Source organism: Liolophura sinensis, chromosome 8 (assembly GCF_032854445.1).
Source record: "Liolophura sinensis isolate JHLJ2023 chromosome 8, CUHK_Ljap_v2, whole genome shotgun sequence".
In the NCBI taxonomy this organism is placed as follows: Eukaryota; Metazoa; Mollusca; class Polyplacophora; order Chitonida; family Chitonidae; genus Liolophura; species Liolophura sinensis.
The window spans coordinates 6,276,490-6,348,578 of NC_088302.1; the positions used below are offsets into that span (position 1 = coordinate 6,276,490).

General features: G+C 39.8%; 2 protein-coding genes across 2 annotated transcripts; one reads left to right on the forward strand and one right to left on the reverse strand.

Annotated features, from left to right (window-relative positions):
- Positions 1–10,988: 10,988 nt before the first annotated feature.
- LOC135472472 (uncharacterized) lies at positions 10,989–12,275 on the forward strand. Its single transcript, XM_064751992.1, has one exon. It carries the CDS (start codon positions 10,989–10,991, stop codon positions 12,273–12,275), a length of 1,287 nt encoding a protein of 428 aa, XP_064608062.1.
- Positions 12,276–12,956: 681 nt separating this feature from the next.
- LOC135472474 (glycine receptor subunit alpha-2-like) lies at positions 12,957–44,355 on the reverse strand. The gene is made up of 8 exons (XM_064751993.1): positions 44,165–44,355; positions 26,980–27,050; positions 23,078–23,145; positions 22,036–22,262; positions 18,704–18,786; positions 17,847–17,987; positions 15,242–15,630; positions 12,957–13,219 (listed from the first exon to the last, which is right to left on the reverse strand). Exons 1-8 carry the CDS (start codon positions 44,353–44,355, stop codon positions 13,055–13,057), a joined length of 1,335 nt encoding a protein of 444 aa, XP_064608063.1. The 3' UTR covers positions 12,957–13,054.
- Between the last annotated feature and the right edge of the window lie 27,734 nt (positions 44,356–72,089).

Sequence of the window (72,089 nt, forward strand, 5' to 3'; positions counted from 1 at the left end):
AAACCCCACAGTGGAGCAGTAATGTCGCAAGTGAAGCAAATGATAAAAATGTTGGTAAATATCTAGGAAAGAACATGTAAGCAAATGATGGAGGTCAGCTAATGGCTGTGAGAATTCGGAAAAGGAAACCCGCACTTCATTTTGTTACCCATATTACATGTTTCTGAGCTTAGTCCACCGGTTTCCTTAATCCGTTCCTCTACGCACATCACCGGACTCGCATACTCTTTCATCACCTGTAACTGGGTTAGTTAGCACGTCAGCGCGGCACAATAAACTAGAAGCCACTAACCAATGCGGTGGCTATGAGTTCAAGTCCAGCTCATGCTGGCTTCCTCTCTGATCGTACCTGGGAAGGTCTGACAGCAACCAGCGGATGGTTGCCGGTTTCCCCTGGGCTTTGCCTCCCACTGTCGTATAAGTGAAATATTCTTGAGTATAGCGTAAAATACCAATTAAATAAATCAATTTCATACATATGATTGAACGATCTAATATAAACAGCACAATATACAAATCAATATAAAGAACGACCCACAAGTTCTTACAGAGATACAGCAGATACATTTCCAGAGTGCCAATGGCAAGTCTCTGTCGACAGAAACAAGTAAACCCACAGTACCTCATGAATGCCGAAGTGAAAGTCAATAATGGCAACCCGGTTACAATTAAGTCGTACACAATGGCACACTGACGAATGATTGATGTCCAATCTAGCGGTGAACCACCAAATTCTCTCCACAGCTATAATTCAGTCCTCTGCCCTGTACGAAAACTGGCCTTTTGGGCATCGAAACCTCCTGTCGAATTGGGATAATTGTGCCTTACAGTACAAAGACGATAGACAGTAAAGCTCAGAAAAGAAACGCAAGTATAGTGGGTGACAAAACACTCACTCGGTTCGTGACAGTACAGAAATATACAGCTTACGAAATAACACGAAGGCGGAATTAACTCATCGGATCAAATATTTGGACTTTCCTGATAGGCGAAACTGTATTTGAGGATTACTTAGGCTGTCTGACGACCGCTTTACTTCAGCCAACAAACCCACATATGCGAGCCAGGCTAAAGTCAGATGTTATTACTGCAGAAACTACTTTTAATGGTTAATCCACTAAACGAATCAATCCTTACTATGTCCGATCTTTTTCTTCCACTGAACGGTTTACTAATGATCCGCTAGCGTTGAATTTGACCGCCACGTTGGATATACGAACAGTTGCAATCAAAGCCCAACTGAGATATATATTTTTGTCAACAACTTACATTCAAGCACAGTTACACGATTTGAATACTGATTTCACTCAGTCGCCTAGAAAATATTTTACTTGCTTTCAACACCATTTTAAACTGTTTTCTGTTTCTCTTTGGTTCTCTTTGCATGATATCATTCTATTTTCGTACTTAATATGGTTTTTTGGTAGTTTGTATTAAACGCCAGTTTGGTAACTGGCCTTGCAATTATTGTCCCGGAACATCCATATTGGTGGGCGGTTGATATGCGAATGTCTATTTCGGCATAGACATGAACCCTCGAACCACACACTAGAATATAAACAATTCACAGTTGATTCTAGAAATAACGAGCTATTTACCATACAAAGAAAGCATATGCACAATGACAGTGGTTGCTAGGTTAAAGACCTAACACATGGGTTGACTTAAAACTATAAACAGGCCAAATCTACGAGGATTCTGGGAAGATGATTGGCCATTGGCCCAGTCAGGTCACGTGTTTAACCGTGCGCCCGACTACGCCTTGACGACAGTTTCGTTTCTGGGCCAATTACCCGACTATATAAGCGTAGAAGTAACACATTTTCAAGTCCTATTTAAAACACTTAACACAAATCAGATGTCTGTGTTCGAAGTGTGCCGTGAGAAAATACACTTAAAGTCGTGGATCTCGTTTTGTCGAAATGCTGGCAAAGAGACTTGCTGACATTTGTTGGCTTAAGTAACATTATCTGTCGGGGGGAAAACCTCTGCTATTGTATGTAGATGAAACAAATTCTCCAGAGCCGTGGCATTCAAGCTAACTATCAAAGTGACACGCAAGTTGCCGTTAGCTGTCATATTCCAGTGAACTCTGATCATTAGTTTCGGATAGATTTCAAAGCCCAACCGGCCCTTATTGTGGCAAAGCCCTGCGATCAGTCTGTGCAAAAATCTGAGGGCATATCGCCTGGTCTCTCTTCCAGAGAATATTCAATATTCTATGTATGTGTACAACGACTGGCTCCAATGTGAACTATTAAAGTGCGACTTGTGAGACTTGATTTAAAAAATATGGATTTATTCAACATGCGCACTATATACATTTCATTGAATAACTTTCTGAAAAGTTTGTTGGGAAATATTAAAAACTAGAGAGTTGCCATATATCAGTTGTATTCAGATTTAGTTGACATGCATTCTAAGGATTCCTTCGTCGTCATATGATTGAAAAATTGTTAAGTACGGCATTAAACCCCAAACACTCACTCACTCACTCATATTTAGTTGCTTAAACGGGTTGTTATTCTACTGCGTATGCGAGTAGCCTGGAAATTTAATATTTAGGAACACAAACACGAAAGCAAGAGTGAGTGAGTGAGTGCGTGGGTTCAACGTCGACGACATCAGCTAAGCTGATTCCCCTTTGTAAGGCGTGTGTCCTACCTTCTTCTGTGTTGCATGTAAAACTAAAGGTATGGACTGCGGCCGAAACCATTGGTCTGTAATTTATATAACACAGATTGCAGACTACGAAAAGATAACGTTAACATTTCTGTTTTAGCAAAGCTTCATTCAATAAATTAAACGAAATACTACAGAACATACATCGGAAATATGCAGCCAATGAGGTCCCTTGTTCGAATGCAACTCTGGTTGTGTTGGGTGCAGCTTTAAGTCAGGCTTTTTGGTGGTGGGCGGTCAGGTACCTGGGCTTTGACTGAGTGGGGGCACCCTGGTTGTGCCTCACTATAAACCTGTAAGCCAAAAATTCTTGTTCGTAGTATTAACTATCAGTCAATGAATACATCATAGGTATACTGTGGTACGAGTTGAACGGAGGGAAATGATTTGCCAAACCAGCTAGCTTATCGCCTCATAATCTTTCTTTCCTTACAGAAGTACGATGTATTCCCATGACCAGGCCCCAGATGTGAATATTACCGGTATATTGACGTTACAGGATGCGCTAATGGGTGCTTCAGAGCTAATGATGAATATTTGATATTCAAGTAATACCCAAAGTCTGCCGTTTTTATGATGGTGTCTACTGCCTTATAGGAGATATACCAACGTTCGTGGAGATAGACCAAGGCGTGTAGAGAGATATACCATCGTGTGTGGATGTGGTAAGGTGATATTTGCTAAAAATCCGGACTATGGCAGACCTATCGCCTGCTACCTGACACAATTTTTGACTGAAGAAGCCATTTCCCTTGTTGGTTTATTACAGCCTAATCCATGCACATACCCATCAGAAGACATTTGTACACTGGAGGATTACAGAACATCAGAAAGTCAGATGCGATGGTCACAGAAATCCCAATCTACCAAGGGACAAACATGTAGGGGAAGATTAATTATGCGTATAACTGAAAAAGCTCAGAACACAAATTAACGTTACCAATCTGTATTTATTTATTTGAATGTTTTTATGCAGCACTGAAGAAAATATTTAGCGATGAGATATGGAACCAGTAATATACCACCGGTTGCCTGAAAGGCCTTCGTAGGCACACTAGTCGGATCTGGTTTGGAACAACCAGGTTCATGGGCCAAAGATATTGTAAAATAAAAACATGTTATGACATATGAGAATATATTCTACATGGTATATTATCAGACAAGACGCATACGATCGGACAAATATCGGGTTTGAGGTATTCACTGTTCACAATCTATCCTTGGTGAAAGAAAGCAGATTACGTTGCTTCTGTTCCGCTGTGTAAAGTTAGCGGGAGACCACTTGCTTTCTGTAAATGATGTGCATAGCCCTATGTCACGCACGAGAAAGTTCGTCAGTACCACAGTTCAGTGGTTATCCCAGGGCAGTCAGGTGTTCTGTCCACATAAAATAGGAGTAACACAACATATGCACACTGTCTGAAGATGGTGTTAAACGTCAATGAAATGTATGGCTGGAGGTGCTAGCCGGCTACATCACAGAACTGCTTTAATAATACCAAGCTGCATAAGGGGAAAGGTATCGCATGGAATAAGAATGTTCACTTATCACGGTATTCAAGAGAGAAACACCATCGCAATTGTTTCCCTTGCAGAGGAATCAAGGATGCTCTGGTAATAGAATGAATGAGACCAAAATAACAGCCAACCGACATTTACCTGGACTGCTGCATAAGCTGACCGCTGGAGGCTTGATGTGCTCTTCTATGCACCAACGTAATGCATGTGTGAGAGACACAAGAAAGTTTTATTTCGGAAAACGACATGGTGGTGAAAATAAGCAAATAGAACACCACGAAACGGGAAATACCATGTGAAAACCCACATTCACAATAAAGTGCACTGCAAATGTGTAGCATACGCAATAAAATTTACACAATTCTGTTGATATGACAGCGTTTGAGCAACGTTCAATCAATGCCCAAATAGATATGACCTATCACATTTTCATAAACATTGCATTCATTGGGAACGCCGAAACAGATTTTCGCGACCTTGTCTGTGTACATCTCTCTCTGTACAAGAATGAAGCAAATCGTACTATAATATACATCATGTCATGGTACTACAGTGTCATGTGTGTATACAAGTTTGAACTTACAAAGTAACAGGTAATTATACAATCGGTAAACTCTGTCAAACCCTGTCTTGGTTTATGAATTAGGTAAGCTTTTAATCCCTGTGAGGCTCTTTGACATACCCTAGTCCAGAAATTCAGTCTGTTAATTTAGGATAAAGAAGATCTAAAAATATGTATGTTGCTTGGGTTGGGACATCTGTAGTCCTAGGTTGGTCAAACGTTAGGCTTGGCAACATTTTGTTTAGCCATGGATGACCCCAACCCAACGTCCGAGCGCGCTCCATTTAGAAAGTTACCTGTCCTTGTCAGATCTGTTCTGGCTGTCAGTACAGCGGCATGCCTTAAGTACCAGAAAGGAATCTTGGGCTCATGCGGCTTAGGTAATAAACGAGTGGCACGTTGTTTGCAATAAATCGACAGACGAAAAGATAAGTGTGTGCAAACTTCATGCCCGGGAGTAATATTTGATGGGCAATTTCTGTCCCAAAAGCCATGACAACTGCCATGATAACGGCATTACGTGTTTGGGGTCCACCTTAGCCGAGCAAATTGTTGCCAATCCTTACGTCAGAGTAATCACGTGCTAAGACGACTTTCAGTGTCAGTGTCAGAGTCAGTGTCAGAAATTGTTAACATTGTTCGCTCCTAATGTCGTCGTGTGGTCGTGTATCATTCATACTCTACTCTTTCTACCAGCTGAAAAATAAAGCTGCATTCTCCCTTGAAACGGCACGATGGCCCAATTTTCAATGACAATCAAATGATCGAACAGCCACAGAAAGCAGGAAAATCCTTACAGAAATTCAAAATATCATTGGACGGTTGAGTCAAGTGATTCAATTTAAACTCGTTCAGCGTGTGACTGATTCGGCTTGTGAGCTTTCTTCCACTATAACGTGGGCGGCGGCCGATAACAATGAAAGAAAACAGATAACAAAAATGGACGTTATTGAAATAAAAAGCTTTTTAGAGAGGTGGTCTGGAATATTCGGCGCATTTGACAAAAAATAACCTTGTGTGCTTGCTGGCCTGTCTTTGACGCTGCCGATCAACACTAAGTCGAGATCACAGCAACAGCCGATGAACCAGTTAATTTAAAACGTCTGAAGGCTTTAACGTTGTTGAAGCTCTAATTTCGACATGCCTTATCGACATGCAACCTACTGCCAACGAGCGTAATTTACTCAGGGAAATCGCTTTCTCCAGCTGGTAGGTAAACATTTTTCGTGAAACAACCAAGCGGCCTGGAAGCGGCTGAAATAATCTGGGTAAAATATTATGAGATAGTGTATACCAGCCTGTATATGATCGTATGGATATGCGTGTTTAACGAAACTACAAGAAAAAACGTGACCCTTGATGTCTTTTCCTCCTCGTTATGGGTAAGTTTATTCATCTAGAAAAAATGTTGTCGTAAAATATCCGTCCAGTTAGGAAGAACAAATAGGCCTTAGATCAAAGGCCTGCATGAAATCCTGGATACTCCTTTGTCTTTCGTTTATACACATATCTCCGATGACAACTTAATTTTCGGGATTTTGACGTAAACCATTATGTCGCTCATTATTACAATGATGCTTACCCTATGGTACTGAGACATGTCAGTTTCCGTTAGTTTGGGCCTGTCATACGGTAAGCCTGTGGCCTCCAAATAGACTTGACCGAAAAACTGTCTGTGAATTTAAGACCCTGTAGTCACAGATTTCGATTACTTGGCAAATATGAGCCTTGGTTTCGTGCTCGTCTATGCCATGACAGCTAATTACAGAGAGTCCGTATAAGGACGTGACGCGTCATTCATGTGGTAAGGTAAGATACATCAATGTAACAATGCCTCTACCACCACGGATAACTCCTCGCGCCTTTGTTAGAGATTGATAAGGACAGCGGCTGGTGATAATTACTCTGTGTAATTTTGTTGAAGTCACGCACTGGATCCAGTATGTCCCTTTTTTGGGATTCCGCATTTGTTTCAGTTTACTATTCACCAGCCGCGTTTAAAATTGGTCAATTCGACGAGAATACGTGACTGAGTGAGTCCTGTTTCTTGTAATGAGTTGGGCATACCTCACCTCCCTGGTGTACATATATAATTACTTAAAAGATTATTAATGAGTGAGCATAACATCCAAGACACCTTCATGGAATTTTAGTGTGGTATGTTGTTCTGTGTAAACCATCGAATCATAACGCAGGCTCTACAAATGTTGATCTTTCATGTACGTTCAAAATAAGTAAATACTTTAAAGTAAAACACACATCTTGAAATAAAAGCCCAGTTGGTATTTGTTACAGTTTGTACAACGGTCAACTTTGCATAAATTCCAGACGAGTTACATGACATAGTACAGTCACTGTAAGGTGACATTCTTTTACGGGACTTTTTTTATTGCCCAGCTCTGAGCAGCGTGACTACCTAATCAGGTCTACCAAAACCCTGTACATTCCCTTTTTTCTTAGCTTATTGTTTCTTGGTTTCACGCATTGGTGCTTATTGTTATAAAAGACTATGTCTTTACTGTACTCTACTGGTGATTTCTGATGCCCCAATTACCAATGTCATTTTGTAAAACAAAGCCTTCCATCCAAAGGTTAATACTCTGACAGTGCACATTTTGTATGGCAAAAAAGAACTTTATTCCTCAAACGACAAAATTGTTGGAATAAGCAACATCATGTATGCTATGAAATTAATCAGAATATAAAAGGGCTACTACAATGTACACGAACTGGAAATTATAGCAGTCAAATATACAACAGCGGTAAAACATTTGTGTATCTTTAAAACTGGAAGTTACAAAATGTTGCCTTCCACAACGCATCTTCCAGAACTACAACAACGGTAAAGCCTTCAGACGTTTTAAATTAACTGGTTCATCGGTTGTTGTTGTGATCTCGACTAAGTGTCGATTGACACCATCAAAACCAGGCCGGCAAATGCACAATCTTATCTTTCAACAATTGCGCCGAATTTGCCAGAACAACTTTCCTTTTTTGCGAAATGCATAAGAATTCGAAGAAAGTGTTAGATACAAAAAAGAGTACTTTGTAAAAACGTTTTCGTTATCAACATTCGTCACCTTATGACACGTCGGTGAATTTATAACATTCCTTTTCTCCGAACATCATAAGGTGTTCAACATGTAGGGGTCATTAACAACCGATGATACCAGTTATATACCTGATCTCATCTACAATTCCGTAATTGAATTCATATGGGGTTCATGAGGATCTAAGTTCCACGAAAGGTTGTGAGAAAAAAAGGTCTGCAGTCGAGCTCTATTTACTGCGACGAATCACTTTTCATGTGGTGAGGCAGCTACTTTAGCATGACCATTCTGACGTGCCTGATAAGGAAATGTTGATTTCAGGCTTGCCCATGTTTACACGGAAATAGCGTCTTCGAGTTGCCCTTTGATGGTGTTCTAAATTGTACATGATTACACGGAAATCGGCCTTGGGGTTTGCCGTTGCTGATGCTCTGTACTGTCGAAATGATTACATAGGGCCTGCTTGATCTCACACCGACTAGCTGATCGGCGAACACCTTTACTCGGTTTGCCCCGGCGAAGTCACTTGATTTGACGGAAGGCTAGCTGATTGCGCCGGTTTGGCGGGACCAAATGAAGTCTTAATATTTCACGGTACTTTTCTCTCTGTGCTCAAAGCGAAATTCTACAAGGTGAATATTTGGAGGCCTATTATCGCTCCAAACTTTGAATGTTTTAGTTTATTTACTAAATCGACGGAAACAAGGCAAAACGCGGGGTCAGTTTATTTAACTGTAAGTGATCACATGACCGGGGCGCGGTGATAAAGATTCTAGATGGTATTTCAGTTGGCATTAACCCATTATTCCAGATTTTTGGCTCGAACTAGAAATGCCGTGTGGCCGAGCCAAGACATACAGTCGTAATTAATTTCTTTTCAGCCGAGACGAAAGCTACACAATCAGACTTGGCGTGTTGATAAAAAACACTTAAGTCTCGGAAATTGATTACGATAAATGCCACTGATTTTCTATTATAGACATAATAAACCTCACGAAAAGCCCAAGGCCGGTGACTACGTTCTCATGGTAATTGTTTCAGGCGAGCCAAGGAACGAGCACTGAGGTTAAGCTGATCGCGGATATTTTTTCTTTGAACTTTCCAGTGCGATTCCAATTTACAGTTCACATTCCACGTACAAAAATTGTTGCCCTGTCATGAATAAAAGATAGCTTTGATTTTCTTTATCCTTCCACGGTGATGTCAATTTACACTTCACATGATTCAAATCGTTGGTTGGACATGAAAAAATCAGCCACCTAGGAAAAAGTCAAGCCACAATTCTACTTGTCACTAAGGTACGAAATCCTTTGTAAAAGTGTAAACCTTTCATATAAATAGAGAACGGTGTGGAATAGAACTGGTCGTTAGTCTACTTCCATTTCTGAGTCCACAAAAACACAAGCCAGGGGCCGCGGAACAGGGGGGGCTGGGGGGGGGGGGGCTGAAGCCCCCCCACTTTTTCCTAACCAAATGTTTTTTAAAAATGTCCACAAACATTCCAAGTTCAATGAAATTAAAATTTAGTTGCGGCATTATTATTGATCTGATATTTTACGGGACCAGGGCCACATAGTCAGTACTGTACCGTAACGTTTAACATGACTCCATTTTCCATGGGGGCTTTGCGTCGCGATCTGATAAACAGTGGGATTGCAGAGGTACCGGATTTCGATACCGGTACGTTAAGACAACAACACCAATCACTCTTTATCTCTCTTTTGAGCTTTAGTTTTCACGGAAGTAAACTATAAAGTTGGCATCATAACATGCAGGCCTCGCTCTTTTAACAGACAGCGTAACACTGATGTTGCCATTTATCTAGTTTGAACTGTTTTTGTGCAAATTAATAAGCATTTTACCGGATGTATAGATGGCGCTGCAGGTCAAACCCCAAAAATACCTAGTGAAGTGTTCTGAGCCAAGGTGAACTTCAGAGGCGTTCCGGCAGCTATATGGTTGTATTACCCATACATGCAGCTTTGACGTAGTCTATGTCAGGTCTATAGATAGACTGAGTGTCTCAGTGTCGCTTTCAAAAACGCACCAACATTTAAATATGTCACAAAACACAGGAGCAAAAAAAAAAGCGAAGCTTACAGCCTGATATAGCTTCTTTTTTCGCCTCAAAATCACAGCTTGTTGACGAAATTCCGACACTCGCTGATGATGAGAGCCAGCCATGTACCTCACACGGGCAAACTGCGGAGAAGACCGAGTCCACTACGGCCGGTGAGCTTTCAGAAACAACACCTGCCACCCAAAAATCTGGTCCTAATGCCGATAGTCCCCATTCGTTGGATGGTATGGCTATGCGTGAGCCAGTCTCTACTTCGCCTAACCAGCCGTCAAATTTTAATTTCCCAAACAGGATATTCGGGAAACAGCAGCGATCTTTTCAACCTCAGTGGTTCAAAGCCTTTTCTTGGCTGCATTATCTGGAATATAATGACACTGTATTATGTCACACTTGTGTCACTGCTGACGAGCAGCGCAAACTTGGTAACGCCAAAAATGCCGAGAAGGCATTTCTCATAAATGGATTTTCCAACTGGAAAAAAGCCCTTGAAAAATTCCGTGATCATCAGAAATCCCAGTGCCACAAACTAGCTGTTCAGAGCGTTGAGTTACCACAACAATGTGGAGATATCGGAGAGCGGTTGGATACTGCACTAGCAGCTGAAAAAAAGTGGAACCGCTCCATTTTAGTGAAGATTTTAGAGAACCTTAGGCTGATGGGGAGACAGGGGCTTTCACTGCAAGGCAGCACAGACGAAGACTCCAATTTTATACAGATTTTGAAACCCTTCTATGACCCATCTATTTTGAAATGGTTAGAAAAAAAAACTGGCAAATATACCTCCCATGATATCCAAAATGAGTTACTCAAAATCATGGCCAACATCATAGTGAAAGATATTGCAACATCGATAAAGTCTGCTGGATTTTTCGCTATTCTCTCAGATGAATGCACAGATATATCAAACAAGGAGCAATTAACAGTCTGTCTGAGGTGGATTGACAAAGCCTTAGAGCCACATGAAGACTTTGTCGGGTTTTACCACATCCCTAACATAAACGCAGACACTATTGTCGGCGCTATTAAAGACACCTTAACAAGACTGGATCTGTCTCTCAATAACTGCAGGGGGTAGTGCTACGATGCTGGGGGACCTATGGCCGGGTGGAAAAATGGTGTGGCTGCTCAAATCAAGGCTCAATCAGTGAATGCACATTTCACTCACTGTCATGGGCACGCACTTAGTTTGGCCGTAAAGGATACAACTAGTGGCTGCAAGCTGCTACGCGATGCCATGGACACAACCAGAGAAATCTGTAAACTAATAAATCTTTCTCCTAAACGCCAGGAAAAACTGGAACAACTCAAGGCCGAGATGCAACTGGACACACCTGGGCTCAAAGTTTTGTGTCCAACTAGATGGACAATCCGAGCTGAAAGTTACAAACGCATCCTAGAAAACTATGATGCGCTTCAGTTAGAATGGGATGAATGTTTGGAGGGCAAACTAGATTCTGAAATGCGAGCCAGAATAATAGGCGTGAAGGCTCAAATGGAGAGTTTTGATTATTTTTTTGCATTGAACTTGGGACAGAGGATATACAGTCATACTGACAATTTGTCCAAAACATTGCAGCAGGGCAAACTCTCGGCAGTAGATGGTCAGCGTAACGCAGAGCTTGTCGCTAGTGTTCTACAGAATATGAGAACTGATGACAATTTCAGTGCATTCTACGCTGTTGTCAACAGCAAAGCTACTGAGCACGAAATAGCTAAACCATCGCTACCAAGAAACCGGTCGGCCCCACGTAGATTTGAAGTTGGTGAAGGGGAAGCAACGTTTCCCAGAACATGCGAAGATCGATACCGCAGGATATATTTTGAAGCGATTGACCTCTCTGTTAATGCTATCAAAAGCCGCTTTGAGCAGCCAGGGTTCAAGGCCTATGCAGAGATGGAGAGTCTGCTCATGAATTGCCTAAACGGAGAGGACTATGCGGCAGAGTTGGCTTTCGTTGAGAGTGAGTATAGTGGCGATATTGACCTCTTCCAATTTGAGTCCCAGCTGACACTGTTCAAGGCAATGTTGCCAAATGAGACTTACGCCTGTTTTCGAGATATCTACTCAGCTTATATTCAACTCAGCCTGGGGAATAAATGTTTGGTTTCAGAAGTTGAAGTTTTGATGAGACTCATTTTGGTCAATCCAGCCACCGATGCTGTGGGTGAAAGATCCTTTTCTGCAGCCCGTCGCTTAAAGAGCTGGCTTAGATCGTCGATGAACCAGTGTCGATTCAACAATTTGGCAATTCTGACTGTCCACAAGGAGCGCACTGATGCCATAGATTTAGTATCCGTAGCTAATCAGTTCAGCTCCTTAAATGAGAATCGAGTAGCCACTTTTGGAACCTTCAAAAAGGAAGACTTTGACAGAGCTCATTAGGCCTAGATCTGCTGCGTAACCCAGATGAGAATGGCGACTTTGAATTGTGACTCTAGTTTTAGGCTGTTATGGTGCTTGTTTTGGAGGAAACTCACAATATCAGCATGCTTGTCACTTAAGCTGTTCTCAGCACTTGCATATTTACCATTGAAATTCTTCAATCTCTATTTAGCGAATATACAGAACTGCCGTTTAAAAAGTTACCGTATATACCGATTAGTCATTACAACCTTGTTGTGATGGTTGCTTGGTCGAATTAGGGTTTCCGTGTATTCAGCAATCTATTTCTGTCCTATATGATGGCGGGGAGACATTAGCCACTTTGTTGTTACCACCACAGGAGTTGTTACCTCAGAGATATAGTCTCAGCGGTATATTCAAGTTACTGCCAACGTTAATGTTTGTAATAGTCGTTTTAATCAATCTTAAAGAAAGATTAAGATCCGAAATTTTGTAGTTCCTTAATTGTTTTCAAAATCCAACAACACCATTGGTGTTTCAAGTTATTGCAATCAAGTCACTTTTCTCGCTCATTCATCCTTCCCTTTTTAGCGCCGTAAATCGCCGAAATCGCGTCTCCGGTCATCTAGGGTTTCAGAGCTTCCGGGGCCTAGGCGGCCCCTGGACCCTCGCCTGTAGGGCAGGGATAATCGTCCCGGGCCTGCAGTTAGCCCCCCCACTTCTCAAATCGCTCCGCGGGCCCTGCAAGCCAGATGGAATAAAGGTACATACATGTATTCATGAATACAAATGCAAATTACAGCATCAGGTTCGTTTTCCTAAAACTTCGTGTAAAATATCCAGTAAACAGCACAGAATAAGCCATAGGCGACAGGGAAAAACACTCGAGAGAGTTTGTCCAATGTTCGCGCCTGTTTGATTCCTTTGATATCCCAGGACCAGTTCATAGTATTCGGCTGCCTGGCACGATGATTTTCCTCGACCTGAAAGGGAATTTCATTCACATATTATTGTCGGTAATTTACTGTAAATCAGTAGTGTGATTGCATTACATGCTTTTAAAAGGAACGGTAAACTAGACAGTCAAATGTGGAGTAAATTCATGTGACCTTATGGTGTTTTCACACACTGTTTTTGGTCGATATGCATTCGGAAACACACTGAATGTATTTCATTCAAAACATTTTCTGGATTTTCTGTCTTTTATTATTATTATTATTATTATCTGTTGTTTATTTTCACCTGAAATTTCAATTTAAAATATAGTTATAAATACGTAAGATAACGAGGGTGTAAATCTGTGATATCACACACCAGTTGACAGCCACATATAGCTCAGTGAGCATAGAAACATGTTTACATCAATGCATCGAAATGTCTAATAATAATTTGGTAAAATCTCAACCGAATTCCGTAACGCTTTTTGTGTTGTCTTTATGTACATATTGGTTCATAAGTTAAAATTGGATAAACGGAGATACAACTTAATAGCGGAGACCAAAACTGCCATTTGTCCAGACCTGTGCACAGGCTTTGTATATGTTCAAACGTTATAACTACACACACAAACCAGTGACGTTCAATGTGACTTTACATTTTGATGTTTGCCAGTTACATGGGTGAAACAGCTGCTTTTATCGATGTCCGATGTACTCAAACCATCAGTCCCACCAAAATAATCCAAGTGAAAACGTCCTGAGTATGACCGTAATAACCAATCACAACAGGGATCCGGATGTCCGAAATACCCCACCTCCATCCCCAGCATTTCCAAAATCAGCGTAGGCCTTAAGAAAAACCATTATTGTACTAATCACTTAAATAAGGGTCATACGACTGTCATTAAGATAAAGAAACATCAAATTTACGTGATACCAAATTTGTATTCTAAGTTTCATAAAATTCGGTGCCGGACAAAATCTGAATATGTGAAGAGGCAGTGCTGCGAAAAGATTTGAATGGGGTTAATTATCATCTTATTTGAGAATACAAGGAGTCCTAACATAATGTTACCGTGAAGTCACAACTAGGTGCAGAATAAAGTCACAGCAGTGAGTACGCCGTGTTACCGTAGTCTGGAGTCACAACTTGGGGCAATACTCCAAGTTGGAGAACACGGTCCCAATAGTCAGAACGCAGCGTTATCGTGAAATCACACATTAATGCCGAATAATGCGAGAGTAGTCAGAACATAGTGTTACCGTGGTCTGAAGTCACACCTCAGTGCGAAAAGTCCACAGCAGTCAGTACGCCGTGTTACCGTAGTCTGGAGTCACAACTTGGGGAAATACTCCAAGTTGGGGAATACGGTCCCAGTAGGCAACACAGCGTTACCGTGAATTCATACATTAATGCAGACTAATGCGAGACCAGTCAGAACATAGTGTTAATGTGGTCTGAAGTCGCACATTAATGCAGAATAATGCAAGAGCAGTCAGAACATAGTGTTACCGTGGTCTGAAGTCACACCTCAGTGCGGAATAAAGTCACAGCAGTCAATACGCCGTGTTACCGTAGTCTGGAGTCACAACTTGGGGGAATACTCCAAGTTGGGGAATACGGTCCCAGTAGACAGAACGCAGTGTTACCGTGAACTCACAGCTCAGTGCAGAATAAGGTCACAGCAGTCAAAACGTAGTGTTACCGTGGTAGTGTTCCTGGCATCGGCACTAATTTCATATTGATTAGTTTACTGAAAAAAGTGTGGTTAAATATTCAGAGTGTCAATTTGGATTTATGCGCCTTATTTTAGCGTATATCATTGTGAAGGCATTTTCCTCAGCCCAAGCTTTTTGTGGATTTATTTCATCCACGTGCGTAGTAGTAATAAATTGATACAGCGCACAACTTTATGGGCCATATTTTTATGGAATGATTTGTATGTTATATGTTAAGATTTATTTCGCATTATTCTGTCTATTTCTGACTAGACGCCTTGGGGTTATTGCCTTTGTTTCCCCCCTCCGTCAGAAATAATACAAGAGAGGAGATATTGTTTTCCTCACCATGATAATTGTTTCATTAGCTGGTGCGTACTGTCTGTCTGGGGATCTAACAGAAGACGCGTTCTTCTTTTCTCGCCGGGATAAAACGTTCACCAGAGCAAATTCGAGTAAGGCCGAGAAGACAAAGATCATACAGATGGCCATCCAGACGTCTATGGCTTTCACATAGGAGACTCTGGGCAGGGACACCCCTGCTGAGGACTTCTGTGTCGTCATGGTAAGCACCGTGAGAATGCCGAGCGAGATGCGGGCGGGCACAGCCTCGATGGTTAGCCAGAAGGACACCCAGGACAATGATACAATCAGGATGCTAGGAATGTACAGCTGGATCATGTAATACCCTATTTGCCTCTCCATGTAGAAGTTCACTTGGATACAACTGAAATCTCCTGTGGAAAAGAAAACAACTCAGAATTAGTTTTATGTCAAGTTGTTAAACCAATTTCAATGTGCAACACTTCCCGCATAGAGTAATACTGGCCTTAGTCTTTTGTTCATTCCTGCTTCCTCTCCGGCCGTACGTGGGAAGGTCTCCAGCAGCCTACGCATGGTCGTAGGTTTTACCCGGGTTTTGCCCAGTTTCCTCCCACCCTTATGCTAACTGCCGACGATTAAGTAAAATATTCTGGAGTACAGCGATCACCACCAATCTCATAAATAAATAAAGTCAACGGCACTTTGAGGAGAAAAGGCGCAACTGACTGAGAGGGATTCACACCAAAAATTAACATTTGTTGTGAGTTTTTCACTGTAAATTGAAATTCCATGTGTTCATAGACGTCTACGGAAATTGTAATGACAAGTTACACCCCAAGGGATAAACCGACACCCAAATAATGCCGCTGTTAGTAGTAACAGCGGCATTATTTGGGTGTCGGTTTATCCCTTGTAGGGTGTATCAATAATTCACCATTATAATACTGGTCTCATCGCCAATGCAGATGCAAGTAGAGTATTAGTCATTACAATACTGATCATTTATTCCATTAAAGGATTAGTGTGCAGATAAATAAATATTATCTAAAATAATATTGGAAAAAAGTACTGCAATGTGAGTAATGTGGCATTAAAATCGCTAGTTAATGAGGCGGGCTTATGTATTTTCCTCCAACACTCCGTAGTCTCCACAGAATGACGTTAAGTCGAACCATTACGAGCTGTTAGAGCTTCGCCATTTAGTTCAGTGATAACAAGCCACACAAGTCATAAGCATACCGAATTTCCACTAAATGGTTTGCTGTTCTGCATATGGTTGTGAAAAAAGCTCGTCGAACAACCCTGGAATTAATTTTTTTCTCAAGTTCCCAGACGATTTGGGCGCCAGGAAAGCGAGGATTCACAGCACAACACGGAAGGGTTTTATATCCACCAAACACAGCCAAATCTTTGTCGGGCTGACAGGAGTTGGGAGGGAGCTAAATGTTAACGGCAGGGAGAAAAAAATTAAGCTTTAAATATATGTATATAAACACAGGCGATATGGCTTGGGATGTAAAACAAAGCGGAAGTTCAATCGGCATTAGTTCGATTAATCTTCGGTATGCCGGTGAAGTCAAAGAAACGTAGATACAAACACGTGATGGTTTCCAATGAGTGTCACTTTGATACTCGCTATCCTGTTTGCTGTGTCTCTCCTGTGCAAAACAACGCAATGGCCGTTTGGCAGCTACGGTAATGCTAGCGGTTTCTGACCGGCCATAGATGACGAATAAAAACTGAAAACAATCCCAAACTAATCCTGTTGCTTGACTGTGTTGTTCAAGAATTAGTGACTGGGGTAGAAATACTGGTTGTTGATTATAATTACTCAGGAATGGTGCGAAAACAAGTGGCATCTCTTTGAAAACTGCTCAGGGTGGCCGCGAAAGCAATCTTACATAGTGATAATCCATCCCCCATTGTTTTAATCTCTGATGTGGAAAAGAAGAGGATCTAAGCGACCCTTTATAATACCTGTTTGACGTGCTTAAGTAATTCCGACCATAATATATCTAGGAAAATGAAATAGTTGTAAGATTTTGTTCAGTATTGGCTTGATTAAATGCACGAAAATTAATTCCCGCTAACCCAATTTTGAAGAAAATCCACTCGGAAAATAGAATATATAGACGAAATGTAGACCTTCAGTGTAACACAGGATAAAGCTATAGATCACCGCTTCGTATTGCCATTGTGGTTGGAAATTCCGGGACAAAGATCAAGTTCAAAGATCTGAAAGCTCAAAATCTAAAGACTGACCAGAGATGTCAGTGTCATAAATCAGAACTTGAACATCGTCCACGAGGGGTTCAAATTGACACAACACTATATTTGCTTCTGTGTAGCTAGAATTCATCTCAAAAATGACATCGTTTTGATACGCATTACCAGGTTATATAAACCAACTAGACCTGGGTTGACCTTCTATGACGTCACCCGCTGAGCTTCGCAGGGCGGCCGACTGGAGAACTGTTTTTGGTGGATTTAAAGTCATAATTATGTTTCTAAGAGGCCCTCCTGGTAACATACTGTTAAACATATTATACTCTTTATACTTAAAACCAGCAGCTTAATCTTGAGACTAATCCTTTAAGCTATCTCTTGGCCCCGGCTGAGCCGTCATTACCTTCGTCAGAACTCGTCGTTTCATTTTCACACTGTCCAGCTTCGAGGTTTGTCAGACGAAATTGCGGCAGCTCAAATGATTTGGCCTCCACAGGATTTTCATTCCGCCAGTGGAAATTGACAATTTTTTTCGTGTACGCAACTGTAAAGTATGACATATGCATACGCAATCAAGCAGAGCATTCGTTAGCCTAGATCGGGTCACATAATGTAAAGTAAGTAGTAATGAGTAGTTACTCCTGATCAATTACGCTTTACCAAGCATTATCGTACATGCAACGAAACAGTACAGCAATGCATGATCTGCATTTTGGTTTGAAGATATGAGGTCGACAAAAATGAAAGGATTATACATCATAGCTACAACATCACCAGTTGCCCTTGTAGTTCTTTCTAGTTTTGGTCTGGTTGCATTGTTTCAATTTTCCCGTTTAATAAGTGTGACAACAACACAGCACTTTGATTAAGTCTAGATCAGAGATTTAATATAAAGAGAACTGCATTTTATCTATCCAGCTGTGCTATAAGGACAGCACACAGAATATACATCAACAGGTAAAAATAACCTCACTCATGTAAATTGACAAAAGACAGGTTTTCACTATGCGCAGACTGTAACACGCACTGTTCCTCTAGTTTTAATCTGCATGCCTTTGTATTACTTGTTACATTAACACTCGCGTACCTATCAACGTCGAAATAAAGAAAAACGGTTTGGCCTTTTTGTCGTAAAATGTCTCAGATATGTGTGGGCGTTCTAACTTGATATTTTGTCTCATTTCAGGTTATTTATTCCACCTTTTAAACGGAGGATGCATCAACCGGAAACAGACGTTAAATGAAAAACAATGTTCTTACAACTCTTCAACTGAAGTGAACACTTCTGACTGTCCAGCGGAAATTTCTGTAAGTTCATTGGACATGCAGCAGTGAGTGACACCCTGAAATGAAGAGGGGAAAAATGTAATGTTATTCACTTTCGTAAACCCCGGGAGGTCGACATATGCACTTGACTACAATGCTGGAGCGGAAGCAATTGAGAAGAAACTCTCGTCGCAGTGGTGGATTGCTTGAAGACCTGTTGAAAATATAGCCCGTTTAAACAAATTCTGGGCTTCCTGCGCCCACGACTAAACTCTTCTCGTTGTGGAATGACCGAGCGTCGTCCAGATTCGTATCATACCTGTTGAAGACTGCAGTTCCGTGTAATGGTCCGCAGCAGTTACTAAGCGTGGGGCCCGTGAAAACCAAAATGTATCGGGATGTCAAAAACCCTTGTTAATATAAAACTAGACCTTTCACGCGGAATGAGTTTTTAAATTTTAAATAAGAATATGTATGAAAGTTCTCAAAATCAATGACTCTGTTGTCCTCTAATATCGTAAGGGGCATTTACTGGCTATGAGATATGAGCTACGTGATTTGTTCTCTTTACGAGAACGACACTAAAGCCTAGGACTTCCTGTGGCGAGGGACGAGCTGTTTATACCAAATCCATTAAAGAGAAAAAGTATAATAAGTATGTATGGAATGCGCTTCCCCTATTTATATCACTCATACACCGCCTTTTATGATATCGATTCACTGGCTTCACACACTTGGGGATTGTATGCGATTTACACTGAACCTTAATGGTTTGCAATTTCGTTTTCCCTAAAGATACTGAGCCTTTCAAACTCTTCACACCATTATTATTAGTGTGTCCTAACATCCTATTGCAATGTGGGTTTCTGGCGTTGCATTTCTTTTTCAACTATAGCGATAAGGGACATCGGATTAACTATGCAATGCGGTGTGGTCGTTTTCAGCAGGAATGTCGCTTCAGAAAACGATATGGCCAACATGTCTTTACTTTTTTATTTTATAACGGCCAAATCCAGTAAAGGCAGTGCACTGGAAAACTCGTCTGCTACTACATCTACACCTACATCAAGTCTTCTTAATTTTCCTCGTGAATTATGTGGTTTTAACCTGCAGACATCATTTATGACTTTTTAAAGTAGAAATCGGGTTTACAGTTTCCGAGTTTTGATCTCATTAAGGAACAAAGGAGCATTGCTCTCGGCGGAAACCTACGCTTATATTTCTTAATCGACTGCATAAATAAAAAAAAAAGATTTCAGATATTAGTCTTTAAAGTATGAAACAATGAATATGCATGTATTAATTAGGGATATTTGTATTGTGAAAAGCCACTAGATCGTTTAACCATTCTTTGAGAATAATTAAATCAGGAACGGGTCGTGGCCAAGTGACTTTTACATTGTCCCTTTAATTTACAGGGAGCACGAGGTAGAAGTCCATTCTAAGCCTGGCAAATTGAACTTGTGGGTAATCCAACTGGTACGTGTTATACATTACACAGTGCGCACCGAGCTCCTTTTGGCAGAGATCTTAGTATCTTTTATGAATTAATACTGCTGTGATGCAAGAAATGTAAGTTCTTGTAAAAAAGACGCCTTCGTTGATGCAAAACTCTGAGTCTAAGGTTATAAAATTATTGCTGTGCTTAACTCAGACTCAAACCTACAAAACGAGTGTTATGAGGAATGCATCTGAAACTCTTCCGTTAGGAGAGGTGAAAATCTTGCACAATCAGACATCCTACTAAAGTATAATTTTGTAATTTTGTTTTTCTTTAATTTCAGACACCAAAAAGCATTAATTCATCTAATTCAACTTAACAGGAGAAATAATTTTTCATGTTAAGTTTAATGAAACATTTACAGAAATGTACGTGTATAAAATGCACATGAAAATGAGTTTTAAAAACAAAGAAAAAGCAACAACAACAACGCTATTGTGCCACATGTGCTTTGCTGCGAGTTTTAGGTAAACAGCTGAAGACAAGTTACTGCATCTACTATAAATGTATTTGGTGATGTGGCATCGCTTCAACAAACATACTTTAGAACTCTGGAGACATTGGGTAAGTCTACGATTCCGAGCAAATCTTAGATCTTGTGCATTTGTTATGCTCGTTGGAGCACAATATTTGACTTAACTCAGACTACACGTTTTTACGGCCTTCATTTCTTGGGTACGAGGCTGAAGTTATGTTAGTTTTGAGGTTGGTTGGTAATGTGCCCAGCTTAGCTGCCTCACCAACTGCTGTGAATCGTTGTTACGTGCACCAACCTGAAACTCGTTCTTGTCACCCGAATTCATATCACTTTAATATGCGAGAAAAATAATGTCGCAATTAACATAAATATAATCGACACATCCAATCAAACAGCATCCGTTTCTTCGCAAGCCGCAATTTTCGAGTCACGTGTCTCCGTAGCTTACGTAGACTCGATGGTTTTTCCCAAAACTAAGATCATGTATTCCCCATAATAGTCACTTAGAGATCCTTTATTAGGATCATTACTAAAACAAAAAGTTAATCCTAAAACTCACAACCAAGTTAATTGCCCTTTTAAGGGTCTAGTTTTTGGTTTCAATCCAAATCTTTCCCTACAAGTTAGCGAAGTCTGGCTTGCTATTAAAACGATGGGAGAATTTGTGTTAATTGTGGCGTTATGGTCTTTATTATTTACGACCAGCTGAGCTTGATACGAATGAAACAAATCTCAAATCCAGACTTGAGCTGAAGTCTGAGACGTAGTGATTTCGCAGCGACAGCCACGCAAAACCCCTCTTTTGTAGCACAAATTTAATGTTTGTAACACGCTTTAATGTGGAGATAAACACCGACGGAATATGACGGAAACCATTTCATGGAGTTTCCTCTATTGTCATAAAAATCTGCACTGAGTCGGAGCCCAAGCCCGAGTGTCACGGGCATTGAACTATACAAATCCACCACGTATTGTCACAAAATCCTGGAAGGCAAGAAAAACTTTCACTGCATTGCAGAACATATGTAATCAAGGCCATCGTTCAGAAACGACTTCCATAAGAGAATTTTCAATGCCTGTTTTTTTATTTAATCGACTGATGTGTTTTTTGTGATTGAAAAATAGTCCACTTTTACGATGGCAGCAAGGTGTTGTGAAAAGAAACCAGACAAATCCCTGGGGACACCCATGACTCTATGCCGTTTGCACTCATATCACTTGTATCATTTTGCACTCTATCACTTATACTCATAAGTGAGCATTGGTGAGAGCTGGAACTTTAACTACCTCCGTACCCATTTATAATAACAGCCTTGTTCCTTAAAGGAGCAGACCTATCTGACTTACCTGGATTTATACCTCACAAATCCCTTGTTGCTGATATGCATCATTATATTAGGCACGGTCACGTCGTGAAATATTGCCCTCTTTTCGTTAGCGAAGTACAGATCAGGTATCCAAACACTATTTATCATCTTTGAGTCCAATTCGATCACGGATATGCCGATTAGACTGTGGAAGCGCAAGCGGCGATCGTACCATTCTTGTGTTATTATGAAATTTGATGTGAAGTCCTGCAGAGAAAGACAATAATCGAAAGTTCATGGAATTCATCATGCACACCAACACACTCTTAAAACTAAAATGCCGTACAGTACTTTAATAATGTTAGACGCAGTGATTTGGCAGTGGTGGAGGGGAAAAGCATGTATAACGTTAGGTTAACGCCTTGAGAAGAATTGTGCAAAACCCTAAAGATAATGCTAAAATCTAACAGATTAGATTACATCAGAACTGTTAGTAAAGTCCTGTAATATAAAATTTCATAACGACTTGCAAACAGTCCTTAAACGGCTTAATATTTGATGATGTTGGCATATTTTTACACATGTAACCTGTTTAACACTCCATTTTAAGAGTACATGTCACCAAAAGAAATTTCTGTGCCACTGCACCACTTTGTTTGATGTCAGATTATTTTTCTTTCTAGAAAAATAGGGACAAAATGAAACCATCCAGGAGAACTCTAACCAGCTAAGTCGAAATAAACAGTTGCTCATGAATTAGTTATAAGTTCTTCCAAGTGTTAACAGCCTCCTTTCTCACTGGCCGGTACTAAGCACCTTCAACACCAACGTCTACAAGCTGGCAGTCTGCACTTAACATCTAACGGCATCGTCTTCTTAACTGCCATCTATAGGCCAGATATTGTGTTCTGTTTTCCAGCTACATGTCGGATATCAATGTGTTTTCCACTTGTACTAGGGCACTAAAGTTGCTTTTGGATCTAAACTGGTTACAGTTACAGTGGGACATAAATGGCACCTTGAGGATTGCCAAACGACTTACCAACGAGACATTACAACGAGTTCATTTGTAACAAACTTACCATTGATGTTTCGTCCACTGAGTCAATACTGTCCATAACCAGGCGAACGGTCACATTGGTGGGTTTGTCTGCAATAAATAAAACAATATAGGTTAATTTACATATAGTGGCTGAGGTCTGCTATACAGTGTATTTTTTTGTCTTTGGGTGACCAACACCAAAAGAAATGTTTGCATCTCTGAAAATATTATTGGAAATTCGAAAAGGTGAAATACCGGCCAGTTGTCAGAATGTTGCATCGTGCGAGATGACATGCAAGAACGTCATCTCTGTCCCAAAATAGTTCACATTGGAGCATTTCCCTTGTCTTGCTTAAATATTTGATGTATCATTTATTATAAACGACTCTCCCCGGATGATTATGAGTCCATAAATCTATTTACCTGGTAAAGTTTATTAGCCGAAGCCAAGTAACTTAGAGTTAAATAAAAACCCCTAGCCTTCTTGGCCAACAATATTTCTAGAAAACAAATAACCATAGGACGCGCGGTACTACCTTAAATAGCCCTAAACCATGTGTTTCTTCACAAAGTCATGTGTTACTGAGTAAGCTCACAAGTCCCAAGGCGAGCACAAAATGACGCATTAGTTTGGTAGATAGCTTGAATAAATGATTGACCTACTCTACACTGCCTTGTACAAATTAGTTTAAAAGAAATTCGATAGGTCAAGGCCGGTAATCCTTTGATAGATGGACGTAGAATCTCATTAAACACTTGCTGGTCGAAGTACTATTCATCACTTGTGATCGTGCTACAAGTGGAATGTTTTCTCTGTGTTGTACCAAGCTAGGAGCAACTTGCATACCTTAGGCTACTTGATTGTACCACACACCTAAAAGTTCATCGTTAAGAAAGGATCATTTGCTTTAAATGCGAGGGGGCGTGCAAATTGCTACTATTTGTGCATTTACATGAACATTTAGAACAAAAAACTGCCTGAGGTAAACTGTATTTCCCCCGTTATGCGTGACCATTTGCCAGCTATCACACTGTCATCGCTGCACTGGTCTTACCCTCTATGCTGCACCACTTTAATTATATTACATCACATAAACAGGCTTAGAGACACGTCTAACCTTGAGTTTCAGCATTGAAAATACCATTCCTTCTACGAGTTTCTGTTTACCTACAAGCTGGAAATAGCGACACACCTTTCAGGAACCAAAATCTCCAGGCCGAAGGCCATTTGTTCTTCATACTGCGTTTTACACACAAATCGCAACAGTACAACACAGATGTATGTGGGTATCAACAGCAATGTATTTATTTTATTTTGACTGGTGTTTTATGCCGTACTCAAGAATATTTTCACGACGTACGCCAGCATTATGGTGGGTGGACCTTCCTTGCTAACAGGCCTTCATGCGTACGACCTCAGAAGCCTCATAAACTCGACATTGAATTCCGGGCCACCCCCCAAGGGTAATATAAACGGGCAGGTGTCAATATTCAATACTAAAACAATCTGACTATTCATTAACTGTCTACTGATGCTTAATGCATATATTTTCCACCGCCAGTGCAGAAAAAAGTCCCTGTGTTTGCACATTTGGGTAAATAAGCAGGTAAGTGGTTCAAATGAGCTTCTTCGCTATCCCTATCGTAGACCATGTGCCAGATAGTGGGATCATTCTTTTAAAAGAAACAATATTTCTCTGACTAAAACCAAGAAAGCTTTATAGAAGTTCTGATCATTTTCCCCAGATGAAAAGTTTTCGGCCATTTAATAATGAAATAAAGTTGTCCATTGTAGTGACCGGAATGAAAAGTGTAATTTGAAATGCAATAATATCACGGATTGTCTGGGTTCAGTTGCTTTAAACCACCAAGCAACATTCAGAGGGAAAAAATACATTCCCAGGAAAGTACTAACTTATTTGAGATAAGGGTAAAGTTCGACCCATTGCATGCGGAAAGTAGGCCAGGCGATGGCCATACATCGAGGACTGTCATGCAGCCTTTTGCTTTCTTAGAAGTACATTTCAGCCAGGCGCTAGTCTTCAGATAGAATAGTGAGAGAGTGGCAGCGTATAGTTAGGAGGTATTCAATATACGTAGCTTGCTAAACAATGTCCTGAATCATCTCTTCTACATATTATACATGTAGTATACATGCACTATACATGCAGGTAAGATTTACACTGGAATGTGTCTGTGAGACACAGATTTACCGTTGTTTGTAATTCAAATGTAACACCAGTCTTCCTCAATAATGTAGTAGAATTTCCTTTAATGCAAACACAAATATAGTTAAGACTCTATCTCTTTAGCCATTCACACCGTATGTCGAATATACTATGCTCAATAATGTTTTGTTATTTTGAGTAATGTAAACCAATATTTACTAAATAAATAAATAAATAAATATATAATAATAAAAGGAACAATTTCTGTAATGGAAATTAGACGAATCAACTTTACTCAGCAACATGGTACTCTGATCTGTAGAAATAGGTATAATGTTCTGTTTGATATCTCACACAGACATATCACACAAAGACTTTGTATTTCTGTATGTAATACTTACTGTATGTACCAGACTTAAATACATGTGCTGTTATGGACTTCCTAAACACTATATTTTACTGTTGTTAAGTGTAATATAAACGGCATCAGGGATTGACGCATTTTACAATAGTTGGTGAAGGCACAAGTTAACACAGCCACGGTGCTAGGTTGTAAAGGATTCCTGGTCGACTTGCATCGTTCTCCATTCACATGACAACTAACAACTCAGAGGAAGGATCTTAGCCGCTCCGTCGCTGAAATAGTGCTGAACCCTAACGCTCCAATCCAAAGTTCATTCATTAAAGTAAATCAAATAACTAGGGCAGTTTATGTACATACTGGCCGATGATAGCCATCGGGGTAAAACGCCTAACTACCAATTCAATAAATAAAACATCACCGGCTTTGTAATAAGATAAACGGTTGAAAGAGGTAAATAAGAAGGAGTTTTTATGTGGGGAGAAAGCATAAGAAAGAAGCTTGTCAGGTTTCTACAAATCGCCGTATTTCGACTGCTCTTGATGATATTAAGTGGCAGCGGTGCAGAATCATGCTAATGTAACGTGTGGCCAGTGTTCACGGTATAAGATTTCATGGATACTAAGCTGAATTAACACAGTGGGGAGATCAAACTGGTCAATTCCATCAAAATAGAAAATATTTAAATGTCATATTCAGTTTAAATTTTAGCATTGATTAAACCCTGATGTGTGTCTTTTTACTTTGTAAGAAGGAGATGCATACGGGAAATGGAGGAAAACTAGACATCTGTCTGACGCATGCTTCTGTACGGATGTTTCTGTGCAAAAAAGCTCTGCAGTAGAAAGAATTCAACATTATTATTTATTTATTACTGTATTGATGTCTAGTAGTTATGTGTACGCAGCTATCAGTACATTTATCATCCACTGTTGGCAAATGTGTCGTTTGCAAAAAATGCATAGTGTAATTTTGTAGTTGGATCAAAAACGCATAAAGGATGATCTGAAGTGCTTCGGTTGTGATTCCGTGCATCAAGCGTTTTGCGATCTTCCGTAATAAAACGATGGTAACACTAGCACATACAGTTGTGCCAGACAAACGAAAGAAAACGAGGGTTTATCAGTAGACTCACGCCCTCTTGTTTTGCCGGTTTACAGCATATATCCACAACACATTTCAAGCCTACAGGAGTGTGTGGATACTGCACCTGTTTGCGTGAAACCCGATCATCTTCCCAGCAGTTTACACACGGCTTTGTACCACCGACCGGTCTACGCAGCGTTTTACATATTCTAGAAAGACACAGACATCTGAATAAGTAATAAGCTATGGCACTGCAGCCATGGCAAATACTTTGCCACCTCCGGCCATAGTAATTTTGCCAAGTAAACCTTTGCCAATAATACTTACGTTTTTCGAAACCGGGGTAAATCCTGTTGTCATAACTCTGAGCCTCCAAAACCGTCTGAAGGAACGCAGCGCTGTTAAAGGGAAAGAAACAGAAAAGTAAATCGCATTTCGTGAAATGGCGTGTCCAAAGGAATTTGTCATATATGAATATAGAAAGAAAATGAAATCGGCCCACAAAGTAATCACACACCTGTCATTTCTTAACATGGTCGATAATATACCAAGCTGAGTGATGCACATTTAAGTTGACTTCACATACTTAGCGATGACATGAACGCGGCTCACCTTATGGGATGGGCGGATAATGGCATGCTGGAGATTTAGTTGTCGGAGATTTGATCTGTATCGTTAACTGTGTTTGTTTGGAAGAACACCCTTAAGAAAATTTATCTTCCCTATGGTATGCCTTGCGTCTAACAATTCATCATTTCACTATGTCACAATACTGGGAGGATGTATAATTTTTAAGGCGCACATAGGAAATAAACTTTTTGAACAAAACACAAAAAAATGTTACTTTTAATGTAAAATAATATCTCTTCAACGCACGGTATCGCATACCGTAGCTAACGAGCAGGGAAGCGCCATTTCGTGACGTTAGTTTTGTGAACCCACCACCAATGTTGCTATGGCGTATGACTCGAAACTAACAAGGCGGTAAGGCGCCTCTGGAGCAGAGCATGGTCACGGCATAAATCCGTTCACCTGAGATGTTTGACAGTATAACAAAGTCATCAAGGGCTTAGGTGTTGGCAGATAAATACAGAACTAAAATAGCTTGCAGAAACTGGATCCACCTCACACTTGTGTTTTTTTTTTAGAGCTATCACTGGAATAAATATACGGGCATTTCAGTTTAAACAAACAAACAAGAAAAAAAACAGCGTGCAAAGCTATGGCTATGCTTCTCGCGATGTGGTTTACAGGTGCATCTTTCTCATGGGGGCTTTTCGTTCTTTCCTCTGATATGAGAAATAACAGAGATCATACATTATACAGATATCACATAAATATTCAGTGCATTATTTTGTCCTTTTACGGACCTTCTTTGTATACCTTTTTGCGTGTGTTTAGAGAGACAAAGGATTTGCATCATCGAGGGTAATGTCAGAACAGAATATGACACTGTTCTGTAACGATTACATTACGGATCAAAATGACAACACTAAAATGTTTGCATCGAGAATAATCTTTATCCAGCGGAATATATTAGGTATTATTTGGTAATTCCAGAATAAATTAAAACTGTTCTCCAACAGCGTTGACGGGGTTGTAGATTTTTACCACTTCTGGGAGCCTTGTGTCCATGATAATGGTAAAAAGCACGAACAAAATGTGAGGAATGTACTGGATTTGAATCTTACACTTCCAAGCATCATGTACAATTGGCCAAATACGGAAGACTAGAATAGAGATTAGGAGGTTTTCATCTTCTGCTCACACCGTGGGACAAAATACAGAAAGAATACACTGTTGTGAAGTTGGTGCCAGAGAGCAGAAGACAGAGAGAATACATTGTCGCATAGCTGATGACCGTTCCCACGGTATTCTGCAGTCAATGGTTTCATGCAGTCTTTGACAAAGCTCCTGAGTTATTTACCTAGGACGGCTTTGTAAAATTTTTGTTGGATTTGTGGTCATAACATGAAAAAAAGTGCAAAGAATAATTCTTGCAAATTTGTAATCTTGGCGTCAATTGGCACCAGATAGTGTGTTGGTTTAAAAGTAGGTTAATTTTTCAAACTGCTTAAAATTATTGAACAAAGTTTATTGGTCAGTTCTGGCCTTATTTGCATACCAAATTAAAAGTTTGTTACAATATGGGTAGGATCCACGATCCGCCTAAAAATATTGCTTTGCTACCTTCACCAGATTTTGAGATATTGCAAATTAACGAGTTGACTAAGAATAATAATAATTAAATTTGAACATCAAACTGCTAAATATTGTATTAAAAATGTAAGGCTGATAAGGAATGGATTTGAACCGCAGATTTAGGGTAGAAAAAAAAAGATTGGCAGGAATTAACTGCATTTGAACCTCAGTCAGATACAATGTTCTTTGCGGTTTGAGGACAACAATTCTGGGGATCGGCTCTGTACGCACTGAATAAATCGTATGCTAAATAGTAGAAATAAGCATGCAAAAAGTAGAAAAAACGCGAAAAAAGAAGGAATGGGAAAAGGGATATGTACTGGATGTATGGATACTCTGCGAAAACAGCCCGGTGGTGTTTTCGCAAAGTATCCATACATTTTTCTAATCATCAATACATTCGTATATTGACTATATAACTTGTACATACAAATATGCCAAATATATTAAATCGGCCTTTTGTCATTTTTTGACGTCCTACAAGTCATGCATTTATTAAGACATATTAACAAGTTTATGGGCAAGAATAAAAGCAGATTCGTGAGGAGAAACATAACCTTTACTAGACAGGATACTTTTAATGTTGAAATTCGAAATTTGTGGTCACGTGATCATATGCAAATTTATTTATCTCTTTACCTTTAAGCATATGAGCTCAGTTTTTTCATACTTTGTGGGGGGGGGGGGGGGTTACATACCTGCCAGTAAAATTTCAGTTGAATCAGACAAGCGGTTCTCAAGAAACAACATTTGAAAAACTCGAAAACGACAAAAATTTGAGGCGGTACAGCAGCAAAGCTGTTAATGTAACAAGAATTTGAAGATAGGCATTTTTAGAGAATAGATTAGTCTTTTATTTTACGTAAGTTACGTTTCTTTAATGTAACAGGAATTCTGTCCGCAAGAAGATGTTTTTTTTTCATTTTGTGATCAGCAGCACAAAATCTGCCAAACTGAGTATTCTTAGTTTTCAATTTCAAACATTTTTGGTCACTTGACAAATACGCAAAATAGCCAGGTTTCAGAGTTTTCAAGATATATCTAATTTAAATTTGCCTCTTTGCCTTCTATCAGCATATAAAATTTCAAGTCAATCGGTTCAGCCGGTTCTTGAGAAGATTTTTCGTTAGATGTCGATATGGCGGCGAAAGTTCAAAAGAGTGCTAAAGGTTTCCCATGCATATCCTCTAAGACCTAGAATTGCTAACTGTGTAGTGGTTACGATTTTCATGCAGTTACAAAAACCGGTGAACAAGAAAAAAAAATAATAACTAGAAAAGCATGCAGTTATACGGCTTTCAAGCGGTCTGTACACACAGCCTTTAGCTTCCACTTTCTAAAACTTCTGAAAACACCCACGGTTTGTCTACTACGAGCAAAAATAAATAAACGTAATCCATATAAGACAATAAACTCTCCGAACGAGTGAATTGCATGTAGCTTGTGGAAACCACATCTCGAAAACAAAAGTATTTCAGCAATACCCGGCATCACGATCTCACACAATTGAATCATAGTGTCCATACTTAAATCCGAAATGCATTTGGTAAGAATGGCAAGGAGTTGACTGGATTTGAACCCCAAGTTGCTATGACTGGTAGTCTGGTGCTTAATAATTTCATGTTAATTAAAAAGAAAAAAGAAAAAAAGATTGGCAGGAATCAATTGGATTTGAGCATGTGACCGCTAGGGGTGATGTTCATTTTAAGCAGTTTTTAGACTTGACCTACCTTAAGCTAAGTTTTAAACGCAATTTAATGGCAAAACAATCAGTCAAAATTGAAGATCTGACTTGATCTGACCAATTTTCAGCTTCATAGCTATTACCGTGTCCGATTACTTGACATTTGAAAATTGACACTGAAATGAGCTATAATTTCAGTTTACAGAAAAACTGTACATCGTAGGAAAAAAACTAAATCGACGGTTGCATTCAGCAGACCAAACTACATCTGATTGCTATCTTGTTTTTACAAAATTCATCCACTGGTAATCACGTCACTGAAACGCCCAATAGCGAGTTTCCACATTTCTCGATCGATTTGCATAAACGTTTCTATCCTTATACCCCAGTAGTCTTGTATATGAATATGAATTTTCACTGCAATCGGTTAAGCCCCTCTGGAGAAGAAGTTTTTCTTAGATTTCCATACTGCTCTAATATGGCCAAAAGGTGGGTAAAGTTTTATACTCCAGCAGATAGCCCAAGCGATTTGGTAATGAACATACGTAGAAAGTTAACAGTTGTGACACGCAGTTTTCGCGCAAAACGAAAAAAAAAAGACAAAATAAAACAGTTGTCAGAGAAGAAGAAAAATAATCTGAGCGAAAACAGTCTTTCAAGCGTTGCCTGATAATCCGTACGAGAACAATAGTCTTTCCAAACTTTAGCTTGGAAGTCTAATAATAATCTACACGATTTGCAAGAAGTGTCTCGGAAGGATAGTAGCGTAGACCCCCATAAATATAGCTACTTTAGCAGCGATGCCCGGCGCGATCTGCCTAAAATCAATTTCCTGACGTCATCTGCACCGTGGAATTGCCCGAGGCACATCTGCGTCATATCACAGAGCCAGGTGACGGTTATCGTTTAAATTCTACTGTACCTAGGTCAATTTGTGGATGATTTTGACCAGCATCTACCTTAGTTTATGGTGTATTATATATATCACTCCAGAAGGCATTCGCAATTTTCATTTAAAATTTCCATATACATTTTGTTTACCTTTATATCTTTCATATGACAGCGTAAGTTATTCGTCGAAAATCAGTACATACAGGGCTTTGAAACTTCGTATTCCAGCGAATAGATCGACGAGCTTGATCATGCTGAGCTATGCCCAATTAGAAACAACGATCCCTTCTCAGACTTTGCATGCTATTTTTGTAAGAAATAACGCAACAACATGACCCGTGTAACAGGAAGTTAATATTTCCACGTCTGAATCCACGAAGTGCTATGCACAGACTGACTGCTCTGGTGATAGCTCGGGCGTTTACAGAAACCCCACACCTGCAACAGGGATATCTGTCAATCACCTGGACCTGGTTACCCTATAGTCAAAAAGACAAGATTTGGGGGGGGGGGGGGGGGGGGGAGTGGCGATTGCCCTGCAATGGCACAGGGTCAGCCAGTCACAATTGCAATGTAAACGAGATATGTGCCAAATGTGGTAAATCTACCTTTGGACATTATTCGAAAGCGTGAAAATGGATTTACTGGTCACAAGACATTTTCACCCAAAGGCGAGCTTGTACCATTTTCAACGGAGAAAGTATGCAATCACTCCCTGAATGTACCTAGGCATCGTGCAACTGCAGTTAAAATTTCAGTTCATTTGCATGAGCCGTTCTAGAGATTTTTTTAAGTTTGGCAAACAATCCAAAATTTCCTCCAAGTCACGAAACCAAATGTGTCCAAAACACAAACAGCACAACATTCTTAAAACATACTGAAATTTAAGATATGTACCATTTGTCGTTTACTCATAAAATGTATCACAAAATTGCCGAGAATAATAATAAACAAATACAATAGGGATTCAAGTTTGAAGCTTGAACCCCTAATCATAATAATAGTAATCCGAACGATTTCAAGAGGCGTCCAGTTAGGATACTAGTGTAGACCCCTAAATACGTCATTCAGCAGATACATACTATCACATTTCAAGTGTTGGAAAATAACGGGAACAGCCACTGTCGATGGTTTACCAGCCGAGTCAGAAATTTTACAAACCACGTGAGATAATCAAGCATTTTCAGACCAAACATTCAGAAAAGAGAACGACCAGTTGGTTTCAACTGGTCTGGTTGGTAGTCTTCGGCACCCTCGACGATCATTGACTTATACGCCTACCACGAAGCTGTTTAGGCTGGCAGAAATGGACTCATCCCAGCATGTACCTGTCCAACGTGATGTTCAGGGTACAGTACAGTTTGTACACGCCCCTCCATTGCTTAAGGGCTTGTAGTGCAAACTATCCCACTATCCGCAGGTCGCTGACAAAACTTGCCACGTACGGCTGGAGAGGAATCCAGGATAACCTGGACTTAAATTCCCAGCGACCGCATTGGGGACAGGCTTCTGGGTCAATGCCCCGCGCTGGCATTGTAATCTTCTTAGCCATGGAGGCCCCCCTACTGGTGTTCAGGTTTTGATTTAAGCATGCTAAGGGGTGGATGTTTGTTCATTCAGTTGGAGCGTCCTTCTCGCCAGCTCTTGCTGAGGTTTCAAGTCCTGAAGTTTTAGTGGGTGAAAAAATTCTTCCTTGCAATTCTTCCTTCCAAACACTAATAATAATAAAAAAAAACCAACAAACAACGTCAATGCAAACTTTGACTTGTGCCAACGGTAATTCATTAACTGTTTGTCATTTAAGCGTATCCATATGTTTGCACTCACATAAAACTTCCGAAACACATCGTTAAGCGGTTGTCTGACCTTGTCTGTGTGTAACTACTCTACATTATGTATGTTTGTGTGGTTAGGTTTGAACATAATTAAGGAGGTACAGCATGGAGAGTCTAAAACCAATTTATATCAGTTAGTGCTGTTTTCTAACTGTCAGTGTAAATGCTTACATAATAGCAAACCACATGCCCTCCAACACCATTCCTTAAGAACAAGACTGTATCGGTGAGTAATACTTGCCCCAATGAAGTGCAGAACGTTTTTGCATATTGTTTTGATACAATATAGTTTGAGTCGTACGTATGCCTTTAGATATTTCACATCTGTTTATTTGTTCATCATCGAATGAGACTCGAATATAATAAACACCATGTTTCCAAGTCCTCAATCCGCAACCTCTAGAATTTCTCTCAGGACGTTGATTTCTGCAATAATCGAGTCGAACTCAGACGAGAAGAATCCGATCAGTTTCTGTTTTTGGGAGAAGCACGATGATCTGATTTTGAGACCCTGTACAAATATGCTTAATAACTGTGCAGAATATTGTCAGTCAGAATTTCTTGAAAACAGGAAAAAATATCTCCTGGCTCAAGTTTAAGTCGTAAAAGTTATTTTACATTCAGTTTAACTATCAATGACAGATGTTGTAGGTTGAATTCGACCTCCAGAATACTTCAGTCGAATACAAGGGCTGGACTCTGAACGCTGGATAATGCTAGTAACTCTCACAGCTATTTACTAGCTTCAGTCAGAATCTCAGAAGTCCAGTGACATCCATAGACATATATTGCCAAACCTGACATTAGGTACATTTTTACTGGAGCACTGTGTAGCGTTGATACCTAATTCAAGAGAAACTGTACAGGGTGTCCCAGAAGTCGCGCACCATCCTGATTTTCATTTTTTTCTGTGTTTCAGATTTAATACTGATTTTAATTTTTTTTTCTCTTTCAGAGTTAATTATGGCTAATAAACTAACAGATCAAGAAACAGTTGAATTGGTTTTTATGTTTGGAACAGAAGGGGCAACACACCGCTTTGTAGCTCAAGCATTCAACCTCAACCTGGATGGTGCGCGACTTCTGGGACACCCCGTATATTTACATCGGATAAAGCAGCTCAGTGCATTAAACAATCTAGCTGTGATCTGATGACTAAAATCGATACAAAATACTTGTTCTTAACTACAAGTTACACTGTTTACACCCTACTACTCTTGCAACCCGAAACGTTTTGTAGTTGGCGAAGATCCACACAGGTCACTCCCGCTCCTTGTTACAATGTGACAAAAATATCTGGCCTATAAGGTATCAAACATATCCTGGTCGACTTCGCTCAAATTCAAAAAAGACTACACAGTCGACTCTGTATTGGAATTATTTAACAGCACTGCCAATAATCTTTTTATCAGCTGTATAAAGCCTATGCATATAACGTAGTTCTCCTATTATACATACAGATAAATTTATGTTACATATACACGATTTTACGGATTATACATGATTAAAATGTTGTGTTCTCCTACTTTTAACTCAGGTTTGGTTCTTGTTCACTGGTTATAAATATGTTTGTCTATTTTGGTTTTATTTTTGATGTTCTCATTTTATCGAAAACCAATCACGGACTCCTGTTGTGAACTTATTCTCGCTACTATATGCCGGAAGAATTGCCAATGTGGCGTTAAGCCATAATCATTCATTCCTACTGGCGCCATGACCTGGAACAACACCTATACAATTCTACAAAAACAGATGTTTGTATTTTTCATCTGAAGGGTCACAGGAACTCTTTAGACGATTTTGGGCGCAAACATTTCATTTATCATTAGCTGTATATTTTTGTATATATTCTTTCATTGTGAAACCGGTGTACACGATGTTCTTATGGACTTATGAAAGTCATTAATTTTGAGTAGACCATTATGCAACGATTAAGAGACAACATTGTAGAGAAATGCAGTGTTTGCGTGTGTTAAACTGCTTAAAATTTCTTGTAGTAGTTCGAAAAAGGACATCTATATGCACATGTTTGTTTCCCAGTATTTAAATAGCACCCTGTTTATTACGTGAAATAAACTCGAGCCTGGGTGAGAAAGCAGTCATCGATTACATTTTAGACAAACCGTCAATATTGCCCGAGAACAAAATATGAATGACGTCATCACTATTCAGCCCAAATCAAAAAGACAAATATTTTACACCATCAATAATTATTATTCCGCAGGAACTATGCGGAATGTTCGCAACCTCTGACTAATACATTACAAAGCGGCTAATTGAAACCTTTAAGCGATAGAAAATCATGGGATCAGCCACAGGTTACGGGATAGGCTAGAAATCTCATACCTCAGTCCTAAACATTCTGTACAGGAAACAGCCGATTGTTTTGTACTGATAGTTTATGGCGCACTTGGGGACTCCTTGACTTATACGCCTACCAAGACGGCCGACACCTCCAATTAAGGAAATAGTACAGTGTCTGCGAGAAATGGCCACATCCCAACATGGCGCAGTAGAGTTAAAAGACACGCGGTTCCATTTGTTACAGGCTTCGGGTCTGAACTGGAACCAGGACGTTTTGAAACTGGGGGAGTGTAACATAGAGAAAGTGTTAAATCATTTATAATATGGCTGTCAAGAATGGATAGAGTCCTGTAGTTTGAATACAATCACATTTTTACATAATGGATTATTTGTATATATAGTAGCTATTTAATTAATAATGCATACAGTACGTGAGGTATTTTTATGTTTTGCTTTAAATTGATATAACGTAGGCCCAATAACAGCTTCATTCTCATCGATGCCATCGGAGGTTCGAGTCCAGCTCCCGTTTGTTCACCTGAGGCGTTGTCAGAAATTTGAAAGGTACCTGGAGAAAATGCTTTCTTGCCGCAATGCACACTGAACACAAATGTGATAAACAACTGAAATAGGGTTTTCGTTGTGCTCACAGAAACTCATTACTTGCGAGACATATCGCTAAGCGGTTGTCTGGCCTTGTCTGTATTTAACTACGCTTTACATAATGTAAGTTCGCGTAGTTAATTATGCCTTGGTGAGTAATCCTCTCCCAAATGCCGGGCGTGAGCGGTTACACAGACAAAAAGCGTCAAATAACCTACACAACTGAAAATAAAGAATATAAAAGCAATAAGCGTAAGTGTTTCATCTTAACTTAAATTGATTTTAGACTGACAGATATTTTTGCATCTTATGTCAGTGCACGCTAGGTTGGGTAGTTACTTTTTTTACTCTTGGATGTTACTTTTCGGTACACTGGATCGGTGTTGGCAAAGTGAATCATTTAATAAAGCCCATGCCACTAAGTCTGATATTCCTTAAGAAGACAACGTCACTGAGTCGATTTCTTTGATAATCGAGAGAAGTCAAGCGATGAGAATCGGGTCAAGGATAGAGCTGACGAAACATATGCCAATCACCGTATCTATTACGTGGCCACTGAAAGTAGTACACACTAAACTCAACCTTCCCAAGGATTACTTGCGTTTTTAAGTCAACAGGTGAATGGATTCTGTCCAGCTTGCTCCTCCTAAGCACATTATCCACGCCATACATGTAAAACACAATTCAAATAAACAAATACTCCAATAGATTAAGAGAAATGGGCTGTACATGTTGGGTACTGTTAGTAACTGTCAACACCTTTTACTCTAAGCAAGAAACAATAAAGGATTCACGCAAAGAAAAGTAGTCAACAATTTTAAATGATGATGGAAGGACCTGTACCACGATTCGTACCAAATCGTTTACCATATTAGATCTTGTGTTATCGTTCATCAAAACATTATCTTAGGTGCGCCTTATTTGCAACTAATATATATCCAACATGGCGATCTTGTTTAAAACGACGAATGCACAGTCCCAAGCCTTGCGTTATGCGAACGTAGACACAAGTATGAGTGATACATAGTCTGCATAGCCCATCAATATTTCTGACAAGAGAACTGTACTCACAATATTAATAATACTAGTACGTGAGCAAACTCTATATCGGTTACACCCTGTTGCTATTAATGCCCGAAACGACTCCAAAGTTTTGCAGTTGGCAAGAAGATTCAGTAGTCACACGAGCTCCTGCCTGCAAAACAAAAATCGCTTCAAGGTTTACAGTGGGCGAAAAGCTATAGCGTATACATTTCCTTTGCTGATACAAAATTCCAGGTGTTCAAAGAAAGATAGTTCTCACCATCTACGTGCTCTAGTACGACTCTTGGAAGTTTAAAGCCGAGGAATGTTGGGCTGATTTTGACAAAGATATAGATATGAAAATGTTGTAATAACATGTCAACGCTTGGGAAACATGAAATTGTGCATGTGGATACGAAACAAAGTCGATGCACGAGAGCAAAGCGTGTGTTAATTATGACATGCTAAAAATAGTGTTTTCCCGTTTGGAGCATCAAACGTATAATATTAAATGTCTAGTGTTTCAGGGTATGTCAAGTTATACAACCGAGTATTCAAGAATCACAGACGTTCTTACGTCTTAACCTGAAACAATTTATTAATCATGTGCTACATTTCCATACATTCATTTACTGTAAGACGTGTGTGTAAGCATGACCGTGTAAGGCTTATGTTGAGCTACAGCTACAACATTTATTTATTTATTTATTTATTTGATTGGTGTTTTACGCCGTACTCAAGAATATTTCACTTATGTGACGGCGGCCAGCATTATGCAAGGAACCCTGGAGAAAATAACCTTGTCACGTACGACCGAAGAAGAGGTTAGCATGAGATAGACTTGCACTCGACAGTGACAGCATGACAGTTGCAGAGAGGTTTCTGGGTTACTGTTTAGCACCAGCACGCTAACCACATGACCACTTAAGGCCCAACAGCTTCTGAATGTTCATAAGGTAAACTACCAATATTGCGAGAACACTGGTGCACTGTGGACAAACTTTAAACCATCAGTACCGAATGTTTGAGTGTGTAAAAATTCCTAAATTCCCCGTTGTGCTTTGGCGACAGTAGTTCCATTAAAATGGAAAAAAACCCGCTGTCCCTGTCAGTGGCTAAAACGCATTCCAGTAATGAAGTAATTTTGCAGGTCACTCCCTGTGAAGTACCCAGTAAAACAGTTCTATGGTAACTACAATCAGATTAATTCTCTGACAAGTGTTCTAAATTGCTTAGATATATGTAGCAGATGTGAAATCTTGCGCCAATATTTGTGGGTTAAGTTATAGGTTGCGGTGCCAAGAGATTTATTCCAAGTATTCTTTAACGTGAAGATTGCAATTATTCATGAAGATAAAGGTATCCAGTCACACGGCACATCCACGCGACAGATTTGTAGTTATTCATCATAGAATGAACAAGGCTTTTAATATCCGCCTTTAACTACTATTTACTGATATATGTTGTCTCGTCAGATCAAGAGATTTTCAAGGCGAGCATCATATCTTATCTTAATATGCAGAGGTTTCCAATCTCAATCATGTAACACTTTGGTCACTCGTAAATCATCAGGAGTTTTACATATGTGCAAGTTGTTACTTTTGCACAGGCTGTTACAGCAGTTTGAGGTTTTCATTTTGTTGTAATATCCACGTAGCCTCATATATCTCCCTTTCAAAGGAAGAGATAAAGTAAAGAATTATGTGTATGTATTATTTTTTTCTGCTGTTTGCTTTGCACGCCTATTCGAAATAACGTAGAAATATCTGCTCACGTAACCCACTGTCATTGCAGTAAACATCCAGAACCGCATTATCAAAAATAATCAGATACACATACACTTGACGACCTATATGCGGAACCACTACATCATCCTCTTTCATTAGTTTGGTCCATTTCCAGACAATTTACACGCGATTTCTTACGTATACGCCCGTCTCTCCTCAGTAAGCCAAAATAAATCTAGAACTGAATCTCGCAGGTGAAACGAATAAATTCCATTAACAAATTTCAGATTTTTCTTGAGGCACATGCCTTAAGGAAACAAAAGGCAGGTGGTTTCCATCAACATATGGAAAGAAGTCATTATTGCATGAGAATATATCTCATAAACATTGATGCTGCTATGACAGGGCTTATTCTGTTCCTGCTAAGTTGATTGCAAATCGATCAGTGATTTTTTTTTATTTGAATAAATGACTGATTAGGGTTTAGCGCCACACTAACAGCATTTTACCATGCGATGGCGATAACATAACAGTAACATGGCAGTAGTTATAGCTTTTGATATGAGTATGAAAACATCAAAAATCACTATGAACAAAAGTAAAACTAAGAAAATAAAAAAGAAAAACTTTTCAGGCTACAATGATGTATTTAAATATACACGAATGTTCTCTACACACCATATATGACGATGTATTTGAGTAGCCTTTTAATATCATATGATAATCATCGTCACACATTATAGGCAGGCACTTTCCTGCATTCACTTTTGGAAAGGCAGCATCTCATGGGCTATTTTTAATGAATGAATGATACTTTATTTGAAAGAGAGTAGCTCTTTCAAAATACAGTGAGTTGTACTTAACAATTTTTCAGTCATACGACGAAGAAGGAGTCCTTAACGTGCATATAATGTGCCACCTTGTTGCAGGACGGATTTCCACAGATCTTTTATCTAGTGCTGCTTCACTGAGGCTGAACGCCAAGTGCTTTAAGGTCTTAGGTGTGACTCGACCCACGATTGATCCTGGATCTACCGCTCCCCAAGCGGACGCTCTACCACTGCCAAAATGTACAATTTGCTCTTACCATAGGCTCCCATGAGGAGATCACGCTACTGTCAGAAAAAGGAACGTAACATGTCCAGCATGCCTGCAAAACAAGCCATAACGGAGAAGTAATCGCATGCAAGCAGCTCAAAATACAACACGTAGAAATAACCGTCCCCAACCTAGGGATGGTCATGAGTTTCTTCAGGGCTTGGACTGGATTCCACCCACCATAGTGCTGGCCATCGTTATATGAGTGAACTATTCTCAAGTATGGCGTAAAATATCAATCAAATATATAACTAAAGAAATAAAATGACAAAACTTTTGGTTAATTTACTGAACAGTTTGTCAGACAGTCCCGGTAGCATAGGTTGCAAATTGAATTTGTGTCTCTTTTTCCAAAAGAAAAAACCAAGTAAAGAAAACAATCAAAATAATATGTTACCCGTAATGTTTTTAAAATACCCCGCCTGCTACCAATTTTTCACATAAATAAGGGTTAACCTCTGAGAAATTTGTAAACTCTTTAAAATGCAGTCAAACATTAATCTTCCGTTCTATGGCGTTTCAAGAAAAAACAAGTCATGTCAATTGTCTTGACGGCATAAATACATCAGACTAAACCGAAACGGCCTCCGAATTCAAGTGAGTTTTTTTTGTACGCGATTGGAAGGTGGGTTCAGCTAATCAACGGTTGGTTCACTGTAGCTCTGGCGTAAAGTAACGAAACGCGAGAAAAACAAACGTGGAGACAGCAAGAAATTTCGACGTGAAACATCGGCTGAAGTCATCCATCACAAGTTTATTCAAAAAAAGTTTAACCGGAACAGAAATGGGCTTGTGCTCATTTAAATGGAGCGTCGAAGCCATCATATGTGGCCTGTAGTGTGATTTCATGTTGCGAATAAGACGACAAAATGCAGACGACGTGAGGGGTCATTAATACATGTACTTTCCAATAAGACACAAGTTGGTGTAGTCAAGAGTTGTATTTCTGCAAATATAGCGCTAACAATGGCAAAAGAGCCCTAATTGAATCTATCGAATGGATTTCATAGGCGTATCAGCAAGACTTCTCCCAAGCACCTTTGATTTAAACCCTGAACCGATATAGTGTAGGTTTCCTTTGGCCTTTTCTCGTTAAAACAGGCATGCTAGGCGTGGTTGTCTGACGTGCGATTGACGTCGAGAGTTATCGTTCCACAGCGGCAATCGCTGTAATCATATTTCGAAACTCCATCCACTAGTAACCATCAGGATGAATATCCAGGAAATCCGCAAGAAGACCAACAATAATAAAAAGACAAAATAGATCTAGTCAATTTACCCATTAGCTCTGTTCAAAAAGATAAACCAAAATAAAGAAAAAAAGAAATAAAAGGATATTTTGCAACCATAGGTGTCCATGTATGTGTTCAAAGGTTAACAACTTCTTTGATTCTTTATGGTGCAGATATTACATGTAGCACCCTTGTCATACGTAATGATTATGCTCACATAAACATGGTACGTAAAGAGAAAACGAAGTAAATCACAAGACGAACTCCTGCTTGAAACAAGACACTACGACATTTGTTTCTCTGTGACCTTTCCGATGAATTATCGCATATCCCACCATCCAGTAAGAACTAGACAGCAAGACGACAACAGCTTGCTCTGCATGGCTTGTGTTTGTATACCTCTCCATTCAGTTTTTATATGTGACCTTTAAATGCAGACATTGACACCGTGGGCTAGAATGAACAGAAAATTGGTCAAAACTGGTACAATTTAGTACTCCTTAAAGGGCTGTTTCTATGGCAAACAGATCAGCTCGTTTGATCAGCCTGAAAGCTAAGGCAGTATTACATTCCGTGATAAATGCCTCAAGAGTTTAAAAATAACACAATGACTTCCATGAAAGTAATTTTCCTTCTGGTCATTAAAGTTAAAGTTAACTATCTCTTGGCATCGTCAATGGTAGGTTGAAATGATGGAGATTTTGAAACTACTCATAATGCTTAAAAAGGTCATAAATACTTTCATCTATGAGACATGAGTGACTTTGCTCGGAGAGGAGTTGCATTTGATTGAATGCTGTATACAAACGATGGAATTGATTGCTGTGGGCCGGATGGCTTATGCTGTTATATCAGTACGATCTCTGACCTATTTAATGATACATCTCAGCAGGAATGACATAATGATTGGGAAGTACCAGGCATGCACACATGGTAAATAGACTGAAAAGGAAGTGCGTATTGCTACACTTCATAATGATATGCGCTCGGGATTAGATGTCGTTTACTGAAAATTACAATTGTCGAACTTACCAAAATATTGTAATGTTAGCATCACATATTTAGACATCAACGTCAACATCAGTTATTGTTCCGTTACATGCTTTATTATGCAAATGTCTCTAGCTGTTTATAAAATGTTAATGTTTTATCGTTGTTTGTCTTTTCGCATTTTGAATAATATATGAATACTCACATTTGGTTTAAGGTCATACGCACAAGTGAGCCACTTAAAAGACTAGGCATTAACTTTGCCAATCTTATGTATATCTTAATGTATTAATGTATGTTGCGTTCTCAACATCTTGACGAAAGCATCGTCTGGTCTTATTTTCTTCTTTTGACTTGTTGAATGTGTCTGACAGGGCAGCCCTGTAGGAAAACGGATAAAGTTCAGGTTAAGTGTCCTTAGATTTTTTGACAACACCTTAATAATGAGGCTTACTTAGTGTGACGCCCGGTTAATGTCAACCGCCGTTCGTCGCTAATGTTCTCCAGCTGCGATAGCTGTCATCATGAGTCGAGAGTTATCTGCAGGTATCCATTAAGACGCCTAACCAGGGAAATGTGGGGGAAGCAATGTTCAATAAATCAACGATACAACGAAAGTCGATCTAATTGACTGAGGCATGAGTATTACTCAAAGATTAAAATTGTAAAATACAAGAAGAAGGAATGTGAAATGTTTATTTTGCTTGCAATTTTTCTCTGTAACGTTTCTCACCTGGGAAGACCAGCCAATTGATCGAACAAATTAGCTTGCCACAGATGCTCTACAAATCGTCTCGTTTGACCAGACTGAGGGCTACGGTCGCATTCTATTCCTAGGAGAACTCCACAAAGCCAGTTTTATTGATTAGTTAGCGGCACATAACGTATAGTTTAGAGATTTTCTCCATGCCTTAAAGATAAGTAAAGTTTTAATAAAATAATAATAATAATAGGCATAAAAACAGATTATGTTTTTTAATATTCCCACGCTGTTAATGTCACGCCTCTGGGGTGAAAACCGTGAACAACGTCCGAGTGACATATTTAGTTAATTGAAGTGATGTTTTATCTTTCATACCAGCCTTTTTCTGCGGACATTTAATTTTTATGAATCTATAAAAAAAAATATTTACTGGAATATAGTACGCATTGGGACATCGGAATTGAGGATAAAATGTTGAAGTTGAAACTCATTTGAGCTTATCGCATCGGATTTTAGTCAATGTAAACAATCTTTTGAACAAATGCTTTATTTTTACAAGCAGCTGGCAAATTCTATTGTGCCCTTCATCAATCCCTGTTTACTGAAAAGAACGCCCCTTGGAAAATCATAAATGTCATATATTGCTCTTGTGATATTCCATTTCAAGCCAGCTTTTTCAGCCAGGCTGTTGTAATGCATTGTAAAAATACAAACTTTAACTGAAATAATATTAAGAACAGTAATGCTCGCTTCAAAAACCGTCAGAGTTAAGCTGTACCTCAGATATCGCCACAATTGTCAGACAGGGCAGAGTGGGATACTAAAACAAACCCGTGAGTCACAGATGTTTTGGAGTACCACTATATCGAGAGGACACGATAATCATCAAAAACAATGTCTGGACAATTGTCGTCACTGGTGTGTGAAGGAATGTGTGAAAACCATCGTTTTCTCTGGGTAAATACTGATAGAATTATCATGCAAATCGGCACCAAAGAGGCAAAACTGGCGCCTTATCATCACAGTATAAACTGCACAGACACATGTCGCTTTGTAAAAACACCAGGGTATGTGCATGACAATTGGAAAGCTGTCACGTTAGAATAACGGTAAATGGCTTGAAACAATCGTTGTCGTATATTTAACGGTGATGCGCTGTCACTGTACCGCCGCGATCACCACCGGAAACACCAAAAATATTGGTGTATAAAGCCACTTACCTGGTTAATCCTCCAACGTCCTCGGAACTCCTGGCATCACTGGCAAAAGACCGCTGCAGGTAAAGCACGGTAAGCCAGAAATAGCGCCACATTACGAACACGGCTACTTGCTGACTGCGGCGCGAGTGTAGAGCACGCTTAGGTGCGTCGGGACTCCAGTATGTCAAGTCCGCCCTCTGGCTTCGGGCCATGCCCATCAGACTCCTGTCTAAACCGAGTGGAGCTTATACAACAAAGATCCCGCACAAGGAGAGCTAATTATTCAGGAATACAGACAAGCCCCCAACTACTACTGTTACATGTCACACAACAATTCATATCCTGTCACAACATCAATTTAATGCAGTTATTCCTGCTAGAATATTCTGGGTTACTCAAGAAATCCGAATACACTGTACATTAGTGTCCAATTTAGATAAAGCTAATTACATGTTAACGCGTAGACAATGTAATTATCTTTGTGAATATTTATTTATTTGATCTGTGAGAATTTGTTTATGTATTTGTATACGCCGCACTCAAGAATATTTCACGTATATGACGGGAATATTGTGGGAAGAAACCTGGCACAGACATACGGATACCAACGGCCGCAGGGTGCTGCAGAGCACCCCCCCCCCCCCCCCACTCTCCCCCCGTATCACCGGAAAGGAAGCCAACATGAGTTGGGCCCACATTGATAACAGACTTATCAGTATGCCGCGCTAGCACGCTAACCACAATGCCACGAAGTTGCTCTCCATGTAAATAAGACAGGATATACAACACAGCCCTATGGCTCAACGCGAGGGTTTTTCAAAATGAATATGAAATATCACCTACATTTTCATCAGTATATATGACAGGCTTTCCTTTCAGTTATAGCGACCGGGGAAAGAAGAGCATTATCAATGTTTTGCTAGAAAACTAATCATTGTGCGGATGATATTTTTAAGCATGCCAGTCTATTGTGTACACTTTATTTTCCTCGGCATTGTTATAGGAGTAGCCGTATTGTTATAGGAGTGGCTGTATTGTTATAGGAGTGGCTGTATTGTTAGAGGAGTGGCCATATTGGTCAGACGTCGATTTGAGGCGGCCCAGCTCAGTCGAAAAGCGGAAAAGCCTACACAGTAGCGAACAAGATATGTCTTATGCCGTATACCATATCGGGCATAAAACCCACCAGGGGTAATACTCCAATCAAGAATAAACTTGCATGTTTCTCGAAAATGTTCAATTAGACACCTCAGTAATCACCTGGAAATGTCGAGAAAGGCAAAGAGTGTAAGAATTAAAGCCAACTACTGTAAATGCCTTTTTACTCGCGGGCATAAACTGTCGCGGACTTGGTAAGAACACACATTCGCGGGAATCAACTTTCGCGGATCTTAACAGAATTTTTGGAAAACTGATAAACGAAAATCAAACTTCAATAGTGAAACGTCAAGGAATAAAACAACTCAAGCATTCAAATAACAATGTTATCATGCTTGTTCGTACCGTTTACCTTGTTTGTACCTTGTTTGTATGATATGACAAAAATTCCATATAATACAGTACCTTGATCAGACAAACGAAGTTAATCCTCCTAAGCTTGTAGTCTTTTGAAGAGTGTTAATCTTTAAAAGACAAAGGCCCTACCTGCTGTGTGAGCAAATATTCGACGAAGGATTAAATGTGATATAAATAAATCCCACTGTTTAATTCTCATGCATCAGCAGTGTGAGTGAAACTTTAAATGAACTGTGAAGGATTTGGGTGAACTTCTCAGAAATCACCATTATGGAAAGGAATTTTGAAGTGCAGAAACCCCCGCACGTATGTATATCGTATCACGTTCACACGCACAGTACAAATTTTCGATTTGTATGTCTCTAACGGCGGCAATAAATCAAAAACAACAACGTCGCAATGTGGCGAAACTTTGACAGAGCTAAGTCTCCTTAAAAGAAAGCAAGATTAACTGACGATCAAGTAAGCTTGATTTGTGAAAGCCGGAATACATTCTAATTTGGTATTTCTAATTAACGTGTTTGAAAAAGTATTAGAACTGTAGTGTTTGCTAACGAATTTATAACTGTAGTGCATGCTACATTAATAAATTACTTACATGGGTTTTATATTCGATGGCACTTATTTTCTCGGAAATGTGTTTGCCTCGAAATCCGCGAATGTTAGTGCCACGCGAATAAAAAGGCATTTACAGTATGTTTCGAAATAGAAGCTCGTATACAAGTCGTCAACCTTATTGTTCCAAATCAATAATCGCAAAGCCACTTCCCAAAACGACATTCATCACAAACCACCAAAGAAGTAAAGTGTATTAAGTACGAAATGAGGACGGAATCATGCAAAGGGAAGCCGACATCCCTTTTCGATGATGTTGGGAAAGCGCAAAGTATGTTCTAGGCGACTGAGTGAAATGAGCATTTAAATCGTGTACCATGCTAGTATATAGGTTGATGAAACATACAATTTGTACATTTTATTATGGAAGTACTTGTGCCTTTGCTTCTTAAATTATTACTTTACATACTTTACATGTCGATTTATTGTTTGAACGTTGTTTTCGTTTTGTTGATCCGAGAACTTCCTTGCTGTTGGCGGTTGGAATGTATGCTTTAACCTCTAGACCCACACTGTGGAAAGTGGAAAGTATTTTTTTTTTGGAATATTGACGTATTTTTTTATTTGATTGGTGAATATGAAGAATATTTCACTTATACGGCGGGGTACAGCATTATGGTGAGCGGAAACTCACGACCACCCGTAGATTGCTGGAAGACATAGTCGGTTATAACGAGACTGGCGTTTTCAGATTATCTAAACTCTTTGATGACTTCAATTTACATCCGATATTTTTCCTTGAAAACTGAGCCTGCCAATGTTCCTGCCTTAACATTTTATGAAAAGTTTCATACATCTCCAACGTATAAAAACACTTTCACTGGTATTTATTACTAAACGCTTTGATAGAATTTTCCCTATGTCATATCCCTACTACATTTTTTTTTGTTTCCTTATGGGATGTGGGTGCCACCAATGCGGTGTCTGTGAGCTCAAGTCCAGTTCACGTTGGCCACACGTGGTTCTACCCGGTTTCCTCCCACAACGGTGCTGGCCACCGTCGTATAAGGGAAATAATCTTGAGATTGGCGTAAAACACCAATCAAATAAATATATAAATAAACTAGTGTAGTGTAGGAATGTATTTGTAACCATTACCGACCAAGACACCTCTTTATGATCTGTGAGCGGTATAGAAATACCAGATTTAATACTTGTAATTAAGCAGGTATTGAAGCTTGGCATAGATGCCTTGAGGCTTTAGGTTCGATTATGGGCCTGGAATAAATTCATGGTGTTTCCTTTCGAGAGTCAAAAGCACTTTGTATTGCCCATGCACGTTTGGGGTTATTTTTTTTCGTTTTTGCGATGCTGCTCCAAATCAATCAATGATTCAAACGATTGTTTACAACTGGAGGTTTGTAGGCAATTGGCATATTTGGCGCTTTGGATTCCTCTATCATTAAAGAAAAAGACCTCCACAAATCGAAGTAGACGTCATGAAGCAGATCACTTAAAACTATACACAAGTTTATTTTTATTTATTGTTTTTAGATTTTTGTGAAAAAGGCTTAAAGGCGCTCAAACATTTTAATTCTAAGGTGGGCTTTATGGGCTATACTATCAGACGTTAGATTGGAAACGTCAGAGAGTTTTTCCAACTCTGATCATAACGCTGAATATTGGAATAACTATTTCTACCCATGAGTGAAAGGTTACTGAAATAATGTTTCCAAACATGCTTTCTTTCTGGTGAACATCAAGAAAAAGTGTGATGTGATGTCAGAGTTCCTAGATACTGTCAGTATTGCTCATAAACCCTACCATAGAGCTAATGTGACGTCAGACTTTCTAGATACCGTCAGTATGGCTCATAAAGCCCACCATAGAACTGATGTGAGGCCTTAGTTTCTAGATACCGTCAGTATGGTTCGTCAACCCTACCATAGAGCTGATGTGATGTCAGAGTTCCTACATACCGCCAGTATGGCTCGTAGACCCCACCACAGAGCTGATGTGATATCAAAGTTTCTAGATACCGTCAGCATGGCTCATAAAACCTACCATAAAGCTGATGTGACGTCAGAGTTTCTAAATTCCGTCAGTATTGCTCATAAACCCCACCATAGAGCTGATGTGACGCCGGAGTTCCTAAATACCGTCAGCATGGCTCATAAACCTCACCATAGAGCTAATGTGATGTCAGAGTTTCTAGATATCGTCAGAAGGGCTCATAAACCCACCACAGAGCAGATGTGACGTCAGAGTTTCTAGATACCATCAGTATGGCTCGTAAACCCCACCAGAGAGCTGATGTGATGTCGAAATTTCTAGATACCGTCAGTATGGCTCATAAGCCCCCGCCACAGAGTTGATGTGACATCAGAGTTTTCAGATACTGTCAGCATGGCTCATAAACCCCACCATAGAGCTGATGTGACGTCCGATTTTCTAAATACTGTCAATATGGCTCGTAAACCCCACCATAGAGCTGATGTGATGTCCTAGTTTCTAGATACTGTCAGTATGGCTCATAAACCCCGCCACAGAGTTCATGTGCCGTCAGAGTTTCTATATACTGTCAGTATGGCTCATAAAGCCCACCATAAAGCTGATGTGACGCCAGAGTTCCTAAATACTGTCAGTATGGCTCGTAAACCCCACCAAAGGGCTGATCTGATGTCAGAATTTCTAGATACCGTCAGTATGGCGCATAAACCCCACCATAGAGCTGGTGATGTCAGAGTTTCTAGATACTGCCAGTATGGCTCAAAAACCCAACCATGGAGCTGATGTGACGTCAGAGTTTTTATATACTGTCAGTATGGATCGTAAACCCCACCATACAGCTGATGTGATGTCCTAGTTTCTAGATACCGTCAGTATGGCTCACAAACCCCGCCACAGAGTTCATGTGACGTCAGAGTTTCTATATACTGTCAGTATGGCTCATAAAGCCCACCATAGAGCTGATGTGACGTCAGAGTTTCTAGATACCGTCAGTATTGCTCATAAAGCCCACCATAGAGCTGACCTGATGTCAGAGTTTCTAAATACCGTCAGTATGGCTCATAAACTCCAACATAGAGCTGATGTGATATCAGTTCCTAGATACCGTCAGGATGGCTCATAAAGCCCACCATAGAGCTAATGTGACGTCAGAGTTTCTAAATACCGTCAGTAGGTTTATAAACCCCACCATAGAGCTGATGTGATGTCAGAGTTTCTAGATATCGTCAGTATGGCTCGTAAACCCCACCATAGAGCTGATGTGACGTCCGATTTTCTATATACCATCAGTATGGCTCGTAAACCCCACCAGAGAGCTGATGTGATGTCGGAATTTCTAGATACCGTCAGTATGGCTCATAAGCCCCCGCCACAGAGTTGATGTGACATCAGAGTTTTTAGATACTGTCAGTATGGCTCGTAAACCCCACCATAGAGCTGATGTGATGTCCTAGTTTCTAGATACCGTCAGTATGGCTCATAAACCCCGCCACAGAGTTCATGTGGCGTCAGAGTTTCTATATACTGTCAGTATGGCTCATAAAGCCCACCATAGAGCTGATGTGATGTCAGAGTTCCTAGATACCGTCAGTATGGCTCATAAAGCCCACCATAAAGCTGATGTGACGCCAGAGTTCCTAAATACTGTCAGTATTGCTCGTAAACCTCACCAAAAGGCTGATCTGATGTCAGAATTTCTAGATACCGTCAGTATGGCGCATAAACCCCACCATAGAGCTGGTGATGTCAGAGTTTCTAGATTCTGCCAGTATGGCTCAAAAACCCAACCATGGAGCTGATGTGAGTTTTTATATACTGTCAGTATGGATCGTAAACCCCACCATACAGCTGATGTGATGTCCTAGTTTCTAGATACCGTCAGTATGGCTCATAAACCCAGCCACAGAGTTCATGTGACGTCAGAGTTTCTATATACTGTCAGTATGGCTCATAAAGCCCACCATAGAGCTGATGTGATGTCAGAGTTTCTAGATACCGTCAGTATTGCTCATAAAGCCCACCATAGAGCTGATCTGATGTCAGAGTTTCTAAATACCGTCAGTATGGCTCATAAACTCCAACATAGAGCTGATGTGATATCAGTTCCTAGATACCGTCAGGATGGCTCATAAAGCCCACCATAGAGCTAATGTGACGTCAGAGTTTCTAAATACCGTCAGTAGGTTTATAAACCCCACCATAGAGCTAATGTGATGTCAGAGTTTCTAGATATCGTCAGTATGGCTCGTAAACCCCACCACAGAGCTGATGTGAAGTCCGATTTTCTATATACCATTAGTATGGCTCGTAAACCCCACCAGCGAGCTGATGTGATGTCGGAATTTCTAGATACCGTCAGTATGGCTCATAAGCTCCCGCCACAGAGTTGATGTGACATCAGAGTTTTTAGATACTGTCAGTATGGCTCATAAACCCCACCATAGAGCTGATGTGACGTCCGATTTTCTATATACTGTCAATATGGCTAGTAAACCCTACCATAGAGCTGATGTGATGTCCTAGTTTCTAGATACCGTCAGTATGGCTCATAAACCCCGCCACAGAGTTCATGTGGCGTCAGAGTTTCTATATACTGTCAGTATGGCTCATAAAGCCCACCATAGTGCTGATGTGATGTCAGAGTTCCTAGATACCGTCAGTATGGCTTATAAAGCCCACCATAAAGCTGATGTGACGCCAGAGTTCCTAAATACTGTCAGTATGTCTCGTAAACCCCACCAAAGGGCTGATCTGATGTCAGAATTTCTAGATACCGTCAGTATGGCGCATAAACCCCACCATAGAGCTGGTGATGTCAGAGTTTCTAGATACTGCCAGTATGGCTCAAAAACCCAAGCATGGAGCTGATGTGACGTCAGAGTTTTTATATACTGTCAGTATGGATCGTAAACCCCACCATAGAGCTGATGTGATGTCCTAGTTTCTAGATACCGTCAGTATGGCTCATAAACCCCGCCAGAGAGCTGATGTGATGTCGAAATTTCTAGATACCGTCAGTATGGCTCATAAGCCCCCGCCACAGAGTTGATGTGACATAAGAGTTTTTAGATACTGTCAGTATGGTTCATAAACCCCACCATAGAGCTGATGTGACGTCCGATTTTCTATATACTGTCAATATGGGTCGTAAACCCCGCCAGAGAGCTGATGTGATGTCGAAATTTCTAGATACCGTCAGTATGGCTCATAAACCGCGCCACAGAGTTCATGTGGCGTCAGAGTTTCTATATACTGTCAGTATGGCTCATAAAGCCCACCATAGAGCTGATGTGATATCAGAGTTTCTAGATACCGTCAGTATTGCTCATAAAGCCCACCATAGAGCTGATCTGATGTCAGAGTTTCTAAATACCGTCAGTATGGCTCATAAACTCCACCATAGAGCTGATGTGGTATCAGTTCCTAGAAACCGTCAGTATGGCTCATTAAGCCCACCATAGAGCTAATGTGACGTCAGAGTTTCTAGATACCGTCAGTAGGTTCAAAAACCCCACCATAGAGCTGATATGGCGTCAGAGTTTCTAGATACTGTCAGTATGACTCATAAACCTCACCATAGAGCTGATGTGATGTCAGAGTTTCTAGATACCGTCAGTATGGCCCATAAACCCCACCATAGATCTGATGTGACGTCCGATTTTCTATATACTGTCAGTATGGCTCGTAAACCCCACCAGAGAGCTGATGTGATGTCCTAGTTTCTAGATACCGTCAGTATGGCTCATTAGCCCCGCCACAGAGTTGATGTGACATCTGAGATTTTAGATACTGTCAGTATGGCTCATAAACCCCACGATAGAGCTGATGTGACGTCCGATTTTCTATATACTGTTAGTATGGCTCATAAACTACGCCACAGAGTTGATGTGACCTCAGAGTTTCTATATGCTGTCAGTATGGCTCATAAACCCCACCATGGAGCTGATGTGACGTCAGAGTTCCTAGATACTGTCAGCCTGGCTCATAAAGCCCACCATAGAGTTGATGTGACATCAGAGTTCCTACATACCGTCAGTATGGCTGATAAAGCCCACCATAGAGCTGATGTGATGTCAGAGTTTTAAGATGCCGTCAGCATGGCTCATAAACTCCACCATAGAGCTAATGTGGTATCAGTTCCTAGATACTGTCAGGATGGTTCATAAAGCCCACCATAGAGCTAATGTGACGTCAGAGTTTCTAGATACCATCAGTAGGTTCATAAACCCCACCATAGAGCTGATATGGCGTCAGAGTTTCTAGATACCGTCAGTATGGCTCATAAACCTCACCATAGAGCTGATGTGATGTCAGTTTCTAGATATCGTCAGTATGGCCCATAAACCCCACCATAGAGCTGATGTGACGTCCGATTTTCTATATACTGTCAGTATGGCTCGTAAACCCCACCAGAGAGCTGATGTGATGTCCTAGTTTCTAGATACCGTCAGTATGGCTTATAAGCCCCGCCACAGAGTTGATGTGACATCAGAGTTCCTAAATACTGTCAGTATGGCTCGTAAACCCCACCAAAGGGCTGATCTGATGTCAGAGTTCCTAGATACTGTCAGCATGGCTCATAAAGCCCACCATAGAGTTGATGTGACGCCAGAGTTCCTTGATACCGTCATTATGGCTCATAAAGCCCACCATAGAGCTGATGTGAGGTCAGAGTTCCTAAATACCGTCAGCATGGCTCGTAAACCCCACGATAGAGCTGGTGTGATGTCAGAGTTTCTAGATACCGTCAGTATGCTTCATAAAGCCCAACATAGAGCTGATCTGATGTCAGAGTTTCTATATACTGTCAGTATGGCTCATAAAGCCCACCATAGACCTGATGTGACGTCAGAGTTTCTAGATACCATCAGTATGGCTCTGAAAGCCCACCATAGAGCTGATGTGATGTCAGCGTTTCTAGATACCGTCAGTATGGCTCATAAAGCCCACCATAGAGCTGATGTGACTTCCGAGTTTCTAGATACTGCCAGTATGTCTCATAAACCCCATCATCAAGCTGATGTGATGTCAGAGTTTCTGGATATCGTCAGTATGGCTCATAAACCCTACCATAGAGCTGATGTGATGTCAGAGTTTCTAGATACCGTCAGTATGGCTCATAAACCCCACCATAGAGCTGATGTGATGTCCTAGTTTCTAGATGGCGTCAGTATGGCCCATAAACCCCTTCACAGAGCTGATGTGACATCAGAGTTTCTAGATACTGTCAGTATTGCTCATAATCTCCACAATAGAGCTGATGTGACGTCAGTTCCTAGATACTGTCAGTATGGCTCATAAACCCCACCATAAAGCTGATGTGACGTCAGAGTTTCTAGATACCGTCAGCATGGCTCATAAAGCCCACCATAGAGCTGATGTTAAGTCAGAGTTCCTAGATACCGTCATTTTGGCTCATAAACCCCACCATCAAACTGGAGTGATGTCAGAGTTTCTAGATATCGTCAACATGGCTCATAAAGCCAACCATCAAGCTGATGTAACGTCAGAGCTTCTATATACCGTCAGTATGGCTCATAAACCCCACCATAGAGCTGATGTGATATCAGTTCGTAGATACCGTCAGTATGGTTCAAAAGCCCTACCCTAGAGCTGATGTGACGTCAGAGTTTCTAGATACCGTCAGTATGGCTCACAAAACCCACCATAGAGCTGATGTGACGTCAGAGTTCCTTGATACTGTCGGTATGGCTCATAAAGCCCACCATAGAGCTGATGTGACGTCAGAGTTTCTAGATATCGTCAGTATGGCTCATAAACCCCACCATAGAGCTGATGTGACATCAGAGTTTTTAGATACCGTCAGTATGGCTCATAAACCCCACCATAGAGCTGATGTGATGTCAGTTTCTAGATACCGTCAGTATGGCTCACAAACCCCACCATAGAGCTGATGTGACGTCAGAGTTCCTTGATACCGTCAGTATGGCTTATAAAGCCCACCATAGAGCGGATGTGACGTCAGAGTTCCTAAATACCGTCAGTATGGCTCATAAGCCCCGCTACAGAGTTGATGTGACATCAGAGTTTTTAGATACTGTCAGTATGGCTAAAGCCCACCATAAGTTTCAAATATTTGAATGCCTTTCAACACTATTGTGAAAAATGTGAAAAAAACAAATGAAAGTACTTTTACGTGTAGTTATTTTTAAGATGATCCTTACTTCATATTTAACTTTATTTACTTTAAACCGATATGAAGCAAATAGCCACACCCTGTGGGATTCCATTAAGTTTAGGAGTCACAGAAGGAATTACACTATATCAGTCATTATGCCGGTAAAATGTTGCTCTTGCATATGCTATGTAAACATTTTCCGATGAAATAGCATTGTCGCAGGTCAGTTTATGACCTTCACTGTTGATCACAAGTGGTAGAAGTGATAAACGCATCCCGTATTGCGAGTTCTATAACAACGAAACAGCCCTGAGTAATACCAAACATAGTATTATTCTCAGCAAATACAAGAAAGGGAAAAAAAAACACTAATCCATGGTGTTACTGGTTGAAAGCGGCGGTTTGCTCTTTGGGAATTTAGGGAGAGCCGAAAAGTTTTACCCTGCTCAAATTCTGTTGTACATGTTGTAAGCCTCGGCTATTTTGTGTAATAAATCAGATCAGAGAAAAGTGGCCAGTCTGCGAGGTGATATATCAGTTAGTGTAACCTATACAAACAAATAAATATTTCCTTTTTCCGTATTAAGGAATGAAGCCCAAATGAAGAATGGTCAAACGCAAAATGGCGCCTGTGGTCACAGGAAACCGGTGAAATACCGCATTTTGTAAATTTACCTCATGTAGGCTTTTATTCGCATAGTTCATGTAAATCCTAAAATAATAGCGGTTAAAAAAATCGGGTACTCATGAATATTTCACCCTAGTACACTAACCACTCCTCAACAACACAGTGAGTCAGCTTATTGCCTCTACATTTATTTACTAATGGACTGGCTTAAATGATCAAATGGGATTTTTTAAGCTAATGAATACATTGTGGCCGATTACATGTACAACCAAGTAATACAACGACTGAGCTTTGTGTCACTCAAAACTTAAAATGTGTAAGATTACGTTCGTTAGAAAACTGATATAGGTCAGGATTAGGTAGTCCAGTGCAGTTAATGGACAATCACTGCAGTTCACGGGTACCCAGTTTATTTTATGAACATCCAGTTCACTTCATTTATTTATTTGATTTGTGTTTTACGCCGTACTCATGAATATTTCACTTATATGACAGTGAGCCAGCATTATGGTGAGATAAAACCTGGCAGAGCGTCCCACATACGACCGGAGATGAAGCCAGCATGAACAATAATTGAACTCACAGAAGCTGCATTGACAACAGAGTCCTGCGTCATTGCTTACCTCTGGCTCTCTAATAGTTGACATCGAGTGAACTCAGTGGACATCTAATACATGTAATGAACATCCACTGCAGTTCCCGGCCATCAACTGCCGTTTGTTGACATCTATGTTTAGTTTAACTCATATAATGTTGCACACTATAAATGAGTTGGGCGCTGTATTTCATATATAAGCGATTAGCCGATGTCTTCGCGAACTAGTGGTATGTTGATCTCAGCTGTACACTGAATACGGAGCATTCCTAGCGTAGGGTATTTGTGGAGGGGTATTTTTCCCCAAAGGTGTGAATCAGGGCATTTACCTAGGAATGTGTAATTATGTGGGTATAGCTTGAGTATGTTTGAACGGATGTTTTGTGTGCCAACCTGGCAGAAGTTGAGAGCACGTCGGGGATGTCAACGTTCTACACGAGTTCTGTGCTTAAGCGAAATTACACTTTCTCATTCTGCGAAGGAATGTGAAATATTTGGTTAGAAAAGGAAGAGAGGAATAAAGAGTGAGAAAAAAAACATAGAAAAAAAACAAGAGGAAAATAGCGATAAAAGAATAATTATATTATTATTTAATGAAATTCTAACCTAAGCAAACTAACTTCCATAAATATAAGTATATTGTTCTTCCATTTTCGAATAGATACTTTTTTCTATTCATGATCAAAGAAAGACCTATTATTAATGAGCAGACAAAAAATGGTTTTTCAAGTCACACCGCTAACTAACATGTAGGCCTAAACACTTGAATTTTTATGACAACATATTAAGTGTCTTATTACTTATCTAGTCAAATGGTATTTTCATAAACGATTTGCAAATGTTTGACGATGTTGTGCTGTCAACCACAAATATATCGCAGGACGACGGGCGCGCAACCTAATCTCCCGCGGACGGTTTCTTATGGTTTGTGCGAAGATGGTCTGGAATGATTAGGGCGATTCTACGGCTGTTTGACGTCTGTTTCTGAGGTGTGTCAAAGGAATCCACTGATCTTGCGCAGACATCGTTACAGATGGACGCCCAGGGCGTGGACGACCCTTTACGTGCTTAAAATTCTCTGCCCCAAAGCGAGCGCTACTATGATGATTGTGTTACGATACATCTGCCTCGCTACCTCCTGTTGAGTTAACGTTTAACGTCAGCCTTGGCATCGCGTCGTTGTGCCTTTAAGACTGAATCGGTGAATGTTTACAATGGCTTAAGTGTGACTATCCCTTGACACACATAACTGGCAAATCAGAACAGGCACAGACGTAAAATTCCCACTCCGAGACAGAAGTGTCACGTGGTCCGTGTGCTTCGTGTAACGTGTACTTCATTCTGTGAATGCAGTTTTCCGTGTAGCGTATAGCGAATGTTAATGTAGGATTTAGCTGTGTACTCTTATTGTTGAAACGTTTTTAAAATTCTGCAAACACAGTAACTTTTTGGACCGGATATATATTAAATGATAAGAAATTCAGTACGTCATCAGTGCACAAGATATAAATCTCGATATCTCAGTCAAAACGTGCGTCCTATGTTTTGAACGCTGTCAGTGAGAGGGGACATGATTTGTAGAAGCTTTGACATGTGACCTTAAAACATGATGAAAGTTAATGAAGCGATAGTTATGCTAAGAATGATGAAGAATTAGCAGGCGCAGCTGTTCACAATGACCACTCAGATGTACTCGTTGCCGTAATTAATGGTAAGTTTAGCTTTCGAATGTCTATTTGTATTAACGTATCCGGCGATCAGCTTCCAGCAGGCTGTTAAGTGATCTTAAATTGCGTACAGGTACACAGTTCTTTGTAGGCCATGAAGTCGCACTATCTACTTATGCAATATTTTCTTACTTTGTGAGACAACAGTTTCAGTTACGATTTTTGTTTACCGTATTTTAGAAGATTTAACATGTTACAAGAAACTTCATTTGAATCATTCATAAATTATGAAACAAAATGTGCTTCATTTAAATGTGTTTTAATCGCAGGGGAAATTCTCAAAACATCTGTGTTTTACTTCATTTATCATACTAAATAAATTTTTGTTATATACGTTTATAGATAATATCACTACCAAAAAATCATGTCACAGCCGATGTAGCAGGTTCTTGCATCTGTTTTATATTTTAAAAAAGTATACCTGAGCAAAGACATTGCTCACAAGTTTTTGCAGATTACTACAGCATAAGTAATGCACCTGTCCATGTGCTACCAGGAGTAATTCACATGTTCACAAGTTTTTACGCTAAATCATTTTTTTTTATTATTTAAATGATAGCTTGAATTCTGTGAATACATATTAAATGATTTATTTCAAATTTCCATTTGACCTTTCCAAATGACATGTTTAAAACAGTTTACAGCTGTCTAAAAGTTGATATGCCATTAGCATTTGCTATAATTATAATTCCTGTGTATATCCTTGGTTTTAGATTTTCAATCTTTGTTATTACATTATCTTTTAAGTGTGCAGCGTTACTTAAATAAGTGGAATATTCTCTCCGCGTCTTGGATAAGAATATGTATGAAGATAAATGATCTTGTCTGAGATACAAGTACGTTTATGTATTTTCGAATAAGAAAAGTTCCTCTGAGAAAGCAAAATATTGTGTTTCACTTGAGAATATAAAACTTAAAATTTCCTTAGCTATGAGGTTTGAACCTTTTTTGACAAGGTTACCAGGTTCATTGTTGAAACGGCAGATCGGTATGCGTATTTTCAATTTTGTCCCTATAGCGCTGAGAACTCTTTTGTGGTAAAAGGTAAAAAAATTAGAATGTTTCAAATGGTTTGTCAGAAATGTTCGGCAACTATTTTTGATTGCATTTACCATAACACGGGCGTGTGAAAAAAGTTTCACAAAGTAAGCTAGGGCGGATGCAGGATGGAGAAAATTGGAGAAGGTCCTCATTTGGAAGGAATGTTTTTTGTCCCTCAGGAACATGGCCTGATGTCAACAAAATTCGCATGGTGTTTTCACATTCGACAAGAAAAGACTAAACGCTGTTACTTATTAATGTTACCTAATAACGAACATTCTCGGAAGCAATTCACCCAGAACAAAGAAATTCGGAATGGTTTGGAAGTCTGGGACATGATTTCATTTAATGATTGACGGGTCCAGGGCAATCTCTCCTCAAGCCACTAAAACTCATAAACAGTTAACAGATTAGGCATGGGTGAACCTTTTGTTATGAAACTCTTAAAGAAAAGTGAGCCATTTCGCTAATTTGGACGATTTATTTATCTCTATTTCCCTGGGTCAAGTGTTAAATGAAGGAGTGCGCGGAAATGGAAGACTAGGCCATGCTAAAACAGCAATGTCCCATCACCGCTGCCAAGGTTATGAAGAAAAACGAGCATTACTCTGATAAACGTCACCCAGATGTATCATTATGAGTTCTCGTTTGTCATTGGAATAATCATTGTAGTAACAGCGGCTTCTGCATTTTTTAGTGTCAATCCAACTGTGTGAAGAGACGAAAATCAAGATAAGGGCTACCAGATACCAATGTCACAGATGATCCTCGCCTATAACCAACATACATTTATGGGTGGAGCAGATCGTTTGGATGAAAATACTGGTAGCTATACCTCCTGTGAATTCGCGTTCAATAAATCATTGCTTATCACGCAACCGTCATTTTCTCTTCATAATGCCAGGCGGTTCAGATGAAGTGCAGCGTCTGCGTGTAGACCGCTTGACTAACTTGAGGTGTTTAGAGGTGTTGTTATGACCCCCGGTCTCCAATAAAGAGGAATCCCTGTCATTCCTTGTTGTTTCCCATTCGTGGACTACTGAGTACCGGAGGTTTGACAACACTGGTCGCAAGCTAATATTTGATCTCAAAGCGGGGAGGACTATAAAGTGGCCGGATTGCCCACTGTACTAAGTATTGTTTTTTTTTCTCTATTTGTGTTGTTGACATGTATTCAAAGGCTCGTCGCTTTTTCCAGGCTTATGCTGGTGCTTTAAGTATCAACGGCATGGTGAGTGCTTGAAATGTTTCATTACAGACGAGGAGAGTGGATTTATTACTGTATTTATTGTTTCCTTACCACTTGTCTCTTGAGGTCACATCTATCGGATTGCATATCTATGCTGTGATATATGTTGTTCAAATGCGGCTCAACTCTTTAGACAGGTCCATTGATCCAAAAGACAAAATGTGAATATTGTGCGAATATCAGTAAAGTCAAAAGCGTTGTCCTTTCTACATGTATAATAGACATCCGATGTGAATCCGGCTTATTGTTAAGTGCACGTTACTTTTCAAAACAGGTGAATTAATAATTAATTGGAAATCGTGGTTACTTTTGCGTAACAATCACTTAAGCCCCAGAACGTCTCCGCTTCATGATTGTATCTAATCCTCAGGGTTTTATTCTAACTGTTCATGTAAATGCATAAATAGTAAATTACACGCCCCTAACATCATGACATCAAGTAGAAATCGTTACAAAAGATGCAGTGATGTAAATTGCAATTTATTAGACGTCACCCAGTTTAGAATTCCTCAAAATACTGTGCTGTCATCACATTTAACATACAATCATATCAAACCAATGCAAAGGGATTACAGCGCAACTGAGATACATATTTTGTTATCGCTAATTGATATTGTAGCATGGTTCACTACTGAATACCGATTTCACTCAGCCGCCTGTAACATGCCTTGCTTCTGCTGACTGCTTCTCTTGCACGACTACGTCCTGTTTTCGTACTTCATATACTTACTTAGTACTTTGATGTATTGTGTAATACGTCGCTTTGAGAATTGGCCTTGCGATTATTGGCCTGGAACGTACTTCTTGGTTGACCGCTGGTATACGAATGTCTGTTTCGACACATCCTATATTTAGGATTTTGTTCTTTCTAAAATGTCATAAGATGTCACTATCCCTAACAGAATTAATATCTCACAAAAGGGAATCACAAGAAAAATTAAGACGTGGTGAAACTCACTGGAGTATCATCACATAAGCCTTGGCACCAGTTCCATTACAATACATGTGTATTGGGTTTAACGCACATCACAAGTGAACACTATTTTACAGGTATAAATAAAACGTATTCACATTTTGGGCCAAAGATCATAAACGCATAGCCAGCCAGCTATATCCGTAATATATAGGTCTGCCACTTATATATATATATAGATAAGTCTGCCACTTATACATATTTACGATTTTTTGGACGATTAGCTTTAAAAAAAAACAGAACCCACGAAAATGATGATTTGATTGGAAAACATTGATTAGTTAGCTGATGAACAATGATTTTCGATGATTGTGCATTTGGAAAATATAAGAACACTGAATGAATTTATGAACGTTTGTTGCTTAACGCCACCAGCATCATTAAAGTCATATTGTGGCAAGAACATCTCTAAATAAGAGACAGTAACGGTTGCCGATGGGAAACAGGTAAGACTTAAAATTATAGGTTAATTTTCGTGTTACTTTAAAACAAACTAAGACAACACAATCCGTACTGAAATCGTGAATTTAGCAATTTACGGTAATTAATATGCGCACAGAGCATCAGCGATGGAACATCACCCTTGTGCCATTATGCTTTATATGCATGTAAAACTGCTCCATACATGCTGTACTATTTCATACACACCCTTAACAATTTGTTTAAATTTTAACTACACAATAAAGTCAACCGGCCCGGACAGCACAGTTGGTAGAGCGTCCGCTTCGGGAGCGGTAGAGCCATGATCAATCCTTGGTCGAGTCACACCTAAGACTTTAAAAGAGGAAGTTGTAACTTCTTCGCTTGGCGTTCAGTATGAAAGGGATAGTGCAACGACTGGTTGACCCGTATCAGTATACTGTCTCGGGCGGGGAGGCTTACTTCGGTAAGTCGTCAGTGAAGCAGCACTAAATAAAAGAGCGGTGGAAATCCGCCCTGCGGCAAGGAGGCACATTACATACACCATAAGGATTCCTTCGTCGTCATATGACTGAAAAATTGTTGAGTACGACGTTAAGCCCCAAGCACTCACTCACTTACAAAGTCAGGAATTTGGTAATTTACGGTATTTGACATGCATATCGACCATGGAGTATGCCCCTTGTGCTATTGTCCTTTACATGCTAGCTCAATAAATGCAATCCGTTAGCTCAATAAATGCAGTACTTTTTGACCTACCACCCTTTAACATTTTAACATTGCTTTCCCTTAAATTAAACGCCGACGCTCAGGGTGCGACATGAGCCAGTACTGTGGATGTAAAATGGATAATCTAGAAAAGTGAATATAGCAACGTATGAGAATTATATGTTATGAAATAGGCCAATACTCCGTAAATAATGCACGGCGACGCTGTTAAATAATTTAAATATAGTATCAGCTATGCGAAACGTAAGCAAAATGTACACTCATTCTAGAACAATTTAACACTCTGACAAAACGGGGTCTTAACACTTTGCGTTTGGACATGTCTCAGTAAGTGTTAATTACAATTAATGTGGTCACAGGAATCGCTATATGTAAACGGAAAATTGATGCCAGAGCAATGTCTCTGTGTAGACAGTAATTCTACCACTGACGTTTAAAATATTAAGCAATTTGTGTCTTAAAACTGATGGTTCCAGTGCATGCGATTTCTGACAACATAAATCATATTCATATCGAATCTGAAAAATTATAAATGAATTATGGCTCCCTGAGACACCAGGAATATACGCCAGGAATTACAATAATTTTACTGATGAAAACAGGTCGCCTGGTCAAGATGATGCTTAACAGACAAACTGTACCTTCGGCGCACATGAGCGACACCCATAAGGGCTTTGTAAACACTGATTGCATTATGTTTTTGTAGTAGTGCTCTCAGAAGTAACAAGTATGCAACCAAGACGAAGAACCTGTTTTTCCTTCTGTGGTGGTGTAAAGTGATCCTGCTTTGTTCGACCGGTAATTTAAAACCGCATCTGGGCAGATGTCCTTCGTCATTAAAATCCAAATACCGTGCAGCGAATTATTGTAAACTGTATCACGGTATGTGTCGATTATCCGATTTGACTGATTGATTCATTCATTCATTTGTTTGATTGGTGTTTTACGCCGTAATCAAGAACATTTCACTTACACGTCGGCGGCCAGCATTATGGTGAGAGGAAACCCGCGCAGAGCCCGGGGGAAACCCACGACCATCCGCAGGTTGCTGTAAGACCTTCCCACGTACTCCGATTTGATTGCGCGTTAAGTTAGTTACCGTAGTGGCAAATAATTTCACACTAATCATCGTGGAAATCAGAATCGTTCTTCAATCCCAATAATCCCTTTAAAGACTTTATTGTGCTCTGAAAAGTGGGCCAAAGACATAACATCATATTAATTAAGTTGCACAACAGTATATATTACAGTCATCTGAAATACCCGCGGTGGAATAATGTCAGACAAAAACACCATTAAAATTTCGAACAAGTTTGCATACCGGCAACTGGGATGACACATTGACCTGGGATATAGCCGTAGATAGTTATTGACAGGTATTTGGAAAGACATTAAACAAGTCTGGGTGATTTAGAGTGAAATTAGCCGACTATAAAGTGCATCACAAGAATAATTCGTTTTAGATTTCCCGTATTAGATGTTTACGCTAGGCGTAAACCATCAGATCAGACGGTACTGAGAATCGAGGCATGCCCTCACATTCAAAATCTAATGCTCTTTGTCACTCTCTTTAGCTGCATCTCAGGAACCACACTCAGCACAGTTTATCAATTACAAAATACAGCTGTCACCACGAGGATCCTATTCTCTCAACTACTGGGTTTTAACATCGGCAAATCGTGAGAAGTATGCGGTACAAACAATTAAAGACGAAATACACACACATACAACCCGCAAGAATACACGAATTATACGTACATTACAAAATATCAACAGTAAGGACGCATGATAAATAAATGTCTGAGTTCTCCATTCTTCATTCTTCAAAATGCTTTACTACATTTTCTCGCACTTGCAAATTTTTTAACTAATATCAACAAATCAACAATACATCCCATGAAATAGTTCGATTTCTTCTGAAGAGTGTTTTGTGTCAAACTACGCAATTAAAATATATGCCCTTGGGTATATTGCTGTCGAAATAAGGATAATTTACAATGACAAAAGGCCATTGCTTCTCAGACGTTATCATTTTCTTATACAGTTTAACAGGCCGGTTACATAGAACTAACTGCGCACCTTGCAGACTTTTCGGCCTTGCGTTCTAATAGTACAATCATCTTGTTAAATGTGCCACATGTAACATAATATAATCACTTAACAAAGTTACTGTGCATAGATAAGAATTTATTGTTCTTAAATTTTTGAATACATTCAATACATATAGTTTTTTTCTGGTTTGTCTGGACCTCCGTCTCATTGAAGCCACTAGACGATCAAGAAAGGCTTGTGAAATTTCCACATTACACAATGGGGATGGCATCGTTGCTGTCCCACGTCTTCCGCCCATTTCTTCTGTAACGTGCATAACTGGTGCAAAATTAGGCCAAGGGTCCACATGAACGTTGCTTGCATCCATAAATTCTCCTCACTCGAGTTGTATGGGGACGAGTATTGTCCTGCTGAAAGGTGATTCTGTGGCCGTGAAGCTGCATTAGAGGGACGAGAACGGGCTGAAGGACCTGCAACATTCAAGTGACCGTCAACAACAAGAGGAGTACCGTGGTGAAATGTGAAACCTCCTCACACCATCCCTGACCCGCCGCAAAAACAGTTTCTCTCGACAACACGTGTCAAAAGCAACGCTCACCCCGACGACGATTCATGCGTTGTCACTCTGCTTGTTTTGCATCAATACTTCACCGATTCCACAGTTTGAGGCGTTTGTCTGTAGGGCAAATCAGTTAATTTAATAATGGGAGCTGTACCAACGCATCCCTTAAGGGTTTTGAAAGTACATTCTTGAGCTTCTGTGCGCATGTTTTTATTTGGTTGGTTCTACTTTGTGAAATCTATTAAGGGCACAGCGATCTGAGAAAGGTTTGGAATAAAATTTCGGTAAAATCCATCTAATCCAAGAAATGAGCGAACTTGCTTCTTTTTCTTTGGCCGTGAAGCATTTCCCACCATCTCTTTCTTCTCCGACATTAAGAACAGTCTATCCTTTCTAACTAGATGCCCCAAACAACCTAGCGTAATATCAATGAAATTATCTAAGTTTTCGAGATTTTTGCCAACATCCACATCAATCTAGAAAAAAACTGCTGTTATCTAGACCGAATGGCATATAGATAAATTGGACAACGTCCTGCGGAGCAGAATTTTAGAATGTACATGGAAACATCGGTAAAAATAAATTAGAAGTTGTTCTCCATATAAAAACTTTATGATGTTACTCTTTCAGGTTATATAAGCCTCTTCAAGAACGTATACGCAGTCAACATGGAGACGTGCCTTACAATAAGATCAACCAACTAATTAAACAAGCAGACCCAGGGGTACAACAACCTCACCTTTCTCCTGAGAAGTAGAGATCTACAATTAGTACGCAAAGGAGTGAACCTCAGATCAGCAGCCCGAAAAATACTTACCACAACATCTGGCCTTCTGGTGAAAGAACGGATCGAACATGATCGACAATCAAAGGCATCTCACTTGAGAAAGATAGATTCGACAACAACTGAGATCAAGTACCTGTTTGACAAAGTACAGTCTATACAAAGTCAGACTAACCCGGCTCTATATCAAAGGATTCAACAAGCAGATATTCAAGCTTGACGTTAACGGCCAAGTGAGTCAGAAAACTGTCATCAACCTTAGCTCGTACAACCTCACTTCCCAATAAATATCCTTACTCTCCAAAAACTTTACCCCAACATCATTGCAGGGGAATAATGATGACTTCATTACCAATATACAGCCAATGTGCAACAACTACCCCCAGGTGGTAACAATTATTATCCAACCGGTTGTCATAGACAAAGATAAACTGCACACACTTGTTGAAAAGGCCCCCAGTGATGGATGCACACACCTCATTCTGAACAAAGACACCACCCAACCGTTAAACGCCAAACACAAATCACTCGTAAAACAAATCCGGGGCGAAACCTACATTCCCGGTTCAAATTTACCATTTAACCAGAAAAAAATCGCTTTCCTCGACGCCCTCATGTCCCGCTACAACAATCAACTCGACACTAGTGTTTATCGAAAGCCAACCCATACCGACCAGTACTTCCACTACAACTCAAATCATCCAATCCAAGTGAAAACGGGAGTCATTTCTACCCTAGCTAAGAAAGTGGCCAGCATTCCATCGATCCAGAGAGCTCTAGACTCTGAAATCGAACATCTGACCGAAGTATTCACCGACCAGGACAACTACCCTCCTACACTGATAAAACAAACCATCCGACATTTCCTTCTCATCAATCAGCTGGACCCCCCCCCCCCCCCCACCCCAATGCCAACCGAGGACATGATAGCCTTGCCATTCATTGGAAGGAAAAGCTATGTAATACAGCGATTACTTAAACAGAGAGCAGACTTGGACAGCACATTTACAAACGAACAACTGCTACAAATCCATATTCTAAAAGGGTGTGCATACAGGATTAACAGCTCCTTTGGTAAACACTATATAGGTGAAACTTCCGGCCATTAAATAAGCGGTTTACAGGGTACCAGTCCTCGATTCAAGCAAAAGATATGACATCAGCTATACCACAACATATCCTGGTCAATCCTTACCACTATATACACTAAAACAACCCCATCAACATTAACATAGCAAGCACAACAAGACGGAAACTAACGGAAGTCATTGGTAACGGAAGATTGAGCCACATATCAATAGAGGCCTTCAATCAATATTTGGTGGGCTATCCCCAAATATCCCCAAAGCCCAATGGCCTCATTGATGATGTGTCCCAAAACAATTGCAATTACGTTTTCTCGATCTTAGTTTGCTTGTCTCCTCCCCGTTCGTACGTGGGAAGGTCTGACAGCAACCTGCGGGTGATCGTGGGTTTGCATTTCCTCCCACCATAATGCTGGTCGCCGTCGTATAAGTGAAATATTCTTGAGTACGGCGTAAAACACAATGTGTTTTAGGATATAAAATGAATAAATGATTATGGCTTAATGCAATGTCGGCAATATTTCAGCCATACCTTGGCGAGAACAAGTTGAAAACACGAGGTGGTTCAGGTTTTAAATATGGTAGTGAAAATACGAAACAAAAATGTTTGGATGGGTTTACAGTCAGATAAACAAGACAGTTAAATCTTATTATTAATATACATAGATAAAAAGATTATATTATAATTAAAATATATATTTTATGATATAGGTCTATGGCCCTCAAATACTTCATGACAACAGCGACAGCAATGCTGTCAAACAGATCATATATATAGTTGACTGTGTAGAATCTTTGCCAAACATGGACAAAGTCTAAACATTCAACCAGGATATGTTCGATGCCGTATCCAAAACACACTGGGGCAGAGCCCCATCAAGGATAAAACTGTAAATTAGACGAGAATGGCTGATACGACACCTCGTTAAAACCACTTGGCCTCTTCCAAACATATCGTGAGTATTACAGTCAATAATAGCATGCAGTTTATTATGGACCTGCAAGTCACATTTGACCTGCCAGCGGCGATGAATATATTTAGGAATATTAGAACGAAAATCCGTAAAATGAGTTAAACTTTTGATATGGATTTATTAAGGACAGTTTTTGCCTTCTTGTCTACGACTGAGTGTCCATGTTTACCAATATTGCTCAGTATCCAACAGAATACATCTTTACATCTTTAAATTAGTTTTCTTTGTAAGGCTAAAATTTCACGAATGACCGGATTTTCCGGAGTCACTACATATCACTGCCCTCTAGGCACTCCCAGAAGAAATATATGATAAGACGAGGAGTATAACCCTATAGTATTGACTCCTCAGTATATAAAAATTTGTAATCTAGATATTTAGCTTAAATTTCAGCAAAATTTTACTGAATTATAAGAGGGTTCGTATCTGAGTTTTTTATGTTTACATAGGTCAAGTATTAATTTGGGTTGTGGGAAGTAGCCAGGGAGGAGACTCCGGAAAAGATCCGGAACTATATCCTCTATCTTGGTGTTGACTTCCACAATGTGGTCCCGAATACGAAGAACGAGCACAGGGATTTCACTATGACTTTCATTAAATTAATCTACATATGATGGATTAAAAACACAGTCGTAGGCAGGGTTTGTTGGATGAGCTTTAAGCTTTGTAGCAAATTGAAGGCTAAGTTTTATACGTCGGTTATATAAAGAAGGCTCATTTGTCTCAATGTATAAACTCTCTACTGTCGAGGTTCTAAAATATAAGCGTCAAGTCTGACATTTATATACCATTCGTAGTCCGTTTTACGGACTACGAATGGTATATATATGTCAGATTTATATACCAAGTCGACAATCGCAGATCCATTTCCAAAACAACGTTTAACACTAACTCCCAAAGACAAAGGTATGTAAGAAGTTATACAAATAAGAAATAAAGCCGGTAACACACAAGAGAGAAGCGGTCATCAGTTTTCAATGATGCCGGGCAGACAATGAATATTTCAGGCACCAAGGCTCAGCCCCACGCCTTGATGATGGACAGGATCCAACATTTTTATATACGACTTCCTTCCGGAACCGTAAATGATGGACCACAGCCCCATGAGACAACGGCTTTACTGAAATCATTGTTCCAATATCACCCTAAATCTATGAATACACAGGTTGCCCATTTGGGTCCACGGGTTTTAAATTCCAGATTGTGACCATTTAAAGAAATAGCCCACGCTCACGTATAAGACTCATTCATCTCATTACATTGTTCTGTCTGTCTGTGCATGTACGTGTTCTTTAGTCGGGCTAATGATTAACATACTATAGTTTAGCATTTGTCATAATACGATGATTGCGGTCGTAAGTGGTCGTACGTGGGAAGGTACCTAGCAACCTGCAGATGTTCGTGGTTTTCCTCCGGCTCTGTACGGTTTTCCTCCCGCCATAATTCTGGCAGCCGTCTTATAAGCGAAATATTCATGAGTACGGCGTAAAACACCAATCAAATAAATATTGCGATGATCAGGTAGAAATTGTTTTAGTTAATATCCGGTAAAAATTTATCTAGCTACGAGTGATACGGCTGTAATATTGCCAATATGGCTTTGTTTGTAAAGTATATGAGATAGACTATAAGAATGTCTGGGAGCTTTCGTAGTCTCATAGTTGAGGCCATTGTTATTTTCACCACTGCCAGACTGCCTGCACAAATGGCCTTGGGTTGTCAGGCGTCCTTTGCCTGCCGTTCTTAATAGGGCACCTCTGAAAATGGCTGTTTTGCTTGCAAGGTTTCAAGGTGACTGACATCAGAAGGATGGACACGAGGCAAGTGTCACATGGACTGTTACATCCATTCCCTCACCGGACGTTACTTCGTTTACCTCTGCGAGCAGACCTGCTAACAAAACTCATATGTCATGTCCATGGAAAGCTTTCATCTCGGCCCAGTGTCACCCCGCAAAAGCGTCCAGCTGTAATCGACGTGAATGAAAAGTGTTGTGATGTCAGCCGACAAATGACAGATACACGTATGTTATTAAAGTTAAAAACAAACTAAACGATTGATTAGATATATTAGTGCCATTCTTGTATGCTTCCTAGTTGTTAGTATACAATTACGCATGATTAACTAAAAAAAAGACAGTGTGCATGGATAAAAACGTACTTTGTACGTTGTACGTAGTTTGCAATATTTTAACCGCAAATGGTAGTTGATATATCGTATAACAGTGGTTTGATTGATTGAATTCATGAATACGAACTGACGAACGGTTTCAACGGATGAATCGGACGTTCTAACTAGACATAAAAACTGTCGGATCAAAGCGACTGGAGATGAAGTCACGTGTCACGTGGTCTGTAGCCTTCATGTAAGACGTCTTTTTTCGTTACAATGTAACACAACGTCCGTTCCACCTTATCTTCATATGGAATGAACATCTTTTAATCTCAGTATATTTCCTTGAACACTTCCTTTTTGGACCGAGAATATTACCAAGAAATAATTCTAAGACAGGAACACTGTGAAGATTAAAAACAACGTCAACTCGATCTGATTTGCCACTGAAGTCATGGATAAATGAACGGCAGGAACAGAAAACCTGATTTATTTTCTCTTGTAAACACATTCATCTGGTCATTTGTTAGTATTTCTGTAGATTGAACGAGGTTATGACATAGATAGGACATGGTGTATGCCTACCCCTGACAGCTTGCACCGAGAGATCTGGGCGTAAGTGTTCATCGTGTCAGCAGACGCAATCCATCCGGATACTGTAGATTAGCAGTGATGACGTACGTTGTAAAGCCTTTCTCTGTAGCAAGACAGGACTTCATCCCATGTTAATTATTTGCTAATGATTCTGTGGTTCAGTTGGGGTGTATTTGATGCTGTGTGTTTGCTAACAGGTGTAGATATCGTGGAGATAGAATCCGCTCTTTAAATGCTTTCAGTGGCATTTAGAAGTTTGTGAGGAAATACACTAGCACAATGTTTCTTATGGATATACAACTTTTGGGGTTTATCAACACACCATTTCGATGTAGTTACTAACAGTGATACTAACATCGTTATCAACCGAAGAAGTTCCATATATATATATATATATATATATATATATATATATATATATATATATATATATATATATATATATATATAAAAGGAGCGTATTCCCACCGATATTTTCCTCATCTGGTATCTTTTAATGTCACATGTCAATACTAGCTTATAGGTTGTTCAACATACAACTCTCATTTGGCCTCAATGCGTCTGTCTCCAAAAATGACGTTTCTTATTGCCGCTCGTTCTTTTAATAGAATATATTCGCATATAAATTTGTGTACATTCCCATAAATAACTAGATCTGGTCTTTTCACATGGCTACGGATCTTCCAGTAAATCATATAAATCCATCGCCATGACAAAGTATGAAGACAATAATTTGATCTCCGTCTGGGTAAATAATCGGATCGATTTGTCTGCATGTAGCAATGTCACAGTGTTCTTGGTCCGGGAAACAAGGAATAGTGCTTCAGTATGTAAAGGTCAAGATGCTGATGCTTTAAGTCGGCAGAATTTTCAAGAACATCTGTGGTTTGTAAGTGGTGGTTATTGTATCAACTGGCTGTCTATATTAGATTTGCTTAAGAGGTTGTTTGCTCCCTTTGGTTGTTGTAATTGTGTTGGAAATGCTGTCTTCAAAGCTTTGGAAACAGTCGGTCGGGCCTGTTTTGAATTGATGGGACAACACGGTATGGGCTGATTAATTGACGTCTAGCCCGTCTATAGGTTTGAAAATTGGCTGTACAATTTACTTTTTCACTGGGAAGCTGGCAGTATGAATCTCAATATAATATGTTTTTAGCAAACATCATCAGTCTGTTTACCTCGTAGTAATGAGAAGAAGAAAAACAGCCAACTGACAATAGGTAGTAATTATAAATGAATTATAGTAGGCGGCTGCCCAACTAAGAATGACATGATATATTGTCTTTTCCAGGTTGTAAAGGTCCCCACACACCGAGCCGATGATATTACACATTCCAGTAATCTGACTCTTTCTTTGGTGTCACCTGATTAATGCACATAAGACAGTTTCCTGTCAGGTGTTTGGGACCACATCTTGGCATATATTGTCTTGTGTAATAATGTTATAAATAAGAATATAACACATGTTAAATAAACATATTTGCACTAAAATTTGGTCCTTTCATGTAACAAAGTTTCTTTTGTTTTTCATGTAACAAACTGGATTTTTATCGTATGCGTAGTTTTCATATACACATAAATATTATCATAATTCAGATTAAATGCATGTCTTTGCATATGAACGACAAATTTACATTAAAAAAAACTTTGGGGCATGCATTACATTACTATTTAGAGCATTATTACCCAAAAACTGTATGCACTTAGACGTGGTCCCAAATACCCACCATGCAAAGATATTTTCAAACTTTTCTCTTTGAACAAAAAATCGAAGGTATTAAAGACTAGATTTGCAAATAAGTTCTCACGCTCTTTCATATCAATTGTATGTTTTATTCTCTACTTTTCCGTCCTTTTGAAACGGTTAGTCACCATTGTGTTGAGTTGTCCGTTTCTTTCTTTAGGCCTGGTCAAGACATCGATGTACATTGACCATAGTTGTCAAGTAGCTACGTTTGTCCCTAAATTTCGCGCAGCGAAAACCGTTTGCAACTTGAAATAAATGAAAGCTTTCTCCATTTCCAGTTTAGTGTGACGAAATCACACCAAAGGTCAGCTCAGGGAGCCCACTGATGAGGTTTTATCATTTGCTGTGTGCATATTAAATATCTCCAGTCCTATCGGTCAAGTTGTTATTCCGCTTCAGTAGAAAAATTTCCCTGGTAATACGTTTTAGCACCCTTCAGGACATTTTTGGCATTT

What these genes read in the sequence shown, in the direction of transcription:
- LOC135472472 (XM_064751992.1), top strand. Translation starts at nt 10,989, where the DNA reads ATGGCCGGGTGGAAAAATGGTGTGGCTGCTCAAATCAAGGCTCAATCA.
- LOC135472474 (XM_064751993.1), bottom strand. Translation starts at nt 44,355, where the DNA reads ATGGCCCGAAGCCAGAGGGCGGACTTGACATACTGGAGTCCCGACGCA. An exon ending in GACGTTGGAGGATTAACCAG is followed by an intron (nt 27,051 to 44,164) that starts GTAAGTGGCTTT and finishes TCCCTTTAACAG; the next exon opens with CGCTGCGTTCCTTCAGACGG. An exon ending in TTTGTGAGGTATAAATCCAG is followed by an intron (nt 18,787 to 22,035) that starts GTAAGTCAGATA and finishes TCTTCATTTCAG; the next exon opens with GGTGTCACTCACTGCTGCAT.